Here is a 65,000-nt window from a genome sequence, read left to right as displayed (position 1 = left end):
TGGTCTTTGGTTGTATGAGAGTGTGGTGTGTTTGTTTGTTTGTGTGTGTGTGTGTGTGCGCGCGCGTGTTAGCTACCTGTGGTCAGTGATGATGCTGACCATGGCGGAATGCAGGTCCTCTTCAGTCATGCGTTTCCACTCTAGCATGATGCCCATGCCTTTGGCCTGCACGCGCGTCATGGTGTCGTAGTGGTCGCCGAACAGGGGCACGCCCACCACCGGCACGCCGTGGTACATGGCCTCATAGATACTGTTCAGGCCGCCATGACTCAGGAAGGCGCGTGTGTTTCTGTGGCCTGGAGTGAGAGAGAGAGCTTTCTATGCAATCAGAAAATAAATTCTACAAAATAACAAAAACATTCCAATTAACATTTGGTACAAAATGTTGAGGTATGGGGTCCACACAGAAAACACAACAACATTAGGTGGGACAAGCATCCCACAGAATCCTGGAATTCAGATTTCTGCAGAAATACACTAAACATTGAAATAAAAACAAAAATTAATGCATTCAGAGTAGAATTATGATCTTTTCCACTGTAAAAAAAAGCACTGTAACTTGTCAGGACCAGGAACTTTATTTTTTCCATCCTGCTTTGTCAGGACATTTTTATCCTGAAAATGTATAAAAAGACACATATATGTGTGTGTGTGTGTGTGTATGTGTGTGTAGTCTGTTTAAGGAGCACAGCTCTTACAGTGTGTGGCTTGTCAGTATGTATTGTCAGGGCCCAGCAGGGAGGAAGAACAACATACCACATGTTATAGAGAGCTACATTCTTCATATGACTCAGCCACTGAGTAGAAATGAGCTAATATGACTTCAATGCTGTCTGTCTCACCCTTTCCATCACTCATTCTGTCACTCTTTCCCTTAGGAAACCTCTCTAGAACAAAGTGTTTTAAGTGTTTTACTTTAGAGAAGGGATGGATGGATGGATGGATGAGGGAAGAGTGAAGGGTAAATTCACAGAAAGAGGAAAAAGAGGGGGAAATAACTTGGTCACAGTCTCTCTCGCTCCTTTGTTATCCATCCCCCACTCAAATATAGAGAATATGGGGTGTGTGTGTGTGTGTGTGTGTGTTACAGTGTGTTTCACACTAGTGTGCGTTCTAGGCCCACAGCATGGAGTACAGTTTCCCCCACAGCACAGTGTGACACAGGAGGACACACAGCTACATAGTCTTCTTACACAACAGGGACATTGTCCACGACGAAACAGAGGTGGAGGCTATAGAGGAAGCGATTCACGCAAGCTCACCCAAGCCTTTCCACACACACACACACACACACACACACACACACACACACACACACACAGATACAATCATGGGGTCATATATGTCACTGATTATTTGTAATAAGAAGTTCCAAAATTGAAATATTTTGCTCGTTCCGTTTTAAAATTAAAAACAGCTTCTATTAATTGCTGCATAGTCAGGATATTCACTGACACATGATTCAGAGAGGGAGAAGTTATCAAAGGGGGGTGTGTGTGTGTGTGTGTGTGTGTGTGTGTGTGTGTGTGTGTGTGAGAACAGAGTAGATGCTATACTCACCCAACAGGTCATTCTGTGGCATCCACTCCACTAATTTAGTGTTGTTGCCAAGGTTACTGGGTGGAACTCCAGAAAACCTGCAGAGAGGAGATATTGGACATCTGTTATCATGTGACCCCCAAGCCACTTCATTGGGCAAGCCTGTGAGAGGACATTTTTAGTCCAATCAGTAGAAGCCTGTGTTGGCCTCACTTGTTTATAGTGTAGACAAATGTCCAATTTCCCTGACTGGACTGCCAACAACTGAACTTGACAAATCCATAATAATATCTGTGTCATGTGATGAGCTCACGGTATAATTCAGGGCGGCAGGTGGGAAAGCGTGTGCTAGGACAGACCCGTAGCAGACGGAGGGGCGGAGGGGGTGCGGTTTGGGGAGTGCGAGGGGCAGGGGGCGGGGCATGGTCAGCTGGTCCACGTGCCAACACTCCCAATGTTGCTACAAAGCTGGCATTGAGTGGCAGACCGCTCAAAGGGGCAATTCACCCTACCCCCAAACGTGGCCTTCTCAGAAAATGAGAAGATTTGCTTGTCGCAGCTGCTATGCAAACACATGCGTGCGTATGCACACACGCACGCACGTTGGTTATAATACCAGCCAGATAACAATTAATAGCTTTGAAAAGTGAAGAAAAAAAAGGATAGATGAAAGAGCCAAAACTCCGTCACTTTGCATAAACCAAAACATGAAGATTTAATATTTAAATGACAATTGATCCTGCACCTATGTATGTAATAAATACTGAAACTCTAGGACTTATTGTCTGGTATTGTTTGTTATCGCACTTATCATTGTCTGAATTAGAGTTTAAGCTTAGTCTGCACCTCTAGGCATTAGCATTGATCCCTGTATTTCAACAGTATAATCTAGTCTAATTCAATTGTAGTTGGTATCTTGAACTCTAACCTACCGACTTGTATACATTCGACGTGTAGATGACAAAGCACTTTTTTTACGTCTCTCTGGATAAGACCGTCGGCCAAATGCAAAAAATGTCAATCTAAGTTAAGATTTAAATCAAACTGCCATTAGGTTGATGCTCAAGATAGAGCGCTTGAGGTATTTAAGGTATTCTGTCTTAATGGTTTATTATACGTCTATGACAATGGTGGAGTTTGGGCAGGGTTTCAAGGAGGTCTTACTAGAAGAGTGCTATTTGTGTTACTGTGTACTGTGTATTCACCCTGAGAACTTCTGAGAAGTTTGTCCTAGCATGAAATAAAGAGTACGCACACACACACGCACATGCAGGGCCATTGAAAGGCTCGTGCTTTACCTAATGACAAATGCTCTCGGGTTACTAAGAGACCATTCTTTAATTACAGCACGGGAGGTAGGGTTTGCGCAGGAAGGCTGTCCTTTCATCAAACGTCATTATGTTTTGGCGTTGTGGTTCTGACACACAACAGGGTGGCAATGCTGGTATTTCCGATGAGCCTGATTGAGAAGGGTGTGTGTGTGAGAAACATGGGTGTTTACCATCTCATTGCATGCAGGTGTGTATGTGTGTGCGTGGCTATGCGTGTGTCCCCTGTATGCAATGGTTCTCTGTGTGTGTTAGTAAATGGTTGTTTTTTTAGTGGAGACATGAGGGACCAGTGCCTGCTATGTCCTCCCAAAGGCTGTCCCGCCCCTGTCTGCTCATTAGGAAAACGATGACAAACAACACGCACGCCCCCCCCTCCACCCTCCAACCACTCCCACTGTGGTGAGAACCCCACTGAGGGCCACGGGCGAAGGGCCGACGGTGTCCCTCGCTGCACCCGTTGCCAGGAGACGCTACGGCACCCGCGGCCCGCCTATCTCCCCGCACGTCCGGCTGTTTCGGCGGGAGGCGATGTCAGAGGGCACTGGCTTGTAAGAGAATCGGGGAAAACAAGGCCCGGGGGCTTTCGACTGGGACGGCAAACTCATAAGTACCGGGACTGCAAAGTCGAAACTACTGGGACGGCCCTCTGTGGCAGTTTGGGTCTGAGGTGAGAGCGGAGTGGATTCAGTTTTAGCTCGGGGTCTGTCTGTGCGGTCTGTTCCCTTCAGAATACAGCCACGTTGTGTGCTTAATTTTGCATAAGCATAAGATGCGTAAGGCTTTGCAGCTCCAGTTGCTTGGAGCCCGTGACCCCACCCCCACTCCATACGAAGGTTAACACTCAAACATACTCATGCATTTCATATCATTCCAATTTTACACATCAGTTGACAAAAAGCGCAATATGAAATAGGTAGACGTCTGGCTGGGAGAGCAATTGGGCACTGGACGTCCTTTGATTGGAGGGTGTGATTGTTCGGCGTTCAGCGAGCTAGTCCTGGCGTGATGCCTACAGCTCAGTAAGAGTTTCTAATGCAGATCTCCACCTGGACATCCAAGCATGGCAGTTAGCAACTCGAGGGCAGCAAAATGAAGCGAACGCAACATTGTTCATGGTGACATTGCTTGGGAAAAACGTGTTAAGACACGTTAGCTGTTGTTTCATACTTATTTCCGAAGCTGTACGTAATGCTGAAAGTAAGGTTTAGTTTGTTGGGAAGTACTGTAGACGATGACCCACATATTTCTGGGAATCAGAGAAGGAATGGATGCAGGATGACAAACCAGCCTCCCCTGGTGATCTGGACAAGTATGTTAGCCAATTTGATAGCTAGCTAGCTTGCAAATGCCACTTTTGCACCATTACAGACACACACTAAAATCATTAATATAAGGAAATGTAAGTTTATTATTTACTTCCTTGGATATAAAGATACATTTTGACCTTCTCGATACTTAAGACTTTATTAGCGTTCACAAATTACAATACTACATTAGCTCAAGAAAACAAATAATGAAATTATGAAATTAAAGTGCACTTAAGTGGAACTCAAAGGTAGCCCTTGTGTGTGCATACTGAGTGAACACAGTAGAGCCAGTAGAGCCCAGTACTCCCAGTTCAGGCAACCAAAGGTAATCTGACACTTTACAATGCATCTACAATTTGTTGAGTTTCTTGGGTATAGCCCTCGGACAGTCAGGCAAAGGATTCTCTACTGCCAAGGATCTGCAAACGAGTACAAAATCTGACGATGTGTTGTGTGTTTCCGATGATGTATCCGATTACTTTTGGCCCTATAAAATGGCATAGTGGATGTGTTGTGTGTTTCCGATGATGTGTCCGATTACTTTTCGCCTTATAAAATGGCATGTAAACGTGTGGGATTGCACTGCTGTTGTGATGTCACACTGTAAACTGTTCTGACTGGTTCCACTCAGGAAGGTCAAAGTGCGGGTCAACCTGCACTTTGGACCAGTTAATGTCCTCTTTTTCTTCCAATCAGTGTTTCTTTCTGTCACGCTGCCGCATGTTAAGAAAAGGTGTTGGTTCATATGATTCAACAAAGGTACATATACACAGGCATGGGTCTGAAGACCCAAAAATAAATGAAATTCTTAAGCCGACTATAATTGCCTACAGAAGCTTGGAGAATGCTTGGAGAATGACTTCCAGTAACATAGTACTGCAACATAATAATGTACCATAAATCTGAGAATGAACAAATAAATAAATGAATGAATGAATGAACAGGCAGTAGGCCTACCTCCAGATTACTCTCTGAGGTAGCCGACGCAAGGCTCCTGCCAGCTTGTGGGCAATGTCGTCGGAGAGGTACTTCACCCCCGCCCCGAAGGACACCACCACAAACCCATGCTCATCTGTGTCATTCACCCAGGCATCAAACTCCTGCAGGCACAAAATCAAAAATCAATTTTACTCAGCCAGAGTAAGCAAATTACCAATATTTAGAAGATCAAACACCACCACCAGATTTGCATATTCAAATATTCTGTGAATATTTCAATTTAGAATATACACGTGTATGTATAATCACATGTATATGCACACACAAAGAAAATCAAAATCAAAGTGAAAAATATGCCGTTTCCAGGTAAACATGAAGCAACTGAGGTCCTTCATCAGTTGTGCAATCAAAAGTGCTGAAGCTCTGCGGTGTGAAATCCGTTTAGGCTTAAAACAGAAGTGGCGTTGGCCGTGCATCTAGCATATGGTCGCCTCCCAACCTAATGACCACTGAAGTGTGGGAGTTTACATTTTTTTTAAGATGGTTCAATATAAAAAGGATGCAGGCATGTATCGATTACGATGCAAGGGTTATGAGCCTAATCACGTGTTAAGTCTCATCTAGTAAAAAGCTCAGTCTGCCTGAGATAGAGAAAAGGAGATTAAGAAGCATTAAACTAAAGGAACTGCCCATCATCTAAAGCATACCACCATTTCTGTCAGACACGGGTGTAAAAACAAAACATTGAACACAAACTGGTTTTGCCTCCTAAAATTCCAGAAGCACTTTGTGTACACAGCTAACGAAGAACCTTTGACAAATATCCTGTTTCTCTGGAAACACTTTATATTACAAGACAAAAACTAGGTCCAGTTTGGTACAGTGTGCACAGTCCCCAGCACTATATGGGCATAAATGTACCCAGCCAACCGACACTCACACACACACACACACACACACACACACACACACACACACACACACACACACACACACACACACACAAACACTCTCACACATTCACAAAGACAAAAGGAACAATGGAGACAGAGTAGAACTCGCCTTTTGATCCAGAACAGTTGAAACGTGACGAGTGCAGCTAAGCTACTACTCGTCTGCCAACATAACGGCAGCTATTAAATCACCGGTGCCACGAAAGAACCACAAATTATGAATATTTTAACTTACTGACCAATTAATTTAATGACCAAACCAGTAATAACAGTATGCGTGTATAGAGTTATAACGCAGTGTGCACAAATGGACCTATAAGTGGAGTTGAGCTTTTACTTTATAAAAAATTGGGCCTCCTCCTCTTACTTCAGAAGCACTTTGCTTGCACAGCTGATGAAGGATCACTGTTTCACAATGTTAGAATTGCTAGGTGCCCATTTTGATATTTAGATTCATTTAAATGACACAGGATAATACTTTGCTGAAGATTGGGCTTAATAGCATACACAAATGGTTGACTAAGGGACCTTAGTACCATGACAGCAGCACAATGCTAAATGCGTTGGCACTGTGTGAACGAGGCTGAGGCTTACAGTGCTGCGGTGTAGACGCGCGAGAATTTTTGCCGCTTCCAAAATAACGAGCAGCGCCTTGCGGACGCGGCGGCCCAGAGTGCCGACCAACGGCTTCGGGGGGGGGGGTTCTTGCTAGCACAGCTTCCCAGAAGCTCCCGAGAGTCCCAGCTGCGGCCCGAGAGGGACCGGCGCTGACCTGGCACCGCGATCCGCCGGGCACACTGCACCCACTGTCCGGTGTGCATGCACGCCACAATGGACACCATTTACTCACACGGGCCGGACCGCACAATGAGGCCCTTTGGCGGACTGGCATTCCAAGACCGCCAGCCTTGGCCCGGACGCCCCCACCCCCCTGGCCCCCCCCACAGCCGTTCCGAGCCTGGCTCCGCACAATCGCTCGCCCTGATAAGGACGGCCTTTGTCATCCCACAGGGGCCGGGCAAGCCACGGCAACTCGGACGGAACTCGGTTAGGAGGAGAGGGCGCAGGGCAAGGCGCGCCAATCACGCTGGCAGGAATTATGGGATTGTTCTTCAGGACATAGTTTACATTTAAGAAGTGAATACGAGCCAAGTGAAATATTAGTGACCATGATGATGTGCCTCTTATAGGAAGGGAGGGTCATCCTTCAACGAGTGTGGGTTGGCTATTTGACATTTTGGGGGTGGGCCTACGATAGATGAGGTCGGACATATTTTGCGTCCCTCTTGACCGCTGCCGATCAGAGATCGGTTACTGCGTCGGGCCACCTGAACCCGCCCCCAAGTGTGACGTCAATCACCGGCGTCCATGAATGGGGAGGGGACAGTCTGACCACTCCAGCGCAACCTCCAAACATTTGCTGAAATGGCAGCAGGGACACCAACTTGTGAGTCAAGCCTTACCGATCCTCACCATAAACGTTTTCCCAGCTTTTGCCAGCTTTGGTTTTGGGCTCATGACAGGCTATGAGTATTTTGACATAATGTTCTGCCACGTCCCCATTCGTTTGATGGAACCAAATATCTACATAAGTTAGTACAATAGCTGACTCTAAACGTTGAGGTTTACGTTGTCACGGAAGGCTCCCCTTCCCTCTGGTCACGTGGTTCGGCCTGTTGCATGCCGTGGGAGTTCAACGTTAGTCTTGTTTGTAACGAAATCCCTGTTGTCAGTGCACACCTGCACATGGTTTAGTGTTGTAATGTCTGTGTGTATTTCAACCGTTGTTGGTGTGTGCATCTTTGTCAGTCATACGTTAATCATAGCTTGTGTTCATGTTCGTGTTTAAATTCACAATGTTCCAAGTTACTTGTGTTCCTGTCCACCGTTTTTAAGAGTGCCATTGTCGTCAACGTATGTCAATAAAGATCTATCACCATCGTGCGAGTCTGTATGTCCTGCTCCTTGCCCTGCGACAATCGGGGTGTTACGTAAGCAAAAAGCGTATAAATATTTAGACCTAAAGTTTAATGGGTCTACCATCCCTTTTATGAAGATAAAAATTATTCTCTCTGCAACTGACTATACCTCAAATTTAAATGCTTACAAAAACAAAAATGCACTCTGGTCATAGCCTCACTGTCCTATATAATGCAGCCACTAATGTGTAGCTGATACCTGTAAAGCTGATTTTAAGTTACTGTCTGCTAACAAAGGTACTGTTCATCAGTTTGGTATGATAATGATCACTATATGTATTAGATAATATTTATTATCCATAATAACTGTGTATGATAATATAGGAGCTGGGGAGTGTACAACACAGTATGATGGGAATAACTAACTGGGAAAGTAAATAACTAACCATAGATTCTTTCCATCTTCACGTGGATTTCATACAGCAATAACGATACTTTTGATATATATGCCAACCCTGACACTAACAGTGAGGATGAGTGTCATGTACAACACTAAATACCCATGTTGCTCAATTACACTTTCAAACTACAAAACCAAAATATGTATCTGAGTTTTAATGACCTGATCTGCATACATGCATTTATGCAGATGTGTTTCTGAGCAGTGCGTGTGGCGGCAGTTACCTGTGGCAAGGGGCCCGGTGGCTTGGTGAGGATGCCGCCCACGTAGACGACGTGTGGCAGCGTGGGGCGCGGGAACTCCAGCGCCATGTCCGTGCACAGCATCCACAGGCGACTACCCTGCACCAGCTCATGCATGGACACGGCCGGCCGCACGCCATGCCGGCGCATGATGCGCTCGTACTTGGGCAGCACCAGCAGCTGCACACCCAGGCGCGACAGCAGGTAGACAGCGGCGTTGGCGGCCCGCTGCGCCAGTGTCATGCGGTCCGTCAGCAGCGAGTTGAACTCGGGCACGTAGGCCAGCGGTGCCGGCGCGCCCACCTCGGCCGGGTACCACAGGCCCGTGCTGAAGACGGCGTAGGGCACGGCCAGCATGTGCGCCAGCACGAAGCCGCACATCTCGTTGGGGTCGACGAGGAGCAGGTCGAAGTGCTCGGCGCGGAGGCGCGCCATCGCGTCTCCGCTGGCCACCACGCTGTCGCAGTTGCGCGAGTAGTGCTCGAGGATGTCGAAGAGCTCCAGCGGGGTCAGGCGGCCCGAGAAAATGTTGCGCACCTTGGCCTGCAGGAAGGCGTCCGCTGTGGAGCTGTTGAAAATGCCCGGGTAGCGCTGCAGCCGGTAGTGGGCCGACTGCGGCACCTCGCGCCCCTCTGACACCAGGAAGACTGTGTCATGGCCCTCGGCGTGCAGCGCCGACGCCAGCGTCTTGAAGATGTACAGGTGGCTCTCGAACATGATGGGCGGGACCACCACGATCTTGGCGGGCGAGGACGGCGCTGGAAGCAGGCACCAGAGGAGCAGCATGGACAGGAGGGCAGGGGGGGGCCTCATGACTGGAGGGAGAGATGCAGAAAGCATAATGAAATATCCACTAGGCATTTTACCAAGCAGCTGAGTGATCACATGAGTGAATGCGCATGATGTTTTCAAGCAATGAGAAATTCAACACTGGGTTAATACACGCATTGGTCATGCAAGATACCGCGGTCTATCAAATTAAGAGAGGCTTGAAGATAAAAAGCATTTAGTTGATTATTCTTCTCCAACATGTAATCTGCAGGTAGTACACATATGAAGGACACTTAAGGACACACATGATCCACATGTCTTTCTTTATATAGATTTTTTCATTTTAGTCGCAAAATCACTTTACCTAAGATATTTCAACATTAATGTTTCTGACAATAATTAATAAAATAACACAACACTTAAATCTCTAATATTCTCCAGAACACTAATCTGGAGTTTAGGAGCTTTAAGATCATCCACAAGCTGACTCTCGTGTGATATTGGGAATTCCCACTGGGCGATGAGAATCATCAATAATCCTGCCTTAGATGAGTGCAGTGCATGAATCCTCTAATGGCTTAAACGCATAAGCAAGAGTAACATAAACTGTGTGAACTGAATGACGTATGTTATAAACTGTGAACTGAATGACGTATGTTGTAAACTGTGTGAACGGAATGACGTATGTTATAAACTGTGTGAACGGAATGACGTATGTTATAAACTGTGAACGGAATGACGTATGTTATAAACTGAACGGAATGACGTAGGTTATAAACTGTGTGAACTGAATGACGTATGTTATAAACTGTGTGAACTGAATGACGTATGTTATAAACTGTGTGAACTGAATGACGTATGTTATAAACTGTGAACGGAATGACATACACATTAAATACAACTACATTAAATGGTAGTCTTCGGAGTCTGCTTCTCACATGTCTTCTGCGACTCAGGTGCGTGACTTGGGTGACTTGCTGGTGGGAATGGCCCTAGCTGCAGGTGTTTATGTGCATGCCTGTGGTCTCGGGCTGGAACACAGACCAGTCCCTGAGATCCCGAGATCACCTCCTGTGATGCAGTGCATGGCTGAAGTTCGCTGTGTGCTTGATTAGTACAATGACTTTACTCACACACACAAACATCCACCTGTATCTCATTCAAAGTTTGCAGCAGCACAAATCATCACGGCAGCACTGATAAAATCAGGACTGTTTAATGTTTCTGTTTCTGTTGTTGATGAAAGAATTCCGAAATAATTCTATAGAAGCAAAAGCAACTGGTGAGCATTTCAACCAACACCAGATATTGGATTAAATCTAAACCTATCAATTTATCCATCTATATGTCTGTCTAGCTGTCTGTGTGTCTATCTACAGGAATATCTGCAGGGTATTACATACATGTTGGACATCCTTAATCTCAAAAGGGTGGTGCCACAGTAACCATTGGAAAACAACAACAACAACAATGCTAAGGTCCTATGAGACATCCTGACCCACACAAATGAACAATACCCAACCAACCAGAAGCAGCAAAAATTCAGATAAGGAGCAGACAGCAATGCCGGTGATAGCCTGATCCCAAGTGGCCGCAACATCCTGAAAGAAGATCTCTGAGACCGAAAAAGGAGCGAGATAGCGTAAGTTCAAACCAAGGTTGTTGCATTGGTAGCAGGAGCATGCAAAGATATGAGCCTTATACTGGAGGAAGGCCTGACCTGGTATGGAGAACACTGGGCCACAATAGTTGTGACATTGGGCTGGACAGGCAGGCAGCTGACGGAATGACCACCCGTGTGGTAGCTAGGCAACAGCGAGTCGTGGGCTATAGCGGCAGGAGCCGTCTGCTGTGTGGGATTTGGCAAGTTTGGTTCCTGCTGATGCTACAAACTGCCTGAGGTGTCTGAGGTGTTTGAGAACGCTTTAAGAGAAACTGTAGACTGTGAATTATTCAAAAAAGAAATCTGTGATAAATGTATGTTGATATAACAAAAAAACATAGTAGCTAGAAAAAGCAACAGCTGGAAGTTATTTACACTTTCCTTCAAAGTTAACGTCACGTGCGAGCTGAACACAGCATTGGACGATCCTTGAGAAAGCAGCACGCAATAGGTGAAAGAGAAAACAAGAAAAGCTCACAATCACCTCTGCAGATGACACTGTCGGAGGCCTGGAGATTAACGTTTCTTAGAACTGGGTTCTTCTGAACTGAGATACCCGTGATCATTCTCAGCACAGTGGCTGACGATACCGGAACTGTCTAGCTGTTTGTGACCGAGTGAGTGTTGGTGTTTGGGTATGCTTATATACCAATGGTCAGAAGATTGTAATGACCACTCTAAAGGCTTGAATCGATGTTCTCAACAAAAAAAAGGTTTTAATAGGCCATTCGTTAGCACATTGGTTTCAAATCATTTGTAGGATAAAAAATAATGGATGTTGAATAAAACATGATGTTTGATACCAGTTTGAAAGTTTGAAGTGACACCGGTGATAGTCCAGTCCCTGAATGTGTTAAAATCTTGTTTAAAATATAATAATGTATAATAAAGAGACTTTCCTCAAGGATTGCTGTGGGTATTTGTGGATTGGGAAACTCCATGTCTAAGCATGTGAATGCTTTATAAAGCACCTATTAAATGGTTCTTTTATTATGAACACTCCCCGAGTTCTGACCCTTGTGCTGTTAGCTTTAAAACACTCTTTATTCTTACACTTCAATCAGAGAAAACACACAACTCCAGTTGCAGTGTGCCTGGGGAACTATCAGTCAGAGGTATAAGTATGTGCGCGTGCGTGCGTGTGTGTGTGTGTGTGTTTGTGCATGCGTGCGTGCGTGTGTGTGTGTATTTAGATTTATAGTGAGAGTTACAGTAAAAAGTATATATAATGAACAGCATGAGGAAGAAACCCAGACCAACACCCCCATGTGTTGGGTGAATGAAGTAGTGAATTTAATGTTTTGCAACCTGCCTGCAATAATGGCAGCTCCACTACCTAGGAGAACATGATGTAAGACCAATTAAAGATAATCCCACTCTTGAGAGTATCTTTTCCCTTGTCTTTACCTCTCTGCATAATAATAAGCCCTCGTAGACCCAAAGAGACTGAAACACCAATCACAGGATCAGGAGTACAATATTTGAGCGCAAGTCAACATTTCCTTCTGGCTGCTGATTTGGGGGTGAATTTGAAAGCAAACCAATGAACCCAGTTCAAATCTAAGTGCAGCACAGAATGGCAGGCTTACATAAGATTTGGATTTCTAAATGTTTAACGGCTTGCAAAGAGATGCCTATGCCCTGTCTAATGCAGCACAAAGATGATCTGTCTGGACCTGTTCTCCCCTGTGTTCATAGGGAACCTGTCAAATTAAACCGTGAAGCTCTCTGGTTTCTGGTGCGACCCCTGCATGGTTTGACACTCTTGGTTTACAGGTGGGCTATCACCATTACAATTTTTATTTTTGGGGGCCAGACTTGTTGATTGTTGCCTTGGCAACCTCACCAGACTTAAGTTCTACCTTGGCGACAGTACAGCTTGGGTTTCTGATAGAAGTGTCAAGTTACGTAGCAGCTGTCCCCAAAGAGAGCTGCTGGCAGTCACAAACATTTAAACCTTGGAAACGAACAATAAAAGTAGGACATGGCTTACAGCCTCCATCTCACTTAATATTGATCTTTGTTCACGTGTGACTCTGTACCGGCTAATCACACCTTTAAATGGACATGATCAGAGGCCTACTTACACGCTACACAAGGAAAGCCAAAATAAATTAAAACAAAAAACAAAACATTTCCTCCTTGGAGCTGCGATTAAACGAAGAAAGTAAAAAAGATGCGAGATAGAGACAGTAACACAGAATTCCCTCAAACGTGATACAAGTTTCTGTTTACTTGGCTGTTATAATCTCAGACTGCTACCAAGTAACTAAATGTGTTTATAAGTTTAGTCAAGGAGTTCCTGCTGAATATTCTACATATAATTACAGCTGTTACAGTATAGCTGTTATAATAAAGTTACAGCTGAATATCAGTCCTTGTTTCCATCGTTTGCCTTTGTCCATTCACTTATCATTCACCCATTTAACTGCATGAGAGTCAAAGTTAATTTGGTGACTTCACCCCCCACGCACGCACACACACACACACACACACACACACACACACACACACACACACACACACACACACACACACACACACACACACTCCTGCACACACACTCCTGCACACATGCCACATTTACTTCTTGCCTCAGCAGATTACTGTTCTATTACATCATGGCAAAAACAGTTAAAACTGACAACAGGGGGTGCTTGAAATATCAGTAAAAACACAGAAACAGTTCTGGGTCTGGAAAAAAAAAAAACTATCCTGAAATGCAGTGTAAGCTCTGTTTTAACCCCAGACAGCATTCTTCAGCAATGATACCGCCCCAACGTGCTCTAAATCATAACAATGAATCGTGAAACAATGACCTGCCTCAGCATCTTTACAACTCAGCCGTTGTGAAGGGCAGCAAAGTGTCACAGGCTGATATGTCAGCTTTAACAGCAGCTTTAATGTAAAACAACTTGTTCCCATGCTAATCAATTGCACTAATCAATTAAAAAATGCTATGTTATTAATGATTATATATATATAATATATATATTTTTGTACATACATATATATATTTATCTGTATATATATTTTTTTCTCTATGCACCCCTGCATCTCTTCCTCAGTTTGGACAGAGCACTCTCCACCATTTCACTGCGTGTTATACTGTGTATGACTATGTATGTGACGAATAAACTGAACTTGAACTTGATATTTTACATTTACAGCATTTTATCCAAAGCAACTTACAATTATGACTGAGTACAACTTGAGCTATTGAGGGTTAAGGGCCTTGCTCAGGAGCCCAACAGTGGCAACTTGGCAGTGGTGGGGCTTTAACTGGCAACCTTCCGATTACTAGTCAAGTACAACTTAGCTACCAATGCCAATGAATATTTTGCACCTGTGTAATGTGAAAAAAAGCCTCCCACAAACCTCTATCTTGGCTCTGGAGTGATGGACAGTAAACGATGTATCAGGGCAGGGTGGAGGAGGGTTCTTGGTCTTTTAACCATTCCATACACATGACCCACGGTTGGCACCAACTAACTACTTGTACGCAACAGCTAACTGAATAAACCGTTTGCCTGTTCAGACAGAGTGGGCATTCTCCTGTCTTCACAATGTTCTGTTGCAGAGATGGAGGAGATGCAGGAGAACGACAATGCAAACAAACCGAAATGCTGTAGAACCTACAGCAGCTCAAAATGGTGCCCATTAGATCCTCACTAATAGATTGATGGATGAAAGGGATGCATGTTTTAACACTGAGCAAATATGTGTTTTCGCAGTTTGCTTTTTTTAGTGAAGGGCTGCTCGTGGTGAAGGTGTGGGACAGGAGCTCCCTCCACTTGGCTTGGGGTTCGGCATGGCTTCTGCCAGGAGCCCAAGTCCCAGCGACCCCTACCCCAGGCCCGAGGCAGGTGCAGAAACCGAGGAGAAGCTAGACCTGGGGTTTATCTGGGCTGGGGTGCGAAAAACATCATCTTTCTGAATAAAAGGGACAGCTGAGTGTGTTACATGCAAGACATTTGGAAGGAGGAAGCAGTTGGAAGGTGCAGTAACGCAATTAGGTCATTAATTGGTAGTAACAACTCCTGAACAGTTGTTACTTTTGTTTGACTAATTTCCTTGAATGGTGCTTTTCCTTTCATTTACTACGGTAGTACAGAATCTCACTCAGCAGCACACAAACACTTAAACGGTGCTCAGATCTGAAACTAGACGCGTCTGGTGGTTACAGTGTCATATTTGATACTGTTGCAGCCCCATGGCACATGAGTGTGGTTCGGAGGTGATTGGCCCCAAGCCTTAGAACAACTGTTGTGTCCTTGAGCAAGACTCTTCTAACTAGAAGTTACTCAAGAAGCTTTGTGATGTTGGATCATTTCCTGTTTGCTCTTCCTCAGTGAGGCAAGATGAGAAATTCACCATAGCCCTGCCATTTTTTAAACAATTTGCATATTTTTTTCATAATAATACATAAGGCTGTTCTGGAACAGCCTTATGTACATGCTCAATTATCGCATGTCAACATATCGCGTGTTAACATATTGATATTTACAATACTAGAACTTGCAGTAGTTTTATAGAAGGCTAATTTCTCAAAAGCCTGCTTGACTTCTCAGGTTAGTCATGTTAGGATTTCTTTATCTAATGATGATTTATGATTTTACAGTGTGTAGGACAAAGGTTCTCAATCTAGTCCACAGGGATACGAATCCAGGACAGGTTTTAGTTCAGTTCTAGCTCCTCTTACACCTGAACCAGTGCTTCCAATTACCTGGCCAAGGTGTGTTAGAAGGTGGTACAGAGTGAATATGTGGACTGGCTAGGGGTTCCCAGGGACTGGATGGAGAATCCCTGGCCTGTAGAGGTCAAAGAGGAGTAAAGGAGTGAGGGTAAGAGGAATTAGAGAATGAAGTTGGTGAATAGAGAGCACTCATGTTGACATTCACTATGCAAAAAATAAAATAAATAAATAAAATCACTGAACCATGTATATTTGAATACCAGCACTGTGGCAAGGGATATATTTGTAAACTACACAACACTGTGAGACTTTCTCAATGGCAACACAAGCCATCTAACTGAAGTAAAATTCTCTTCAAAAGGTATCAGGACATGGTTGCTGTTTTGTTTTTAGGTGAAACTTACTATGCTGTTAGAAAAAAAGTGGCCCTTTCTAGAACCCTTTTGTCCTGAGAGAAGAAAAATATAAAAGCCAGGATAAGGGTTTAATTTGAGAACAAAGATATATAAGATCATTTTTAATTTTAGTATCTGTCAAAAACAGATTTGCTCATGTTATTAAACAGGCAAAACTGCACATTTTAATAAGTTTGTATTAAATACAAAAACTCTGATTAAAAGAGCTTTGATTTGGCTGGTTCTTTAAGGTCTGTGCCATTATATATATATTTATTTATTTATTTATTTATTTATTTATTGAACAGTGTGGGTACACACATGAAATTGCCCCCTTGCCACATACACCAGCATACCCCAATACACACCAATAGCCCCTTCTTCACTCACCCAACCAACCAGTCACACACACACACACACACACACACTAGAGATGACAGTCCACAAACAAAACCATAAGAGCTCAGGGAGCAAAAACCAAAAACTTGTCAAACAGGATTGGTCCTCCTAGCTTCCCTCCCTCTAGACACACACACACAACCTTTTGCCACAGAAAGACAATGCAGAATAACTAATACAATCACAACATGATTTTTAGAATCCAAACTAATGTTCCTTGATGAGATACACAAATGAAGGCACACACACATACACACAAAAGCAGACATGTACACACACACACACACATACATACACACAAAAACACTGCTTTGTCTTTGTTCCCCTCCATAGGAATCAAGTAACATATAGCAAAAGGGCAATCAGAATGGTCCTGGTAGGTCTGATCATTGAGATCAAGTGGGTACGTTTAAATTAACAGCAGTTCCACCATTGGTTAATGAAGCTGTCAAATAATATCTTTTTACTAGCCTATATTACAGAAAGCATCACCCCAGTGGCTGGTCAAGTGAAGGCAATGATCCAAGCTCGTGTCATAGAAAACGATTCAAACAGAGATCTGTGCAACTACTGTACGTCACGTTATTAAACGTCATTATATTAAGATGTATTTAAAACAGAGATGCGAGAGGTCATGCACACTGAAAAGCTTATGTTGGACTATGAGATGTAGTCCTAAAGCATACTTCACTCTTTAGTTTATCAAAGATATACGCTTAACAGTAAGTCTAACAGCTTTAAAATTGTGGTTTAAGGCGAGATAAGGTTGAATGTCACTAATTACGGAAAGATCCCCCCCGCGACGCAAGTGTCACATTACAGCATACCCGTACCGCAGTTAAATATTAATGAGGAAACACGGCGAAATTAAGTAGGCAAAACTGTATCATCTCTTAGGTGTGACGGGGCGATTTCGGAGATACGGATTCTTCTCTTTACCTTAACTTACACAAACAATTCGCCAAAACGTCTAGTATTTTTACTTTAGGTCATACCTTAAATTACCTCAGAACTGCGGTAAGCTCAGCGAAAGGACAACGACAAATCAGGTATGCTTCCGCTGACTTTAAGCACGGCGACCTCGCAAACACCTACAGCTTACAGTCATCACCTCTGGGCGAAACAAACAAACAAAGACAAAACAACATCTCAGCAAACGCTAACTAACTTTTTCTATGTACATCATGAAGGCAAAGGGTTCCACGGTAGAACTGTAAGCTCGCCAGGCTCCTGGCAATCCACTTGCTAGGGCTCACAGGTGGCCATTTGGAAACGCCGCCCTTCGTCGTCCGTATGTACCTTGTACAGGTGCGCCGGTGGAGGGTTGAAAGGTGCACCAAATTCGCTTCCCCTCGCCTCGTCTCCGGGTCTCTGATGTAAATCCCCAATATTGTGGACGGGAAGATTTGCTCGTTTGCCACAACAAGCGAGGCGATTTTCAAGAGGTCGCAATGACTTTAAAAGTTCGGCACCAGCAGGCACTCCAGGGGGCGGGACGTGAAGCCTCGGGGACAGGGAGTGGTCGTTCGGGTGGATTTGTTGGAGGAGAGAGAGGCTTCAGTCTTTGCCCGGATCCATTGCAAAAGGCTTCAGGTGTGGCGTTTCCACTGTCAGTGGAACAGTGGAAGGGTGGTTTTACGTATGTATAAACGACAATCTGAGCGTCTTCATATTAGGTAGGGCCTTCACGTACAGCTCAATGTTGACTACTGTCGAATTTAAATACGCCTATATCGCACAGCAAGCAGCTTTAATGCAAAAGTGTCATTTTAAGGGAATTGTTAAATACACATCGGTGTATATATTTTTTTAAAAATGTGATGACTGAATGAGAAAGCAGCAAAAAAAAGGGATGGATAAAGATTGAATAAAAAAGGAATTTAAAAACACACCAACAAATGAACAAACAAACACACATACACAGAACACTCATGATGTATTTCATTAAAAAAGTGCCGAGGACAATGCATTCTTTGTGTGTGTTTGTGTATGTGTGTGTGTGTGTGTGTGTGTGTGTGTGTGTGTGTTTTGGGGGGAGAGAGAGATGAGGATTGTTTGAATCATTCATGATATTCTCTTGCTGAAAGGGTTCATGTTTCCATGAAGTGCGCTCACACACACACACACACACGCACAAAATCAACCAAACAACTCATCATGCCCTTAATCATAAAGCATGCTAATAAAAGTATTCTTTACTGTATGCTGTGGCATGTGTATTTAATACCTCAGAGTTTTCTGTTGCTTCTTTACTGTATGGTAATGTATGGGCTTCCTTGTTCAGATTAGAACACTTTGGTGACTGTTGTAGCATATCAGTGGTGTGTTTGCGCAAGGCTGAAGTGGTAATAGTGTCAGGTGTGTGTGTGTGTGTGTGATAAAGAGAGGGTGAGAAGGATTAAATAGAAATTATTTGTTAAAAGAGGAAAGGTACAAAGGCATGACAGTGTGGTGTGACTGCACCCATGGAGTGATATTAAAGGGCATCCAACCCACCCACCCTCTCTCACACTCACTCACAGTCGCAAAGGACTCACTCTGAGTGCCACTGCTCACTGTATTGTGATGATTACCATGTCTGCTACTTGTTCTGGGCAGCAGACACACACACACAAACACACATGCTCGTGCACGCACAAGCGCAGCTCTGTGATAGCTCAATAGGTAGTCGTGCTACAGTGTGTTTTAAAGCTGACAATGCAGGGGATGTAGATAAGGAACTGTTCATAAACCCTTCGTAAAGGGTTCGTAGTGTTCAGACACACCACTGCCCTTAGAACCACATCAAAATCCAATATACAAATCAGAACAATGTAGTGTTTATTTCTGCAGTTATCCAATAGGCAATTAAGTTTAATACCTTTCCTCTCACAATTCTACAAAATTTCATTTTCATTATGTGTTTCTTTATATGGATTTTTAAAAGTGTGTTTTCAGACTATTTTCAACTGTTTTTGTAATTGAGTGCATGTCGGGGAAGTTATGCATGTGGGCATTTAGATATTAGGGTATGTCCCAAAATTCACCTGATATGTAATGTAGCTATGAAAAACTTCCCAAATGATGCAATTTAATTTAAACTGCATTTCTAAAATGCAGAAGGGTCTGTACATAAGAGCTGCATCCAAGGAAGGTGTGCGTCTCTGAATGCAAACTGGCAGGCTGCAGCTATGCAGCTAGGATCAGTTAAGACATTTGAGACTGATATCAATACTTAATCACCCACTGATACTGAGAAAGTGAGGGAAAGAATATGGATGAGTGAGAGAGAGATAGATGGAAGGGAGAGAAAAGGTGATGTAATCTGAAGTACAGTTTTGGTGCAAAGAAAAGAAAGGGTGAAAGAGAGAAAGTGACCGATGCTAAAATGGGGTTTGCAGATTTGCTGCATGAAAACAAATACAGTTCAAACTGTGCAAGCACTAAAGAATTAAATAACAGGATGAAGAGCTTGTGTGCATCTATAAATGCTTAAAAGTCTCCCAAACGGAATTTTGCACGTGTAGGGTAATGCATAAGCTTTCCAGAGATACAGTTCGTTTCCAACAGAATTTCTGTCTGTGTACTAATCTAGACCATTTTTACTACCCCCTGCACATATTTTGTATATACATATATGCAACTCTTCATGTATACATAGAGTTCGATGTTACTTTATGCCATGGGAGTAACCAGTGTCCAAGTACAAGTCAACTGTCATCAATACCGCTCGCTATGGTAGTGGCACCTAGTGGCCGAAGATATGAACTGCATCGTAGTGTCCCTGACTTTACCAGAAGAGGTCGACATTTTTGCGCTAAATAGAGCAGAATATTATGCTTCTCAAAAGGTTTTTTTTTCTCATGTGGTTTTTTCTCATGTAGGTAATTACAAAGGAATGTGGAGTCAACTAAGCCTTGGTGAGGGACAAACGTGAAGGACAAAGAAAAAGCCGACTAAACAGGAAATTACTTTAAGGCTAGGTTGACTGCTAATGGGTTAAATATTGATTATATAATACCTAGGATGATGATTTTAACTTGGAATTAAGGCACTTAAGGGTCATATTTATTAAGTGTGCCTTATAAGACTGATATGGCTAGAATAAGGTGGCTTTGGTACATCCTATTCGTTTAAATGATACAAATGCAAAGTAAAAATCTGTCTAACATTAAACTCTTATTCCGAAACCTTTTATAGATATGCACCAACAATTCACTGGTCATCATATGTAATTCAGTTGTTTCACCACTAGGTGGAAACAGTGTTTTATTTTCAGCACTGAGGATCCATATGCTCTATTCACGGAAATAATGGGGCAACGTTGTAGCCAAAATTCGGTGCATGTAAGCCTTTGGCACCCAGTTCCTACCATAGCATCTGCTAGACAACAAAAAGTCCTACAAGTGTGACTTGTATCAATCCACTGACGTCAACACTTTGTGCATGTCTAGACCCTAGTCATATTGCTGTCATTCTTTCTATATGTTTTACATTTCATTTCATGGAATGGGTATCTTTTGAGTAAAATAATTTTCTCTGTGTTTATATTAGTCTAGGCTGCTGTTGTGAGTGAACTTAATCTCCTAAAAAAAACAGTAACAATAATTTGACCTCTGCAAGTAGAGTTGGAGATTTTATTCCATGTAATTTTGGAGTAATTCTCTTCATGATATGTTTCTGCAAAGCAAAGGTCAGTATACCTTCTCAGACTAAATATATAAATCTTTATTTAAATATATAAATCCATGCTCTTTTTTTTTCTTTTTTTTTTTTGCTTTCATATATACTCATGCTGGCTCTACAACAAAACTGTCAGTTTTCAAAGCAACCCTTACTCTTGCTGGCACTTTGCAAGCAAATCTAAGCAGTCTCAACAGAGTTTCAACACCTCAATGTCTGTAGGCGAAATAAACACTTTTCGAATTAGACTGTACATTAAACTTTTATTCAAAAGAGAGGTATACAAATTATAAATATTACTATTTATTTGTCTTAAATTAAGACTGACATTTGCTTCAATTTATTTGTCTTAAATTAAGATTGACATTTGCTTCAATTTATTTGTCTTAAATTAAGATTGACACTGTAGCTCATGTGTCTGACATTGTAGTCTACATGTACAGGACCAGTTAAACTACCAGACTATTTAACACATATTTGTGACCTGAATGACTTTTTAATGATGCTTTGTTTCCACATGACACTGTCAAACTGTGTGTCATCTTATCATGAAGCAAAACACTCTTCCAGAGCATCACTTGCTCTGGAAGAGTGTTTTGCTTCATGATAAGATGACTTCTGATCATCAGAGTATCTGTTCTGAGCTTTTCTCATCTCAACACTTGTCAGCACTTCTGTCTCATCTCCCAAATTTCTCAAGTTTATTTGGCTTTATTCAATTAATCCTTCCTGCTACCCAACTACTCGTATCTTGTTCCGCTGCCTTGCAAGATGTAACGGAATGCAAAGCCAATGTAAAAGTATGAGGTGCATGAACCCCCCCGGCAGACTAGCCGAGTGAGCCCAACCTAGAGGAGTGAACGAGTGAACCCCTCCTAGATGAAGTGAATTCTTCCTAGCCGAGTGAACCCAGCCTAGAGGAGCGAACCCTGCCTATCCGGGTCAATGAGCCTGTAGGGGAAAACCTTAGGTCACCACCAGCAGGAGCTGTTGGAACAGTGACATGAGATTTGCTACATTCAGACCAGCTGCTGCTTACCTATATGGAGGTTCTCTCTGGTGCCAATGCACCTGCCCCCAGCTACACCCTGCCTCACATGACTTTCAAGTCCCCATTCTACCTAACGCCATCCTGAAGGTTCATGACAGTGATCCGGAGAGCAACAAGGGGTTTGTGGTACATTGTTAGTTGTACTTCACTTACCAGCCAGCTATGCCTAACTATGCCAGGGTATCCTCCGTGATCAGTCAACTTACCAGGAGTGCCATAGCGTGGGGCATTGTGAGAGCACTATCTTGACCTCATTAGACACTTGAATGCAGCGGTCCACCACATGAAGCAGGAGAGAGAGCTAGGGTGCGGGACCCTGCTGCACCTCAAACAAGGCTACCAATCAGCCGCAGAGTACGCATCGGACCTCCATAAGGTAGCTGCCGCCAGCTACCTTACCATCTGTCGGAACGAAGAAGCACTGACCAACATTTTCGAGGATGGGCCAAAGGAAGACATTCAGGCTGACCTAACCTGCCACAAGGAGATGACTTCCCCGGATGAGGTCATTGACAGGGTGATCATGTATGATCAGCTCCTGGAAGAGAAACACCTCTCTCTGTGTGCACTTTTCCATCCACGAGCTCTGTCCACACCAGTATGAGAGACCCCAGCACCTGCAGATGGATAGCATTAGCGCTCATCTCTAGAGGAGAGGGGAGAATTCAACATCAGCTATGCCTTAACTGTAGTCTCTCTTAGCCACTTTGCACTGATCACCTTCTCTTGAATGCTGATTACTGATTACTGATGGGCAGCATGGTGACTTGGTCGTTAGAATGTTTGCCTCTCAGCGCTAGGGTCTTGGCTTTGAGTCCCTATCTGGGTGGAGTTTCCATGTTCTCTGGTTTCCTCCCGCAGTCCAAAAACATGGGGGTTAGGTTGATTGGATATTCTAAATTGTCCTGTATGAATGTGACCTGTGTGTGAGACTGTGTGCATGTATATCCAGTGATATTTAGTGCCCTGTCCTGGTCTTAACGTCCTCCCCTTCCCCTGCACCAGGGGGCTGTGGTTTCTGATAGAGGGTATGCTTTGCGCAAATTGGCTGCTGACTCTCATCGGCGTGTGAGTGTTTGTAAAAAAAGCTGATATCTGTCTGTAAAGCATACTTGAGTCTAAGAAAGGCGCTATATAAATGTAAATTTAAAAAATAATATGGTATACCTGTTGCCTATCTTCCATGAGCTACTTAATTCCACAGGACTTTCAGGACCTTTGCATTACGCATTGGACATACACTTGCATTATCCTACCTGGCAGCCTAATGCTACACCAACTTCCGATTCTGGGACATTCATGAACCTTGTCTATTTCTGTCTCATCTCGCCAATATTTATTTTGCTTTGTTAATAAAGCCATCCCGCTCGACTCCTTTTGACTCGGTCCCCTGCCCTGCAAGATCTCACAACAGCTAAATGCCATCTTCGGGAGAGAGAACTTTATGGGATAGGGATTAATATTAAATCTGCAATATTAAACCTGTCCCTAGCTACTGCTGCAGGTTTAATATTCCTGGGGCTAATACACAAATCTATTTAATCATGGTCTTTGTTGTGTATAATGGTGATTGTGTCCTGTTGCCGAGGGCTGGTGTCCTCATGCAACTGCTTGAGAATGGTACAAAAGTTGGGTAGTAACATAATAATATGAGAATTTTTTCTGCAATGACCAGATGATCCACATTATTGTAGATCTTTGAATGATCTTTATAGGTCCTTGTTTTTTCCTCCTTAAGGTGTATAATATGTGTAATGTGTAATGTAATGTGTGTAATGTAATGTATATAAAAAGGCAAAGCAATATGACGCATGTTATAGAGTCAAAGAGATACTTATCAAACAACTTGTCATCTTTCTTTTTATATATAGTGCTACTCATCCATTTTTAATGAATGATTTCTAAATACCTGGGCCTCTGAATGAAGACACCTTCCTTTATGAACTAGGCAGAGCAGGGGGTTTTGGAGGTTTTTAATTTGGAGCTGACATAATCTCAGTGAACTAGGGTGGCTTATCCATTGAGGAAGTCTTTGGGAGCAAGAGCAGAACTGCTTTGACTGTTCATATTTAGAAGGGTGGGAAAATGCTTGCGCCAGAGCTCTAGAATCTAGGTTTTCTTCTTGAGGACCACTACTCATCTGAGTATCCAGTTCCATGTGGTTGATCTTCTTGAGGACCACTACTCATCTGAGTATCCAGTTCCATGTGCTTGATCTTCTTGAGGACCACTACTCATCTGAGCATCCAAGCCCTGTGGCTGATGTATAAGATGAGTACTTCTTGTACTTGTGAAGCAACCAGATCTCGATATTGAATTTGTATGTAACAGCGTTCTTCCAGTGTTTGGAATGGAGGTGCACCAGAGATGTTTTGAGTTTAATTTTCATTTGGAATATGAGGGTGGTGACAAACTAGTACTGAGAGAAATAAACAAGTGTATCAAGGCTTTGTAGTCTATTTTGTTGTCATTGTCAATGTTGTATTCACTCAGCTCAAGGGCACATGACTGTTGATCGAGGAGTCCTTGTTTTCCCATTCTGGGCATTGACATTGGTGTGGACATTCCTGATAGCCACAGTGATCGATCTATTTCTCTAGCACACTGCCTGGTAGGTCATCTTTTCTAGACTCCTGCCTTCAAGATCAATGTTTTCTGGCCCACTCCCTGAAAGTTCACCTTTGCTAGACTCCTGTATACACGAGACTAAGCATTCCTTTAATCTCTGAGTAGGGCTGCTCAGTTACTCTGGAATCAACTGTAAGAAGATGCTATTCCCACCTCGTGATAGACACCAGACCTGTTTCGTCCTTGTGTGAAGCCTTTTTCTGGCCACTTTGGGGGCTTTACTAAACATGCAAGCAAGTTTATATGTCCACAGCAAGGGTTTGCAGAGTTGTAGGGAAATCCTGTGTCCAAAATTTACCTGGTCAGCTAGTTAACTATCCTTTCACACATCATATTCCAAATTCCTTTTTAAATGCAGCGTGCGTAGCTTAATTAGATAAACCCACCAGGAGCACCAACTATTTCAGACACTTTCTTTCATGCATCATTTTTTAATGTGTGTCCATACTGGTACAGAGTCATGCAAAAAGTACAGGAGAGCCTAACACAGAAATGATAATCCTAATCCTCTCTTCCATCTTGACACCACACTGATTTCAGCTTGTGGCTTGATGACCAAAGGCACCATGTGGTGCTGATTGGCTGCCATCCAGCAAAACTCACTTTTCATTTGCATAAAGTTGAGAAAAGCTCAACTTTTCGATACTCTTCCCTTGGTTTGTAATGAGCTCGCTGCCATAAAAAAAATTAAATAGATAAAAAAGTAAAGTGAGGCAGAGAAAATTGCCTGACTTCGCTGCAAAGTAAATGCACTATAAGGGGGCCAAAGAAAAGCAAGGTGCTAGTAACACCAAGGTTATGTGTTTGATTCCCAGGCAGAAGACGTACTGTAGTACTGATAAATATGTGAGTTGCTCTGGATAAGAGTGTCTGACAGATGCTGTTAATGTCATTCGAAAATCGGCTTTGTGCTTCAGAAGAACTTAGACTGCTCCACTCCTGCTCTGCTCACTTACCTTGGTGAGTTTGTTTCTTTAATTACATTTTCCTAGTTCAACTCTAGTATACATAAGGATAACTGGGAGATTTTGGACAGACAAAAAGAACTTAATAAAAATCATAAAATATATTATTTCTTGGTTTAGCTACATAAAAAATAACCACCTCTAACTTATTACATATATAATAGTCTGATCTCAGTCCCATCGACATGGACTGCCCCCAGTCCAGGTCTTTTAACACTCTCCCAGGTAAATGAGAGCTGTGGTGCTCTCGATCACCTTACATGAAAGTGTGCTGGCGAGCAGGAACAGAGCCAATATGCAGACCAGCTGGGAATCCGCTAGAACTGGACTGTGAAGCTCTGTGGCAGCCTGTGCATATGGTGTGTACATTTACTTCTGATACCTAATGTCATAGGGGATCAAGCAGGTTGGGAATACAGGACCTTTACATCGAGGTCTACCACTGCCTGAAGGTCACACTGCCGGAAGGTGGGTAATCCATGTTGGCTGCATCACACCTGGTTTTCCAGCCCCCACTAGTACAGTTTAAATTGGGGGTAACTACTCTGCTACCACCATCTGTACCATAAGGGCAAAAGGTCACAGAATTAAAGAACTGCATTTGTTTTTTCATTAGTACACACACACACACACACACACACACACACACACACACACACACACACAGGGCACTGTGTCCATTTTTCTTTCTGTAATCTAATTTTCCTTCCCACTTTCCATTTGAATAAACATGAATTCATTTAATATGTTGTTTGTTTAGATCTACACACACACACACGCACACACACACACACACACACACACACACACACACACACACACACACACACCTTACCTCTAAATGCAAACTATCCTGACATTCCAGTAAATGCTCAGTCTTGCCTGAGTCACATCATGGCCACTGAAAACTTGATTTAATTAAGATTCATTCTCTCTATCTCTGTTTTCTTGCTCATGCTCAGTGAGCAGGTACACAAGGACAAGAATGTGGCAATCCTGAGACATCCCATCATGCACTTCTCCACAGTACACCAGAACCCCAACTCGGTCTCTCTTTATCCTTCTTGTGTTCTTATTCCATTTATGGTTCTTCTCCACAGTCTTAGTTAGCATTCTTATTGTGCTACTCACTGAATGGCTCTGAAATTCAACAAACTATAGATTAGTTGGTCAGGTGCACAGGAATATTTTATAAAAAGCATCGTTTCCAGATAAAGTCTTAACAAAAAGTACAACCCGCACGTCAGTTTGCAAATGCCTTTTTGAGACTTTTTGTTTGTGGTCTGACCATTCAACCATCTGCTCCTTTATGCTCCTTTACTCTCACTTCTGTTTATTTAGAAACACACACACAGTACAATTTCCCACCACACCTGCCCATACACACACACACACACAGAGCGAGAGAGAATGTCTGTGTTTGTGTTTGTGTCTGAATATGCACATAAGTACAGTGTGTGTGTGTGTGTGTGTGTGTGTGTGTGTGTGTGTGTGTTGTGTGTGTGTGTGTGTGTGTGTGTGTGTGTGTGTGTGTGTGTGTGTGTGTGTGTGTGTGTGTGTGTGTGTGTGAATATGCATCTAAGTACGTTGAGAGAGTGTGAAAGCTTAAGGACATTGCACTATGTCTCAAGCCTAGTCTTGCATTTTTAATATCTTTTTAAATAATGTAGAACAGCCCATGGGCAGAATATAGCCTCAGTATTTTGTGTGTGTGTGCGCGTGTGCGCGTCTGTCTTTCTGTCTCGTATAAAGCGTATGTGCACATTCCAAGTGCAAGATAATGACAAAACATATTTGTAATTGGCAAGTCATCCACTAAAATAGGTCATAAAAGTTCCTGGCTGCAGAAAATTAAACATGAAAACCCTTTTTACTTCCTTGGTGGTGTGGTACCAAGAATCATACTGTCACAGTGATGATATATGAGGATATTTAGATTTAAGCACTTGAAGAACACAGCAGAAGTGGTTTCGCAGTAGCAGTTTAGTGGCAAATTGCCTCTAAGCCATAATCACAAAGTTTTAGGTTCAAAGCTTCATATGAGGACTATTACTGAATATGGTGCTCCCTCTCGCAATCACATAATATCTGCAACAATACCAATGGTGCCATTTCGAAAGACTGCACTTTATCATTTCTGCTTTGTTGGTGCGTAGTTTCTCTTTTGCTTTCCTCACAGCTGCAGAAAATGGACTCTAATTGTTTTCTCCAGTCTTTGCCCACGCTCACTTTCTTGCAGTTGAACTGTGCTTACGTGAGCTGAAAAGGGGCCTTGCGTTCAGTCTGGCTGAAATGAAACATCCATTAACTACATGATCAGAAGGCCAAGGCCTCTCAGTGTACACACAAAAATAAAAACATGCACCCCTCAACACACACACACACACACACACACACACACACACACACACACACACACAGGATCCGAGTCTGTGTAATGTCTTTTAATACTTACATTAGAAGAAAATTACATATATATATATATATATATATAGACAGACAGATAAATAGTAGTGACCAACACCAGACTTTGGGAGTGGGCCAATAAGAGAGTGAAGAAGAGCACAGCAAGGACTCCCAGCATTCCCCGTGCCTCTAGAGCTCTAGAGAGGAGCGAGCTGTCTGCTGTGCTGGTCCTGTGTATTGATCACGCCTGGCTGACTTGGTTCATGTGGTTCAAGGAGCCTGAGGGATCATTTCCCTGCAGGAGTACCACTTCACTTGGCATCTCCACGGTAACAAAAGGACCACTTCAGCAGTCACACGCCCCGCATCGATGTCTCCATTCTGGCGTGCGCCGATGGAGATGGTCTCCGTGGACGACCCAAGCCCCTTTTCCACCAGCAGCACTGGGAACTACTGGCCATGGACTATTTCACTAAGTGGCCTGAGGTGTACATGGAGCTGAGGTCTGAGATCAGCCTTGGTCTGAGACTAGACTTGGACTACGCCACTCCATCCTCAGAGCTACGGCCATGCGGAGCGTTTCAACTGGTCGCTCACCATGGCGCAGCATTAGCAGTGTCTGTCTGCTTCGGAGACTTTGTCCAGTCTGTGTGGGTTGCTGGGACAGTTGACCCTTGGCTGTGTGGAGGCCAGGTCCAGAGTTTGGAAGTGCACCAAGAGTGGAGTGGAGCATTGTGAGGATTCCCAGGGTGCTATGTGCCTGTCCGAGGATGTGATATCTATCACTGTTTGGTTATATTGTGTGTTATATTGTGTGTATGTGGTTGTTCAGTGAGTTTTCCTTTTGTATTTAATTAGCATTTTAGAAATTGTTACTCTCCTTGTGTGTGTGTGTTTTGGTTATCTTCCATACGTTTCCCCAGTTAGTTTCTGTTCCATTTTCTGCTTTTTGCTTGTTTTGTGTGTTAGTCATTTAAAAGACTATGCTATTGAATAAAAGCTGGGTTTTTTTAGCAGAAATGGCTAGAGAAACTTTTCGGGTACAAAATTATTGAGTCAGTTGGGCATAGTCGAAGGGCTACATACACTACATGGAGTATCAAAATAAAGGACACCAGAAAAACGACATCGAATTTTACAACATACATAGACAGCAATCTTGCTAGCTAGCTAGTTAGACCAACAGCTAAGAAATACTTTTTTTCTAGTACGTTTCTTAGCAGTAAAGAGTTTCTAGCTTTTGTACATTCCTAAAGTTTAAACAAGTTCAAATAAGCTGTTTGGTGATTGTTTCTCATCCAAACGTAGCTCATCAAACATGAACTAAGGCTAATGGAGGACTGCATATTTTGTGTGTGTGTGTGTGTAACAGCCATATGACTTAAAGCTAATTATCTAGGAAATGTAGGTGTATGGCTATTCAGTTTCTTCCATCCACAGACGTGAATTATTCTGATTTTAGCACATCTTTAAATTCACACTCTCACACCCCCACACACAAAATTAATGTGACAGGCCTTGGTTAGTAATCGAATTGGATGGAATTAATCACTTGGTCAGCTCTGTTTAACATCGACTTGTTCGATCCCATGTTAATAGGAAACTGTCATGGATTTTGTCATTTGACCTGACGTTGGAGGACATCGCAACGAGCCGCGTCAGAACGCACCGAAACTGACTGCGTTCTCATAGGTGAGAGAGAGAGAGAGAGAGAGAGAGAGAGAGAGAGAGAGAGAGAGAGAGAGAGAGAGAGAGAGAGAGAGAGAGAGAGAGAGAGAGAGAGAGAGAGAGAGAGAACGCGCCCACGTCCGCCTTCACGAGCATACGGCCAGTGCGGAGAGACAGAGAGCGCTCCGTAGCGAACACCAGTTTGAGACTCCGAGCGCCACTAACGACTCGGCACGGGAACCTTCATGCGACAGCGCTGACATTGTCTTGCTGAAGGTGACGCGTAACCGGATTAACCGCGTAACACTTTTCTTTTCTCATCGTTTTGTGTCGCTGCTTTTTGGCGATGCATGGCGGCACTGGCCACTGATGACGGCCGCTCCGTGTGTGTTCTCTACCCGATGCAGATGCTAGGCGTCGTACTGGCGTGTGTTTGTGCGGTTGTGATCACCGGAGCGTCGGCTCGCAACGACAACGGCAATTTTCTGGACGACAAATGGTTGACGGGGCGATGGGACAAATTTCGTGATGTGAGTAGAATTGCAATGGCTTTAACGGTTTCGTGCCTCAGTTGCATGGCGCTTTTGGGACTGTTTGTGCGCGAATACGCGTGTGTGTGCGCGTGCGTGCGTGTGTGTGTTTACTGCCTGTGTCATGCTCTTATAAACCACAACCTTCAAGGAAGAGCCACGCGAGTAAGTAGCCTTATTATTTTCCCGCAATTACGCTCTGTCGCCCCAGCGAACGATCAGTCAGGGCTTTTACAATAGCGAATGCGTCGACACACGGCCAATCAATTACCGACTGCCCGTATAGAGTGCGTCATTCACGCGCTCGCCGTTAAGTGCAGTTCGGGCCATGCATGACCCTTGTTACCAGGCGAGGGACCGCTAATGTTTGTTTGTTTGTTTGTTTTAGTTTTTTAGATAGATACGACCACTGCAGGGCTGCAGCTGTTAGCGTAAAAAAGAATAAATAAGAATATTTCAATTATTACGATAAAAAAACCAGGGCAATTTTTTTTCAGAAGGAATCGTGTGAATGTTTTTGTTTTCCTGAGGTAGTCGCAGAGGTACAGTAGTGTCTGTACTGTCTAAAAAATACTGTCATTCTTTAAGATAATAGAAGCACTAAAGATCTATATTCTTTGTTCTTACTCCATGGGCCAGTTTTTCCTTGTCTTAAATGCACTGTTGCACCTTCAGTGGGGACTCTCAAACAAATCCTTTTGCGTCCCCCCCAAAAAAGGCTTTGTAATTTCTAACATAATAGGAACTTTATCAAATACCCATGCCTGATAGCAGATGAATGTACAATATTTATGTGCTTTCAAAAATTTATGTTCCCGGTAATCGCTGTATTATTCATACTTTTATAAATGAATGATGTGTCTTGCCCCTGGATCCTGGTCCTGTACACTGCACCAGAGTACTTACACTTTCACTGGTATGTTTTGTAGTGTTATCTGTGTAAGGTCTATACTTAAGGCCTGTCACATAGGCACTGTGTTATGGCATTTTTAGACAAAGTTGAGCCAGCCAGCACTATCTTGCTGGTTTCATAATGGAATCAGACCAAGAGTCCTCCCTCCTCTCTCTCTCTCTCTCTCTCTCTCTCTCTCTCTCTCTCTCTCTCTCTCTCTCTCTCTCTCTCTCTCTCTCTCTCTCTCTCTCTCTCTCTCTCTCTTACTCTCTAAGAGAGTGTATGCTGTGCCAAAGAAGTTCTATAGAAGAGTACATCTCAGTAATGATATTCACCATGACCTACCCTTGGAGCCACTTGGTGCCATGTATGCATACTTCTTCATGCAGCCAATCAGCAAACAGAGCGGGATTTATGCAGATCAGCATCTCATTAAACATGAATTAATGAGGTGCTCAACTTAATGAGGGAAAACTGAGTAAATTAATGCAGTTGACCCGACAATTATCTTAAAGCACATTTAAATCTGCGGCCATGCTTTAAGGTTTTTAATGTATTTCAGTTTGGCATAAGAAAGGGAACGAGGATACATTTGTGTGTGTGTGTGTGTGTGTGTGTGTGTGTGTGTGTGTGTGTGTGTAAAAAAGCTTTCAGACGAACGTTCGGTCATGATATGCCATGTCGCTCACACCCTAATCTCAGAGTGCAGAGCTCCTGAGAACCATGCTCCTGGCAAATCAGCTGACACTTTGTGAGCAAAGCCACTTGTTCCATGAGCCTGAAATCACCTTGGAGATTCTGCCCCTCCCCCCTGAACAAGGTCATGCCCACGTTGCGCTGCCCAGGATTCTGTATGAGGGCTGCTAGCATCCATGTCCTCAGATCTGAGACCGACCCTCACACATGCATTGGATAGCTTGTTATTCTGTCTCTGTGTACATTTGAACGGTTGGTGTTTGTGAGTAATTGCATGTAAATGGCGGTGTGAGAATGTAAAAACACACGCACGCACGCACACACACACACACTCTTACATCTCAAACTATGGCATGAATTAAAGTGTCATTCAGAAACTGATTTCAGAATTGGAAACTGAATAAAGTGATATTCCACCTGAATAGCCATGGATTGAAATAACATGGGTTGTGATCAAATAATCTATATATAATCTACATATAATTTATATTTTTTCTATATATTATCTGAATTTTATTAATATATTTTCTATATGTTATCAGTATATTTAAGAACACATTTCCCCAGTCTCAGTATCATGTCCAACAAAGGAACGCAAGCCCTCTGTTCCTCCTTCTCTCTCTCTCTCTCTCTCTCTCTCTCTCTCTCTCTCTCTATCTTGCTCTCCTTCTTTCTTCCTCCTTTTGGGACATCCTCCTCCACACATTTTTTTCCATGTGGTCTTTTTATGATTCTAATGGATATGAAACACAGACTGGCAACTTCTGCTCAGGGTGCTGCTCTAGTAGGGGAGAGAGAGAGAGAGAGAGAGAGAGAGAGATACAGTGAAAGAGAAAGAGAGACAGTTCATAAATTTAACCTTAGCATTTCATCTCCTTTATTTAACTAAAAAATGATAAATGGCAACATTAAAGAGCATGATAAAGTGTCTTTATCATAATGTCAACTAACAAGGGTAAGGTTTTGCCAAAATGAAAATGTATGGGGATTTTAAACTTACTCTTTATTTTGACTTCACATTATTTTGGAATTTCAGAATTAATTAATGGTAATAAGGAAATCTTTTGATATTCTTCTAAAATAACACCAAAGGGCTCTTAAAGATCTGCATTCTCTATCAGACATTGATTGCATCACTCAGATCTAAGAAAGAGTCATCTATCCCCAATCCGAATTATGATGATTAAATTATCAGCATTTTGTTTGTATTTCTATGCTTGTTGAAAAAAGAAATAGAAAATATGTGTATGAGTGTGCATGTGTGTGTCATAAAAAAATGAATAACGTGAGGAAGGTCAGACACTTCCGGCACTTTCTATCTGAGAACTCAACCTCCTGTCTGTCCTGCCGGCTGGTCTAAAGACTTAAAAAATGCAAGAGCACACACACACACACACACACACACACACACACACACACACACACACACACACACACAGAAGCAGAGCACTGTGTCTTTGTGTTTGACCATGTGATGATTATTTGCTTCAGCTTGTATACAGGCTCTTAAAGGTCCCTCTCAATAACACGGCGTGTGAATGTTTTGTATGTAAGTAGATTAAATGGGTCCTATTAATCTCTCTGGTGATTTTTCATTCACTGCGTGCCTTGTAAAAGTCTGCTCATGTCATCCTTATATTTGCTTGCACATACAGTACAAAAATGATCATATTCAATGATTACAAGGAGCATAATTTACACTGATTTACAGGTGGTAATAACGTGCATGAGCTCTCCTCTGTTAGGACATAGAGTCCTGTGTGCAATCCAGGACAGGACAAAGGAAGTCATCCTTTCATCTCTCTCTGTCTCTCTCTCGCACACACACACACCCCTACAGTGAGTACATTTCAAGGTTATTGTTCAGTGTGTTTATAGTCAGGAGGAGAAGCACGGTAGCAGGGAGGCAACGTTTTGAGACTGTCAGCCAGCCATTGCGTGCTTCCCCTGCCCCAGGCGAGCTTGACTTAGCCCACGCTTCATCCTTCAGCACACCAAGTACATTAGGAAAAGGGCCGTTAGAGCTCTTCTGTGACAATGCCCTATAAACATCATTCAGTACTAAGAGTCAAAAGGAACAGCCCCATTCACTGCACTATTTCATTCAGTAGAAGAGTCTAAAGGAACAGCCATAGAATATTTACCTGATGCTTTTATCCAAAGTGACTTACAATTGTGACTGAGTACAACTTGAGCAATTGTGGGTTAAGGGCCTTGCTCAGGGGCCCAGTAGTGTTAACTTGGCAGTGGAGGGCTTGAACCAGCAACCTTCCTATTACAATCCAGGTATCTTAACCACTGAGGTACCATATTCCTCTTATGGTGCTGCATTATTTCATTCTGTAAGCCTACATGTGCTATTTATTTCATTTCTAGAAAAAGCCAGCTTCCCTTTATAAAAACAAACGTATTATGTCGAGTTGGCGGATAGAAACTGCTCAAAATAGATTCTAATAATTCGGGGTTTATTTTCTGCGCTAAAGTTGCTATATTCAGGGATACCAGGTTCTCTGCCTCTTAATCGAAGTCTTGTGTCGAAACAGAACGAAAGAACGCACACAGGAGGTAGAGCATGTGTTTCTTATGAGAGGCTGCCAATGCCTCACGGAGTCTGGAACTTTTGCTGTTACAGCGCATATGTGCCAGTATCGAACTCCGGGCGCACTTCGGGCTCAGCAGGAGAGAGAAGCTGACGCGCGACTGGCGACTGAAGTTCCTGCTCCTGGCGAGCAGGCCTCACACGGACATACACTAATGCGCCACGCTGCACAAGGAGCTATTTCGCCTTTGGGTTTTTTTGTTTGTTCGTTTAGCTTTGTTCCTGCCTTTATTTTGAACGTTTGTTTGCCTTTTTCCCATTAGAATATGTTTATCAGTTCACCGCAATTAGAGTACGGATATCATTTCCTTTTATTAAGGTTTCTAAATATAGGGGAAGCAATTCTGTCTTGCAGAAGATACTTATTTTGGAATCTCATTTTTTAAAAGAGGTTATTTCTGCAGAAACTCTTTGGGAGAATTGTGTGTAATGTGCAGTGGCACACTGTTTCATAATGCAGCACAATAAACACAACACACTCAAATCAACATTTAAAGCCTTCAACACAAACCTAAAACTAACTAAATACAAACCTTGAATAGAAACACTTAAACCGAGACTTCTAAACCAAAACTTTAACATGTAAAACCAGCATGTATAACAACAATAGGAAAACTCTAAACCAATTTATGGAAAACATATGCACTCTGACAACAGCTGACCCTCAATATAATCCAGGAGTGATTTGTCCTGTACCTCCACAGTTTCCTGGACCTCGTCCCTCCGACACGGGGACTCCCCGCTAACTGCCTAAAGCCAGTGAAACCAGCAGAGATTCCAACAAGTCATTATCACTCAGTCGACTGAGAGAGGCCACATTATTTACTTTCGCTATGACGTAAGGCAGAGTCCTTTGTAATAAGTCCCTGAGAAGTGAGTCGCGAGTAGCGTAGCGCCTCTGTAAGTATAGAGATGTCCAGCATGCCCTGTAACAGTCATCACTGTGATGTGCACAGATAAGCGGAGATGACTGATAATGCGCTGCAACACACCGAATCCAAACATACCATCAGTAACACTGGCGTGTCTCTGTAATCCTGTACAAATACTTTGACTGAACCATTACACTTCAGACTGGCCAAAACCAAGCATATGCTGGCCCTGCAGAGACGTTTCTTAGTTACTGTCATCGGGTGTTTTCAGGAAAGGTCTGCCATTGGTCCACACAACACTGGTCCAGACAATCAATATGTTTGCAGGATAACCGACCTCTCTCAAAAAGAGTTCTATGCAAACTATGCATTGAAAGACCATTACAGCCAGTATCCAAAGCCAAAGAAAACAGTATGTATTTGGTTTTATTCACATTTGATACTAATTTGAGGCCCATACATGAGTTCTAAAGTTCACTGAAATCATCTTGGAAAGAAATGAGAGGCTGCTAGAGGAACCTAAAGCAGTGATGTCACCGGACATCACAATTCATTAACTTCTTCCCAGTGCCAACTATATCGTTCAGACCTTTTGGATTCGCCATCTACCATTACCAGTCCAACCACCATGAAACCGGTTCCATGCATCTGGATCAGGGCCGGGTGCAGGAAATCTGTCCCATAGGACAGAGCGATGCACATGTCAAATGCTTTTAAGACATGACTCGACGAAGCAGGGCGGTGCCCTTTGGTTTGAGATGCGGGCACTGTTATTGGCAAGCTGTCCTGTGCCCAGCACTGGGGTGGCTAAGTTTATGCAAGGCCAGAGAGGTACTAGATGGATCTAGACAGAGATTGTAATACATTTCATGTTGTTTTGTCCCTACACTAAAGACTAGCACGCACATAAACACATACCATCATACACACACACACACACACACACACACACAGAAGGTGAAACAGGATGACAGGGAAATAGAAGAAGACAGGTAGTAAACTGACCAATCAGCCATTCAGAGTAATATGCTTGTGTGTGTGTGTGTGTGTGTGTGTGTGTGTGTGTGTGTGTGTGTGTGTGTGCACAGCATGTATAGATGTAATGCCATATGGAGCTATCAGAAATGTCGGTCTTTTGGGCGCCACTGACGACAGATAGGACTAACAACTGCCTGAGTTAATTAGGAGTGTGTTCAAGCGGAAACCAATTAACGAACCTGACAGCAAATCAGATACAGTACTGTCAGAATGGTACCACGCACTGACGAGCACAGGAGCATGTGGTGCACTTTCATACAGGTTGTACAGTTTGTGTGTGTGTGTGTGTGTGTCTCTCCCTAATGGTGTTATTTGTTTGCTTCTCTCTGTTGCTTCATCTGCATTCAGGAAGTTGAGGTTTGTACTAACACAACTGCTATTTTATTCTTTTAATTAAATACACTACAAAAGGTCTAGGAACTAACTTCGTTACTTAGTGTACAAACAAATCTTAACTAATAAACTATTCTTAACTAATCTTAACTAATAAACTAACTATTATAGATTTATTGTTGTAGTGTTGTAGTTGTAATCAATCTTATTAATATGTGTTGCAGGAGCCTGGCTCATGGAACCCTGGAAAGCCATTTGATCAAGGTATGTTTAGACTGGAAGTTAATATGCTATGTTTCAGTTAGCATATTGCATATATCATATAAGGTATATATAGCATATATCATATAAGGTTATTAGGATTATTAAACCATAACTCATATACATACATACGTAAGAGAAATGTTTTGAAAAGCAATCTCAGTTTAAGCAAATTAACCATTAAAGTAAAAGTACGGTGCATATTTTAATAATTGGGTAATGGCAACAAAATAGGTTCTATTAGTCTTAGTGTCAAGTGGTTAAAAGATTAATTTACCAGTGGTACAACTTTTTAAAATTTTGTTTAGCAGCTCAACCTCAGTTCAAGTTCAGCATACCTTTTAGTAAATTTGCATAATTTTAGAAGACACTCCTTATGTTAGCACCCACTGCAGTATTCCCCCAGATGCCGTCATTCCCCAGATGCTGTTATGACACTATTATAGGTCTAATCCCTTTCCAACAGAGATGGACATTAATCTGGATAAATGTGCATAAATTAAGAAGCAGCTAATTCGACTACAGCTAATTTGACTACATATTGATTCATCCAGTATTCACATCTATCTTGCTTTGTTTGGGCTTCGACTTCTAAGAGCTTTTCTGAAGCAACGCGTGGCGCTGGGCTGTGTATGTTAAAGCATGCTCTGTGGTAAAAAGGATGTGTGTGTTAGATTGCTATTCAAGTGTGCACAACTGTCTAAATTTAAAATGATTTTGCCAGTGAGACTTTTGGAAGGGCAAAGCTGAAGTGTAGTGATTTCATGATTCAGATTGGGCTGTGCTGTGTGTGGTGTTGCATGTGTATAAATATATACACTGCACACACACAAACACTTCATATATATATATATATGTATATTTGCGTTTAATCTCTCAAGATCTCTCAAGTTTAGTGAAGTAAACAAAGTTTCCAGAGAAACAGGACGTTTCAGACGACAGTCTTTTATCAGCTGTGTAAGAAAAGTGCTTCTGAATTTGGAGTAGATGTTTAAATCATAACTTTAATCATTCCATGGGGTTTTAAAGTTCCAAGAGTGTAGATCTTTGAATTTAACTTAAGTGCTGCCATAATAACAACTTGCAATGTGAAAGGATACATCATTAATGCCATGCCACTGGAAATGACAAATGCTTTATTCTGATGGTCCGAAGCTGTACAACAAACCAGCAACAAATCAGCAAGCCTTCTATTAGTTTCACCAGTGTAAAGCTGACTATGTCTCTTGAAAGTAATACAGTAGACAACTCCCACAGTATTGCATGAGGAGGAACGGGTGATTACAATCGATCCTTTTGTGACAAATAATACTACTCACAAATATGAGAAATTTGTATACTTCAGTATACTATACCAGCTGTATTATACTATAATGTACTTACTACAATTTTGAATATCTCTACATCTCTTGCTAGACTGCAGTTACTCACCTGGAATGTTCTTCATTTACTATCTCTCTCTCGCGCTCTCTCTCTCTCTCTCTCTCTCTCTCTATATATATATATATGTGTGTGTGTGTGTGTGTGTGTGTGTGTGTGTGTGTGTGTGTGTGTGTGTGTGTGTGTGTGTGTGTGTGTATGTGTGTCCCAGGACATTTTGTCTTTGTTTTGTGTGACGTCAGCTGAGTCTTTTATCACGAGCCTTGTGACTGAAAATGCTAAAAAAAAAATGCTAACACTGTGATCAGAGCATCAGACAGTCATTAAACCCTGCTAGATTGAAAATCATTAGCTACCGCATTGACCCTACAAACAAACGCTGCTAGCATGAACTTACTGATACCCCTAGCTGTAATTCATCCTTCTATTCTGCAATTTTCTTGCTTGTGCATTTTTTCTGCAACAAATAAAACATTATGCTAAATTTGAAAGAGTTTAAGACCTAGTCTCTGAATGCAAGCATTCTACTCCTCCAAACTGATCAGAGTTTAGGGCAGCTCTGAAACTCAGCTTGGCTCAGGGTGGAGTGAGTGACTTCATTTGTGGTCTCTCCGTCGTTATTAGAGCCTGCCTGTCTGTGACAACACATGAGCTAAGATATCAGTCACACTCAGATGTGTGCACTGTTACAAACATGCATGTATGCGTACATGCATGCACACACACACACACACTCACACACACACACACACACACAAAGGAATTGGAGGTTTGGCTAAGCTGCTAGAGTCTGTGGGATTTTACTAAGGCTCTTACGCTATGAGGTCAGAGACCAAGCTTTGTGTGTATGGGTGTATGTGTGTGTCTGTGTGTGTGTGTGTGTGTATAAATGTGCTTAACTGTGTCTGTGTAGAAACATGATGAATAGAAGAAGAGTGTATAGCTGTCATACACTGTGTAGAAAGTGTTTGCGTGTGTGGATGTGTGTGTGTGTGTGTATGTGTGTGTGTGCGTGTGTGTGTGTGTGTGTGTTTGGACACGTCCTCATGGGTGTGGGTAAGTGCTTCTCTGTATGTGTGTGTGTGTGTTTGTGTGTTGTGTGTTACAGCCATAGAGTTAATAGTATTACAATTCCTGTGCCACTACACACAGCACAGAGCTTGCATTAACTTGTTAAAGAACAAGTCCACTCAGCTGTGCTATTGGTTCCACATAAATTATTGGTTTCAACAGTTCCCTAAACATTTGCATTAGTCTAAAAACTCAGCACACACACATAAACATGCACACACTCACAGAAATAAAGGCTTATTTTTTTGTTTCTTCTAGAGTCATTCATCTAAACAGTAAAAAAAACCTTCTTTAGCATTTAACTCTTACTCATTTAACTCATACTCAAAGCTCGTATTTTGCAGGCAAAATTACAACCTCAATTACAGTTTAATAACTCAAGAAAACCTTCTTGCGTCAGTATAATACACACATTCTTATAATCAGAAGAACATGCGGTTTGTAAAAATATAATAGTCATCATGGTTTGAAGAAGTATCTACAGGTAATCCAGTCTTTAAAAACATAATAAGTGCTACATCAAAACACACATTATATTCTGCTATTATATCTCATTTTCTTTGCTCAGTACACATAACCTATGGGGATTACTTTGAGATGGGACTTTATTTTTGTGTCTCTGAGTAAATTTTATGTCATCACTATCATTGATTCATAAAAAGGTTTTTAAAAACGGGTTCATCAGTTTACCACAAAACGTACACTTCGCTTCTTTTTCACTATTGTTATTTACTTCCAGTGTCTCTAAAATGGTTGTATGTTTCAAATCAAATATTATTTGATCAGCAAACATTAGCCATTAAAGAGGCACAAAAAATGCATTTATACAGAGCTTTACAACACACGAAGTTCGTCACGAAGCAGCTTTGCAAATGTAAAGGTTTCATTAAGGGTTCACAGGTGGATTCAGGCGCTCCAAAGCCCTCTCCGGCGCACGCTCTCACGGAAACGTGAGAGATGCACATCGTAGCCAGAGAGCGTGGGAGAATACCTATGTTTATTAGCTGGGATACTGGCCATATTGGCGCTGAACAAAAATCTCTAAGGTTTGGCTTGCTGTGGCTGTCAACGTGTTAGTGGTCTCCACAGATCCTAGAGTAGAGAAAAATCAGTGAACATATTTCTACCTTATGCTAATCATATATTTGGTCTTATTAAAAAGCCATATAATAAACTATCATCAAAATTCTTAGATTTTCAACTTTTCAGCTGTGATATTTGTACATATAATAATAATAATAAAAACTGGCACTTGGTAAAATTCTGATCATGAAAATATTTATTCATGAACATGTCAAATTTCTATTAGCATCTGTCATCTCAAATGATGACATATCTGATCAACCAAGACTCTCATGAAAATAAGAACATGTGGCGTATCTGGCTACTTCCTATAATAACTTTGTAATTGCATTGACATAAATGGGAAAAAATAAAATAGATAAGCCCAGAGCTTAAAGAGGTCATTAAAGTTCCATGTCTAAGCAAAAATTATAGCCACACTTTGATCTTTCATGTCAGCATGTGTGTGTGTGTGTGTGTGTGTGTGTGTGTGTGTGTGTGTGTGTGTGTGTGTGTGTGTGTGTGTGTGGTACTTTAGCACTGGATCCTGCCAAAGACCCATGCCTAAAGGTAAAATGCAGTCGAAACAAGCGCTGTGTGGCCGAGGACTACAGAACCCCCACGTGTGTCAGCCAGAGTGGGGTGAGGTAAGGCCCGTCTGTACTCAGCCGTACTTTCATTTACCACTCTACCCATACTGAGGGCCATGGATGGGTGTAGAAGAGGATAAGCAGCAGGATTAGCTCTGAGTACTAACACAAAAGGTTATAATTTTGTGCTACTCACTGAACACTTTCTGTGTTTGTAAAATCTTTCATTTCAGCTAAAGTAATTCCTGACAGGATCTTTCAAGGTTCTTTTTAGTATTTTTATTTGAAAGTATTATTTGCAACATTAAGTCATTAAAAAACGTTAAACAAGATCTAAAGTGTTTCTAAAGTTTTCCATAAATGTTTTCCCATAAAATCTGCATGCTTATGCCTATTACGTTGATCTTTTAATGTATTTTATGTATATTATTTTTATCTATTAATGTGTTTATGTATTTTATTACAACGGTCTCTTCCAAGACCTGTTTGACAAGTCCTACATATTTGCACTCAAAGAGCTTGTTTGTTCTGTTATCCCTACGTTCTATTGACAGTGGTGGACTCCAAAAGTAAGCTATTGGTTGTATGAGTTTCTGCGAATCGCACCTTTAATGACCTTGTCAGGGATCGAACAGCGGATCAGATTTCATCACGTCAGGGTCGAGACTAGCAGATAATATGCACCGTTTACCGCGTTGTATTGGCACCGATCTGGCTCGGGCATGACCTTGATTGCCCGTTGGGTACGCGATTACAGATTTGGTCTTGAATGTCGTTCCTTGATAGAGGAGCGGCGCATGATCATCTGCATGTATGCGCAAGTTTGGTTCAAAGGAAGAGTGCGATGTATGATTCAAATAATTGCAAGATGCATTTCATTGATTGCATTTGCAGAATGTTTTCAGATGCATACTTGTCTAAAGCGAAACGTGTCGATGATTGGGGGGGGAGGGGGGTTGACAAGCCAATCAAGACGTGCAGAAACGTTATATTTGATCCAATTTGAGTTACTTATGTAGCGTGAAAGCCGCGCATCTGTGCGTATGTACGTAATATTTGAGTTGCGTCTACGACATCGTCGCTCCTAAAAAAAAACGTGTCCAAGCGTCAGTATGCCTAATTTCTGGAGAAAACTGCCAGCTATTTATTTTAAGATTTTAACCAAGAAAACCGCAGCAAAATTCTAGCAAAACAAACGTATGCCACTTGTGTATCCTCTGACAGCTTATAAAACCCCAGCTTTAGTTGGAGGGCCAAGACTTGTGTTTGAATGCCAAGTGTCGTATGCCCTCTGTGGTCCCCGACGATTTGCTCGAGGGCACAGTTGTACGTTCAGACTCATAACAGTCTGGATCAAACCCACAGTCCTCTGGCTCCGCTTTGCCAGTTTCTCCCAGCCCAAGCGAATTGCTCCGCCAAAGAAAATCAGTTGCTGGTACCGGTAAATATTGCTCCTAAACAATTAGGAGATGTGTGCAAATTTAAATAATTATGTACCAGCTGTACTTGTGCATTTAAGTTTGTGCATGTACAAGTGTGTGTGTGTGTGTGTGTGTAAGAGAGAGAGAGCTTGAGGTGAAAATGGCGCGCGCTGCCCAATTCCTCCCCAAACTATGGTTGTCAACAGCGATTGTTGCCATGAACGTGGAAACGGGAAATGTGCTGAGCATGAGAACAATGCAGCGCCGAAGACGGGCGCTTGCTAACGATCAAATGAAAGGGAAATGACATAGGAGGAACGAGGGAGAGGGAGAAATGAGAGGCGGTGAAACCGCGTCTCTACTAGCTAATCCCGTAGCACGTCGCGCGCCGTTGCGCTTTTGGGGAGGAGAGCGGCGCTCGCGCCTCCAAGCGAGGGTAAGATTTTTTTTTAAAGAGTAAACGAAATCCCTGAAAATGGCCCCGCGTCAATCAAGTCCAAGTAAATAATGATCTTTTTTCTTCTTGGCCGTTAAATAAATCCTTCTGTTTATAATACAGTCGTCTTGAAATTGCATTTTGAGCGGGCGTTTGATGATCAAACGTTCCAGGTTCACTCAGCTACAATCAAATAGCAGCAGAGGAGCAGAGGTAGAATGGACGAGGAGCTGAGCTACCCAGTGTCTTGGGACGAAGGGGGAGATTAAAGGAAGGAGAAAGGAACAGGTGAAAGAAAAGAAAGGAGGTGAACGAGCACACGGGTGAATCCGAGCCTTTTTTTCCCCCACTGTGGCTTTAAATCCGCAATAGCCTCTTCACAGTACGTGTATCATTAATGTTTCCTTCCTCTCAACAGCGGTCACCCCGACTCTCTGTCTCTGTCTCTGTCTCTGTCTCTCTGTCTCTCTCTCTCTCTCTCTCTCTCTCTCTCTCTCTCAATTCATTTTTCATTTATGACACTTTCCTGGCATGACTGTCGGCACACAATTTTGCCAACAGTACAATACAATACATGACATACATTGTGGCCTATTACAATAAATAAACGAATTTTAAAAATAAATAAATGAACAAACTAAACAGGAGCTCTGGAAGTGCAGGGAGGGAGGGTAAGACTCGCAGATGAGAGCAGTTCCTTATTTCCCATTATTAAACCACCCCCCCCCCCCCCCCAACACACACACATACACTCTCTCTCTCTCTCGCTCTGTCTGTCTGTAGTTTTAAGGGTGTGGCTGGGAGAAACGCAGACCTGCTGAAGTGCAATAGATGCCCAGTGGTGCATCCATCGCCCGTCTGTGGAACAGATGGACACACATACTCTACCAAGGTAAAACATATTAACATAAAAATTCAAATGCAGTAATATTAAAGGGCTTGTGTAAGACCTTAAATTTCCTTTGAAGGTATTCAGCTGAAAGATTAATGTCTAAATGACAATGTACTATGCTGATCCAGCCCTTCCTGTGTGTGTGTGTGTGTGTGTGTGTGTGTGTGTGTGTGTGTGTGTGTGTGTCTGTGTGTGTGCGCACCCTTTAGTGTAAACTGGACTATCAGGCGTGTATCTCTGGGAAGCAGATTTCTGTGAAATGTCCAGGACAGTGTCCTTGCCTATCACATCCATACAGTCCTACACACAAAAATGGTATAAACACACACACACACACACACACACACACACACACATACTCTTCCTGAGGATGTCTCTGTTTTTCTCACTGCCACTCCCACACACCAAGCTCTAATAGCTGTTAGCCACTGAGAACATTATTATTTTAGGCCCTTCAGTCCAGTCTATCCATTCCTAAAATGTGTACCTGTTTAGCAACATGTTAAACTTTCTGTATCAGATCCTGAGTGTGAGAATAAGAGAGAGTAAGACAAAGATGAGAACAAGAAAGAAAGATTAAAAATGCCTAGCAGGTGTTCCCCTCTCTTCCCCATACAGACAACATAATTTTTATTTTTTTTTCTCAGCACTCACTGACTTGCAGAGCACAAACTGAACATCCGTTAAGATGTTCTAGTAATCTATGAGGTCATAGCATAAATCCTCGCAAGAACCTGAGTGGTAGCCTCAGAGCAGGTGAGCCAGATGAGGCCAGAATGAAACAAAAGCCTCACTGGCACATAGACTCACCTCTCCGGTAGAGGCAGAGTTGTTAATCCTGTTTATTTACATTTCTTGTGCTATTTGGGACTCACTGTAGTCTTTTTCTGCATCTACGGTTAATTAACATCTTTGTTATGTGAGTAATTGTGTTTTTGACAGCTTTTTTTGAAAAGGATGAAATTGAGGAAAACCTTGAGTCATTCAAATTTACTATGTGTATGTTAAGCCGAGTAGACTGTGTACTTCAGTAGGTTTTAACAGTGATCCAGGGAGGGTGTGTGTGTGTGTGTGTGTGTGTGTGTAGAGTGCAGTGATGCTGAAATGACTGAGGTCATAAGAAGACTGAGAGAGCGGTTCAGAGACGTGCCTGAGAGTGGGAATCTCAACAAGAGGGTCAAGTTCCAGAAACTTGAAAAGAGTGAGTGCCTTACTATACTCACACTCACAGTCTCACACCCACATCAACACACACACACATGCAGTTACATGTGCAAACGCAGCCACACACACCCACACATCCACACACACACACACACACACACACACACACACACACACACACACACAGACACACACAGCCGTTCATGCATAACCACACATACACACAGCTCCACACATGTCCACACAGTATTGCACACATGCACACACAAGCAGTCACACACACTTATGGCTGCACCCAATTGCACGCGACTTATTGCCCACATATTGCACATGCATGACCTTATGCACATCAAATACACACACATACGTAGACATACACACACACACACACACACACACAGACATACACCAACATACACACATACACACACATAGACCTACATACACACATACACACACATACATACATACATAGACATACACACACATACATACATACATAGACATACACACACATACACCTACATGCACACATACACACCTACATACACACACATACACCTACAAACACACACATACACCTACATACACACACATAGACACACATACACACACATACATTTACATACACACACATACACCTACATACACACACATACACACACACATACACCTACATACACACACATACACACACATACACAAACACATACACCTACATACACACACATACACACACACATACACACACATACACCTACATACACACACACACACACACATACACTCACACAAATACACAGACACACACACACACATACACACACACATACTAACACATACACCTACATACACACACATATACTCACATACACCTACATACACCTACATACACACACATACACACACACACGTACACGTACATACACGAACATACACCTACATACACACACATACACACACATACACACATACACCTACATACACACACATACACACACATGCACACATACACCCACATACACCTACATACATACACCTACACACACACACATACACCTACATACACACACATACACCTACATACACACATGCACACACATACACCTACATACATACATATACACCTACACACACACACACATATACACACACATACACATACACATGCACACACATACACACACGTACACCTACATACACACACATACACACACATACACCTACATACACACACACACCTACACACACACATGCACACACATGCACACATACACACACACACACATACACCCACATACACCTACATACACACATATACACCTACATACACACACATACACCTACATACACACACATAAACACACACACACACATACACATATATACACACACATACAAACATACACCTACATACACACACATACACCTATATACACACATACATAGACATACACCTACATACACACACATACACTCACAAACATACACACATACACAAACATACACCTACATACACACACACATAGACACATACACCTACATACACACACATACACACACATACACCTACATAAACACACATACACCTACATACACCGACATACACACACATGCACACATACACCCACATACACCTACATACACAAACATACACCTACATACACACACATACACACATACACCTACATACACACACATACACCTACATACACACATATACACCTACATACACACACATACACCTACATACACACACATACACACACATACACATACACATATATACACACACATACAAACATACACCTACATACACACACATACACCTATATACACACATACATAGACATACACCTACATACATACACACATACACCTACATACACACACATACACACACATACACCTACATAAACACACATACACCTACATACACCGACATACACACACATGCACACATACACCCACATACACCTACATACACAAACATACACCTACATACACACACATACACACATACACCTACATACACACACATACACCTACATACACACACATACACACTCATGCACAGATACACCCACATACACCTACATACACACGCATACACCTACATACACACATACACACATACACCTACATAGACACATATACACAGACATACACCTACATACATACACCTACACACACACATACACACACATACACCTACATACACACACATACACCTATATTTACACACATACATAGACATACACACCTACATACACACTCATACACACACACACACACACATACACTGACACATATACACACACACATACACACACATACACCTACATACACACACATACACACACATAGACCTACATACACACACCTACCCAAACACACACACACATACACACACATACACCTACATACACACACATACACCTACAAACACACACATACACCTACATGCACACACATACACCTACATGCACACACACACACACACACACCTACATACATACACATACACCTACAAACACACACATACACCTACATGCACACACACACACACCTACATACATACACAAACACACACATACACCTACATGCACACATACACACACATACACACACACACACACCTACATACACACATATACACACATACACCTACATACACACATATACACCTACATACATACACATACACCTACATACACACACATACACACACACACACACACACACACACACACACACATACACACACATACACACGCATACACCTATATACACCTACATACACACATACACCTACATACACACACATACACACACACACATACACACACACACATACTCCTTCATACACACACCTACCCATACACACACATACACCTACAAACACACCCATACACCTACACACACACACATACACCTACATACACACATACACACACATACACCTACATACACAGACACACCTACACACACACACACACACATACACCTACATATACCTACAAACACACACATACACCTACATGCACACATACACACACATTCACACACACATACACACACACACCTGCATACACACATATACGCACATACACCTACATACACACATATACACCTACACACACACACATATACACACGCATACACATACACATGCACACACATACACACACGTACACCTACATACACACACATACACACACATACACCTACATACACACACACACCTACACACACACATGCACACACATGCACACATACACACACATTCACACATACACCCACATACACCTACATACACACATATACACCTACATACACACACATACACCTACATACACACACATAAACACACACACACACACATACACATATATACACACACATACAAACATACACCTACATACACACACATACACCTATATACACACATACATAGACATACACCTACATACACACACATACACTCACAAACATACACACATACACAAACATACACCTACATACACACACACATAGACACATACACCTACATACACACACATACACACACATACACCTACATAAACACACATACACCTACATACACCGACATACACACACATGCACACATACACCCACATACACCTACATACACAAACATACACCTACATACACACACATACACACATACACCTACATACACACACATACACCTACATACACACATATACACCTACATACACACACATACACACACATACACATACACATATATACACACACATACAAACATACACCTACATACACACACATACACCTATATACACACATACATAGACATACACCTACATACATACACACATACACCTACATACACACACATACACACACATACACCTACATAAACACACATACACCTACATACACCGACATACACACACATGCACACATACACCCACATACACCTACATACACAAACATACACCTACATACACACACATACACACATACACCTACATACACACACATACACCTACATACACACACATACACACTCATGCACAGATACACCCACATACACCTACATACACACGCATACACCTACATACACACATACACACACATACACCTACATAGACACATATACACAGACATACACCTACATACATACACCTACACACACACATACACACACATACACCTACATACACACACATACACCTATATTTACACACATACATAGACATACACACCTACATACACACTCATACACACACACACACACACATACACTGACACATATACACACACACATACACACACATACACCTACATACACACACATACACACACATAGACCTACATACACACACCTACCCAAACACACACACACATACACACACATACACCTACATACACACACATACACCTACAAACACACACATACACCTACATGCACACACATACACCTACATACATACACAAACACACACATACACCTACATGCACACATACACACACACACACACACCTACATACACACATATACACACATACACCTACATACACACATATACACCTACATACATACACCTACACACACACACACACATACACCTACATACACACACATACACCTACACACACACATACACACACATACACCTACATACACACATACACCTACATACACACACATACACCTACATACACACACATACACACACATACACCTACATAAACACACATACCCACACATGCACAGATACACCCACATACACCTACATACACACCTATACACCTACATACACACACATACACCTACATACACACATGCACACGCATACACCTACATACACACACATACACCTACATACACACATATACACAGACATACACCTACATACACTCATATACACAGACATACACCTACATACATACACACACACACATACACACACATACACCTACATACACACACATACACACACATACACCTATATTTACACACATACATAGACATACACCTACATACACACACATACACCTACACACACACATACACACTCATACACACACACACACACACACACACACATACACACACACACATACACTCACACACATTCACACACATACACCTACATACACACACATACACACACACACATACACACGCATACACCTATATACACCTACATACACACATATACACCTACATACACACACACATACACACACATACACACACATACACCTTCATACACCTTCATACACACACCTACACACACACACACACACATACACACACATACACCTACATACACACACATACACCTACATGCACACACATACACACCCATACATCTACACACACACACATACACACACATACACCTACATACACACACACACCTACACACACACACACACATACACCTACATACATACACATACACCTACAAACACACACATACACCTACATGCACACATACACACACATTCACACACACATACACACACACACACACACACACACCTACATACACACATATACACACATACACCTACATACACACATATACACCTACACACACACACACACACACACATACACCTACATACACACACATACACACACATACACCTATATTTACACACATACATAGACATACACCTACATACACACACATACACCTACACACACACATACACACTCATACACACACACACACACACACATACACTCACACACATACACCTACATACACACACATACACACACACACATACACACGCATACACCTATATACACCTACATACACACACACATACACACACATACACCTTCATACACACACTTACACACACACACACACATACACCTACATACACACACATACACCTACATGCACACACATACACACCCATACATCTACACACACACACATACACACACATACACCTACATACACACATACACCTACATACACACACACACCTACACACACACACACACATACACCTACATACATACACATACACCTACAAACACACACATACACCTACATGCACACATACACACACATTCACACACACATACACACACACACACACCTACATACACACATATACACACATACACCTACATACACACATATACACCTACACACACACACACACACACATACACCTACATACACACACATACACACACATACACCTACACACACGCATACACACACATACACCTACATACACACATACACACAAATACACACACATACACCTACATACACACAAACACACATACGCTCACAAACATACACACTCACACACATACACACACATTCACACATACACCCACATATACCTACATACACACATATACACCTACATACACACACATACACACACATACACCTACATACACACACATACACCTACACACACAAACATACACACATACACCTATATACACACATACATAGACATACACCTACATACACACAAACACACATACGCTCACAAACATACACACACATACACACACACATACACACACATACACCTACATACACACACATATACACACATACACCTACATACACACACATACATATGCATACACCTACATACACACACATACACATACACACACACATGTACACGTACATACACAAACATACTCCTACATACACACACATACACCTACATACACACATGCACAGACATGCACACACATACACCTACATACACACATATACACACACATACACCTACATACACACATACACACACATACACCTACATACACACATATACACACACATACACCTACATACACACCTATACACCTACATACACACACATACACCTACATACACACATGCACACACGTACACCTACATACACACATACACACACATACACCTACATACACACATACACACACATACACCTACATACACACACCTACCCACACACACATACACACACATACACCCATACACCTACAAGCACACATACACACTCATACACACACATATACACACATACACCTATGTACACACACATACACAGCCATACACACATATACACTTACATACCCACATGCACACACATACACACACACATACACACACATACACCTACGTACAACTACTTACACACACATACACAAACATACACATACATACACACACATACACACACATACACCTACATACACACATACACACACATACACCTACATATACACACATACACACACATACACACATACACCTACATACACAAACATACACCTACATTCACACACATACACACACATACACCTACCTACATACACCTACATACGCACACATACACACACATACACACATACACACACATACACAAACATACACACTTACATACCCACATACACACACATACACACACACGTACACACACACACACACACACACACACACACACACACACACATACATACACACTTACATACCCACATACACACACATATACACACACATACACACGTGTACACACACACACACACACACATACATACACACTTACATACCCACATACACACCCATACACACATATACACTTACATACCCACATGCACACACATACACACACATATACACACATACACACACATACACCTACGTACACCTACATACACACACATACACAAACATACACATACATACACACACATACACACAAATACACCTACATACACACATACACACACATACACCTACATATACACACATACACACATATACACACATACACCTACATACACAAACATACACCTACATACACACACATACACACACATACACCTACATACACCTACATACGCACACATACATACACATACACACACATACACAAACATGCACACTTACATACCCACATACACACACATACACACACACATACACACGTACACACACACACACACACACACGCACACATACATACACACTTACATACCCACATACACACACATATACACACACAAAAGGGTACTTTTCTCCTTTCCTTTCTGTTTTCAGAACTGTATTTCATAACATCTCTCTGTCTCTGTCCCTATTTCTCTTTATTGCTTCCTCTTTCTCCCTCCTTTCTGTTCTCTCTTTCTTTCTCTCGCTCTCTCTCGTTCTCTGTCTAATCCTTCCTTTCTCTCTCTGTGTAGGGGTGGACATAAATAGGATGCCTCTTTGTAAGGACCCTCTAGATGGGCTTTTCGCCAGGCTGGATGTGAACTTCGACCAGCAGCTCGACCAATCAGAGCTGGCCCGCCTGGGCTCAGGGAGGGATGCCGCATGTACCAAGGCTTTCCTCAGGTCATGTGATTCTGGCCGCAACCAGCTCGTCTCCAGTCAGGAGTGGTGCTCTTGCTTCCAGAAACGGCAGGGTGAGTGCGTGCGCGCGCGCACCCACACACACACAAACACAAAAACAAGAGCGACCACTCGCTACTAAACAAGACTCGAACTCCCTCCGTTTTCTCCCTCGAGTTATTAACGTCATTAAATATCAGCATGGTGCATTCTGTGGCTACTGCTGCTCTGGGTTCCTCTCAGCCAGACACCCCGTGAAACTGCAGTGGGTTTCTCCGCCACGCAACCGTGCTGCCACTTCACCCCCCACGTTTTCCACTTTTTCTCCTCCGCTGAGCAACATCATGGAATCCCCCTTTGGGTGAGGACGTAGCCCAAATCCCAAAGTAAGGCACCTCGCAGTGAAGCTATTTTGTGCTGTCTTTCAGAGAGATGCGTGCACTAGCATCCCTTAAATGGGTCGTTGGATGCTTCCGCCTGAGTGTGTTTATTATTCACAAGCGTGTATGCGGAGCTGCAAAGAGATACGTGCAGATGAAAATCTTGCAACTGTTGCATATGCCACATTTTGCCTAATCTGTATGCCTTTTGAGCCACACATGTTGAGTAATCTGTATGCCTTTTGGGCCACACATGTTGTGTAATCTGTATGCCTTTTGGACCACACATGTTGCATAATCTGTATGCTTTTTGGGCCACACATGTTGCGTAATCTGTATGCCTTTTGGGCCACACATGTTGAGTAATCTGTATGCCTTTTGGGCCACACATGTTGTGTAATCTGTATGCCTTTTGGGCCACACATGTTGCATAATCTGTATGCTTTTTGGGCCACACATGTTGCGTAATCTGTATGCCTTTTGGGCCACACATGTTGCGTAATCTGTATGCCTTTTGGGCCACACATGTTGTGTAATCTGTATGCCTTTTGGGCCACACATGTTGCGTAATCTGCATGCCTTTTGGGCCACACGTTGCGTAATCTGTATGCCTTTTGGGCTACACATGTTGCGTAATATGCATGCATTTTGGGCCACACATTGCATAATCCGTATGCCTTTTGGGCCACACGTTGCGTAATCCGTATGCCTTTTGGGCCACACATGTTGCGTAATCTGTATGCCTTTTGGGCCACACATGTTGCGTAATCTGTATGCCTTTTGGGCCACACATGTTGTGTAATCCATATGCCTTTTGGGCCACACGTTGCGTAATCCGTATGCCTTTTGGGCCACACATGTTGCGTAATGCCTTTCGGGTCGTAACGTTCCATGTGTGAGGTAGGTGGCTCTGCTCCGTTCGGCGGCATGCCTGTGGACTACGTTTCATCAAAAATGTATGAACCGCATGCGTCTCTCCAGCGCCCTTCACCCCCCTCCCCCCACCTCCCAAAAAGCTTGTCCGACCCGCTTTCCCCTGGATGTAGGGATTTCTCTCGGTGCCTTTCACCACATAATAAGAGAGGCTGTGGTGGAAACGAGGAGACGGTCAGTCCAATCTCCCTCCGCTAAACTACAGTTGTTGGCAGTGATTGTTGCTGTGAAAGTGGAAATAGGAAATGTACTGAGCATGAGAACAGAGCAATGCCAGACACAGGTGCCTGCTAACGATCCAGTGAAACAGAAAGGCCAGAAGAGGAATCAGGGAGACATACCACCATTTAATACCACATCGCATGGCATACCATCACTTAATACCACATAACGCCACATAATACCAACGCGACGTGAACTGCACCTCCATGATATTTCACAGTTATCTCGCATCTTGTAATTACAGTTTTCACATTTGCTAAGACACATTTCTTGAAATCGTCTACCCATTTCTCCAAACTGGCAACACAAAACGCAACTGTCAGAAAGACCAGCCTCGCTTACTTTTGCATAATGAAATTGTTGTTCTTTGACCCTTTCTGATTTGTGCTGAAAGGGTGGAGCGTATACTTGCCTCATACACACCCTGTTACATCGGAGGCCACAGGCAGTGACGGAAAGGCTGACACTGTTGATTCCTTCAAAATTTACTTCAACAACTCGGTGCTGTGTTTCACACAGTCTAATGGCATTGTTTTGAAGGACCATGTCAGCTATGAGAACCTCTTGGGAGAACATAGGAGTCCTACCACTCTCAAGTGGCTGTCTTGCCATTGTACAAAAAAGGAAGTGTGCAGTAAATGTTACTACAGTAAAACAGTGATGGCAAAGTGTTATACTTGGCAATCTGTTAAGCTTCTGTACACAATAAACGTTCAGTGACCTAAAATCAGTGGTTACCTGTTCGGTTCTGGTTATGGTGGCCACAGTAAATGATCTGAGATTGGGTTGTACTCTTTGTCCTGCTTCCCTCACTGACATTCCATGAACAAGAACATGGCCCATTGCAGTTGCTCGAATTTCATCTGAAATGAGTGTTCTTGGGCTTGGTCTCGCTCCTCCGCCTTGTACGCGACCTTTTACATGCACATTTCCTCCTCTACCCCTCAGATTGTTTCCAGCTATTGTTGGTATCAACTTTCAAGCTCGCCTGTCCGCTCTATCCACTCTGGACGGGCTTATATTGGTTTCATCACATTATTAGCAACAAGTATGGACAGTTTTGAGTCATTGTGTGTAACCTATGACATCTGTGCTTTAACTGTATTTAGCTTCTGCCACCTGTGGTTACCATTGTGCAACACAGCACAAACTGTGCTTTAACGAGCGAGAATGTGTTTAGAGTCTTGCAAAAAGACTGAATCAGAATGGAGAACTCTGTCTGACTAGGTGAACAGCTAGAGTGATTCATTTGATGAAAGTTTTAGCACTTGACCGTTTTGTCCTGATAATGGGGTTTAGTGGTTTAGCAAATCAGTAAAACTGTGAGCGCTTTCACAGCGAAGTTTGCCAGAGGTGGGCTGGTGTTCTGTGCTAGGTTTGCAGCTAAAGAAATCAGGTTATAGATGTGTGTTAAAAGGACTGTGTTAAAAAGAAACTACTATGAAGACCAATTAAGAGCCTGGCTACAAGCATTTATTATGTTTCTGTACAAGTGTTTTCAGGGGAACATGCCTGGCTGTGTCTAGCTGATTCATCTCCATTCACCGCAGTTCAGTTTTATTTGTATGGCACTTTTTTATAACAGGCATCAACAAAGTAGCTTTACAGAAATCTGAGGCTAGACACCTACTGAATGAGCCAAGGGCAGCTATGCAGAGAGAGAAAACCCCCGTGGGCGGCCAAAGGAAGCGACCTTAACAGCAGATAGACTCCACAAGGCAAAGCTTGTTTTCCCTCATGCGACTCGGATTCTGATGTGTGTTCTGATGTGAAATTTACCAAAGAAAGCCTGACCAGGGGGTCTGGGATTATCATGAGAAGGCCAATACTAATGCAACTCTCAGAGATACGGTGAGTGACCATCTGGGTCTGACGCTTGCGGACTGTTTGGCAGGAGGCCTCCCAGTGGCTGGGCCGTCTGATGGTCCCCGTGCGACATTAGCTGATGCTTCTTTGCCGCCACTAGGCCAGATGGGTCCTGCTGATCTAAGATCAGTTTCACTTCTTGTGTTTTAGAGTCTCCTTGCCAGTCGGAGATTACCAACATCCACAAAGCTGGAAAAAAACTATTAGGTGAGTTTTGTTTAACTCTCTCTCCCTCGTTCAGAACTGTAGTAAAACTGCACTCAGTACACAGACATGAGCAACATCAAATTTATGTCATTTATGACTCATTTAGTTTTTATGATCTTTACTATTAAAGAGAATGGAAATGTGTAATGGTAGATATTCGGGTTTGTCATGACAATTATATCAATTATTTTCATTCCTTACAAAGATTAGCAAATATCTAACCGGGTGGGGTGGGATTTTGTGCCTGTTCCTGAACAGAACAGGTTTCAAGCTTTAAATTATACTACAGACAGAGACCTATAATCAAATGTGATAATAGCGCATTTGCATCAATATTACATGGTTATAGATAATATGCTGTCCTTCTCTGCATAAATATGCATGGAAGTGTGATCATGAATATGTAAAGCACACACCTATTATCATAATAGCATATGATGGGGTGAATCTTGCAATCATGCTCACAAAATAAGCTTTGCGTCTAGTCAAGAGAAACGGAATTCATCTTGAATTTGTTGGATCATAAACGAATGCCTCTGTATATCCGGCATGTAGGAGTTTCTCTCTCTCTCTCTCACTCTCTCTCTCTCGCTCTCTCTCTCTCTCTCTCTCATGGTGGTTCGTGCACTTCATTTTTACATGGACCGAAAGATGAGATGAGCAGTAGAATTCGGACATGAAGGGGAAATATTTTTATCTGAAGCTTGAGTGGATCACACAGAGAAGGCTATAGACATACAGTTATTACAAAAAAATGATAGATAAATAAATAAATAAACATTTATTAAATTAATTAAATATGAACTCCTGAAAGGGTTTGGCAAGATTGCTTCTTTTGAGCAGTTAAGGGAAGACGTTTTGAATCTGAAATGTGATTTGTGTATGTGGGACGTGTTAGTAGTAGCAGTAATATGTTTACCTGTGTGTGTGTGTGTGTGTGTGTGCGTAGGTCAGTACATTCCATCTTGTGATGAGAATGGCTTCTACAGACCACAGCAGTGCCGCAGCAGCAGCGGCCAGTGCTGGTGTGTGGATCGCTATGGAAACGAGATTGCTGGTTCACACAGGATGGGACATGCAGAATGCGGTGGGTATTGCGTGGTGGCGATGCTTCTAATTATGGTTGCAAAATAAGATAAGAGAATGACGCAGGTGACCAAAGGTTCACACTTCTATGTTGGTAGGCAGACATATGGCAGCCAATCAAAGGCGTCTGCTGGGGCACATCTAGCAGTTTTCTCGGCCAATGACACTGAGTGGGCGGTTCAACAAAAAGATGTGGCAGCAGGCTGCTACCCAATATGGGAACTGAGCTATTAAGTGGAACTGAACTGTGAAGAAAGATATTTATTCCTAACTCCCTCTTCTGGAGGTCGTATCTTCTTCCTCATGCTTAGGTCTTCTACCAACAGCCTGAACGTTTGAGGGGATGGAGCAATATTTTAGCTGTTCCTAGGATGGCGCTCTTCTGGACTGAGATTGATGTTGTCATTCCTGGAATCTGTTGGAGCCAATCCTTCAGTATAAGGGTCACTGGGGTGACTTTGGTGTTAACCTTTCACATTCACTCTCCTTCCTCTTTGAGTCCCTGGTATTTCCAACTTCTTTGGAAAATTTGGCTTCTGTTGGATGTTTTCTTCACTTGGGACTGGCACATCTATTACTGCTGCTCCGTTCTGCACCTTGTCCACCATCATGGGTGTCTGGTTGATAGACCACTTCTTGCTTGTCTGTGTGGACCTCAGGGTCCCACAAGATCTGCCAGTTGATTGAGTCTGCTTTCCCTGCCAGCCTCCTGCTACTAAGTGCTGGATTGTCTGGATTTCACAGTCTGCATCTTGTCTGGTGAACTTCACTCTTGTGCTGCCGGGATTAGTGACTGTGTGCTATGGTGACCACGGGTGACCCTATTTGTACGAAGTACCCTTTCCTCGGTGCATTCTTGGTGGGGGGGCGGGTGCGATGGTTTTATATAATATATGGATGTTTTGTGTCTCATCTGGCTCTTTCCTTGGCCAGCTTATAATACATGCTGGGTATCTGATGACTGGCAGGGCATATGCGGTCATGCCATTGACCTTATCATTCCCATTCAACTGGATCTTGAGGTCTTGCTGTAGGCTATTTGGATGGAGGTACCTGGATGTTGCTGTTCTTCTTATTTCTGCCTCATGGTTCCCTTGTGATCGGAGAATCCCAAGGAATTTGTAGCCGTCCTGCAGGCCTGTTATATGGCCTTTCAGTTTAATTCCCTCTGTCCTGACATCTCCTCTTTTATATTATCGGCCAGCCTTCATCTTACGGATGACCTGGCTGACCAGAGAGACCTATGCATCACGGAATCATCTTGGTATATGCAACACTTTTGTTCCCATCAAGCACTGCTCAGTAGGGGATTGGAAGCAACACCAGAGGCTCAGAGCATCACCTACTGACACACCTGTCTCCCAGCATTCCAAGACAAGACAGACCAACGTAAGCCTTTCCTGGATCGAGTATAGGCATATAAAAAAGCATACATGTCAGTGCCACACACCCGGAAACTCTGTCTAAAGTCAGTAAGACCATAAGCGCCTTCATCCAGGGAGCACTCGGGGACAACACTACATGGACCTAATGTGGATAGCACAGCATGCAGTAATATAGAAATGTTTTGTACATACTGCACATATATTATTAGTGAATGGAACCGATTTGTCAGATAAGTGCAAGTCTTCCTTAAAATGGTTCTGGAATAGATGGAAATAGCAGATGTTTCTATTTTCTGGTGTTAAGAGTGCAGAAGCTGTTCCCCCTAATTAAGTACTTCATTAAGGTAATGATGCATCACTAGTAGGCATGAACATTAACATGCTCTTATATTTACACTATGTGTGTGTGTATGCGTGTGTGTGTGTGCACGCACGCGCCTTGCATGTGAATGTGTGTGCATGTGTCCTTGTGTGTGTGTTTAGCTCCAGTGTTGGAAGCTTCTGGAGACTTTGGCAGCGGTGATGAGCTGCTCTCGGATGACGAGGATGATGACGTTCAGAATGATGAAGAAGAGATGGGTGACGACGAAGAGTACGATGACGATGACGACGATGACGGTTACCTGTCATAATCCATTTTTCTTTCTTTTTGTCCTAAAAAAAGGAGAAACTGAAAGATAGAGATGCTTAGTCCTAAAGCACGATTTTAGGCAACTCTAACAGAACTCAGTACTAATATTACTAATGGCTTAGAAAAAGGTGTATCTCCCTCTTGCTGTGTAACATTTGTTCAAAATTAATACAGTTATTCATGATTTATGTTTTACTTTTGTTATTTTGTTGTTTTCGATTTTGAATGAGAACAGGTGATGCACTGTAGCCCCTGGGACAGTGTGTGGAAATGATCAGAGGGGTGTGACCAGAGATAAATGTGTTATGCTTAGAGGCTAGCATACACACACACACACACACACACACACACACACACACACACACACACACACACACACACACACACGTGTCCACATGTGTCCACATATAGGAGTCATATTTTTAGTAAGAAAGTCAAAATACTCCCTCTCTAAAGGGTTGTTTGCAGCCACACACACATACACACATACACACACCTGATGGTATGTCTGACACTTCATCAAGGTTCCATTTGTTGGTGTGTTTCTGTGTGTATGCATTTCATTATACCGTGTCGGTACCTTGTAACTGAAAATGTTACACTTTTTGGGTTATGTATTTTAATAAATTGCAAATGAAACCCATGATGGGAATTTGAGATTAGTTAATTTTTAGATCAAAAAAACACAAGCAAATGTTTTCACATATTCCTGTGTGGTCCATTGTATTTGATGAAGGCGGTTGTAATGGACATCATGCTGGGGTTATGCTTTGTCATAATGTTAAATAGGTTTAGTGACTGGAGACATAGAACATTAAGCACATCTTCAGTTCTTACTCTTTCTGTGCAGAGGGGTGGGTTGTAAATTGTAGCAAACTAGGGGTACTGGAGTTACAAGAAAACACACGCACACACACACACACACACACATTCACACATGCGCACATTTTTGTTGCTATCTGTTACCTGTTAGCATTAGGAAGTGTGATGCCTTTGAATAGAAGAGAGTGGGAATGCAAGAGAGAAAGTGTGTGTGTGTTAGAATATGTTAAGGGGTTTTAGCATAAGATATTGTCTTGTTGACTCTCCTATAGCAGAGAGGGTTTAACCTCTATATCTCTGTGTTGTTTTGGTTTGCTAGGAGAAAACATACGAATAGTTTGTATCTTACCATTAAAAAGCGCAGGTGAAAAACAAGGTAGATAAAAATGTTAAACCTCAGCGTGTCCTGCATATCATTTGATACCTTTTTCGTCGTTTGTTTCGGGACTTTTACTATGCTCTATAAGCCATTAATTTTCATTCAATGGACAGTTCCTTTTATTGTCATGTTCCGCAAAACCGAATTTGCTGCTTGGTCAGCTGCACAAGTTTTGAGCGGAGATGTGGTGAGAGGAGAAGAAAAGAGCCCTCTCTTCCCTTGCCGATGTCGGTCCACCTGTCTTCACAGAAGTGTGACAAATTATACAATTTTTTTTACAGTGTATGTAATATTTGCTCAAATAAAATTCTATTGACCAGAATGACATTTTTGTTCTGTAGCTCCCATGTGCTTGGGTGTGTGCATATGTGTGTATGTGGGTCAGTTTCTCTGTGTGTGTGTGTGTGTGATGTGGACAATACTGCATTATGGATAACCACCATGTTAATAATTTATAAAGCCCAGTTTTGCATCAGGCCACTTTGAGAGCAGCACACACACACACACACACACACACACACACACACACACACGTACATGCATAAACATGGGCATTTTAAGAACTGGGTTGTTAGTTTTTTCATCATTATAGCCCAATCACTTATCTGCCAAGCCAATTGTGTGTGTGTGTGTGTGTGTGTGTGTGTGTGTGTGTGGTGGGGGGGGGGGGGATTATAGTTCTTTCAGGCACTTTCATCTCTCAGTGAAATTAAATTACCAAATAAAAGGAAAAAGCACTGACCTGGAAACAGTGAAAGCTGTAATCAGAAAGAGCCTGTGGCTCATTCACACACACACACACACACACACAGACAGGACATAAAACATTGTGTTAGCATTATGAAGCTGTGACAGTGAAACCACCATGCAAACCATTGTGTGTGTGTGTTAGGTAATATGTGCAGTTAGGTAATGCTAACACAATGCTTTATGTCCTGTGTGTGTGTGTGTGTGTGTGTGTGTGTGTGTGTGTGTGTGTGTGTGTGTGTGTGTGTGTGTGTCCTTTTCACTGTACAGGGAAATGACTGGATAAATAGAAAGTGTTTTCATTCATTACCGTTTTCCCCTTCCTGTGAAAGAACATGACAAAAATACTTCTGACTCTGGACCTCAATCAAATACATGCTCTCTCTCTCTCTCTCTTTCTTCATTGCACATTACTGTCATTTCTCGTGCGCGCGCACGTGTGTGTGTGTGTGTGTGTGTGTGAAAAATCACATGATTAAAAAGACAGGAAGAATGAGAAGTAGAGACTGAAAACATACACAGGTGTTTTCTTATTACAACACCCAAATGCACATTCTCTACACAAACACACAGCACCACAGACACAATCTATGATTCACACCCAGTTCTGCTTCCAGAGTGATACTTTGACTTTGATGGTTTAATTAGGCATACTTCATAAACATATATGTGCAGCTAGGTAATATTTTAATGTGTAATAGAAAATGTGGTGTCGGTTCTGTCATAATGATTTTCTTATCTTCTAAAACCTGGTTTTACTTTCTCTTCAGTTTAATCAGAGTGACGGATAGTGGGAGAGAGAAAACAGAGAGAGAGAGAGAGAGCGAGAGAGAGAGAGAAAGAGAGAAATGAAAGGGGATGACAGATGTGGTGGAGGAGGAAGGAAGTGACTTAAGGACTAACAGGTCTTTGAGTTTCAAAAGCCGAGCTCTTCTGCTTCATCTGCTGAGCCTGTGCGAATCCAGCGTGAGCTCTCTGGTACGGAATAAACCCCTGTGCATGGGCCCGCTGGTACGGGCCAAACCCCTGTGCATGGGCCCGCTGGTACAGACCAAACCCCTACGCATGGGCCCGCTGATACAGACCAAACCCCTGTGCATGGGCCCGCTGGTACAGACCAAACCCCTACGCATGGGCCCGCTGGTACAGGCCAAACCCCTGTGCATGGGCCCGCTGGTACGGGCCAAACCCCTGTGCATGGGCCCGCTGGTACAGACCAAACCCCTGTGCATGGGCCCGCTGGTACAGACCAAACCCCTGTGCATGGGCCCGCTGGTACAGACCAAACCCCTACGCATGGGCCCGCTGGTACGGGCCAAACCCCTGTGCATGGGCCCGCTGGTACAGACCAAACCCCTGTGCATGGGCCCGCTGGTACAGACCAAACCCCTACGCATGGGCCCGCTGATACAGGCCAAACCCCTGTGCATGGGCCCGCTGATACAGGCCAAACCCCTGTGCATGGGCCCGCTGGTACGGGCCAAACCCCTGTGCATGGGCCCGCCGGTACGGGCCAAACCCCTACGCGTGGGCCCGCCGGTACGGACAAAACAGCTGCACCTGTGCACCTGTGTGGTGGCATCTGGTAGCAAACAACCCCACCCAGTGTGGTCACCTCCGGAAGCTCCTCTCTCACCTTCTTCACCCCTTGTTTGACTGCACCCTCACTTTGGGCACAAACGTGGCTCTCTGCGGGGAGAACGAGAGAAGGAGACTGCAGCGTTTAGCTTTTAAAGGCCTACACAAGTGGCATAATTCATGAAAACCGAATTCAAATTCAACAACCTCCCTTAATCTATATTGACATAAAGAGACCTGAAGGCAAAAATAGTCTAACATTAGGGACTGCTGGGGAATACACAGATAAAGAGGGCTGAGTAGCACACAACATCCCATAGCACAGCTGTTTGTTGCAGTGCAGTACACAAGGTTTCCAGAGAAACAGGATGTTGTGGATAGATGCCTTTCGTCAGTGTAAGTGAAGTGCTTCACAAGCACAGCTTGTGAAGCGCGCACACACACACACACACACACACACATATATATATATATATATATATATATATATATATATATATATATATATATATATATATATATATATATTTATATTTATATGAGGTGTATGAGTCCAATTACTGAAGCAGGGACTGCAAGAGCAGGTGTAAGTTGGGTGTTTGTTCTTTGTATGCAATTCACTGAATGTTTACAGGCTGCTGATGTAACACACTCTCCACCCAGCTAGAGCGTGTGTAAATAGTACAGAGCGGCCACTATCAGCAGGGTGCAAGCCCACGGCCACACACACACACCACAAATACCACTGCACAAACCACACACACTGCCACACACAACTGTAGTCTACACGAAATGTTTACATCCCTTTTCACGAGACTAACATGCAGATTGCTGGTGCTGAATCTATTTCTGTGGTGAAGATGTGGGGATCTCTTCTTGCATCTTGTTTTTCTCATGCGGAGCAGCGGGGGAGACAGGCTGGGGCCTCGTGCGCAGGAGTCAGACTCTCCCTCTTCCTCCAGCACTGCGACCCGCCGTGCTCCATTTTAACGGGAAAATCATCAGTCTCGATCGATGGCTCTGCCTTCTGTGCCACCATGACGACTGATGAGCTGTTCAGACCTTTCTGGCTCTATCAGCGATTAACTGAGCACATTTGAGAAGTGAAGCAGTCACATGACCAACACCCCCCACCCCACCCCCCAGCTTCCGATTGATTCTCAGTTGGCT

The 65,000-nt window shown here is 42.7% G+C and overlaps 2 protein-coding genes and 1 long non-coding RNA gene across 6 annotated transcripts in view; 2 read left to right on the top strand and 1 right to left on the bottom strand.

Moving 5' to 3' along the window:
• Window positions 1-18,666, bottom strand: part of ugt8 (UDP glycosyltransferase 8) — a 22,694-nt gene extending 4,028 nt beyond the window's left edge. Inside the window, exons 1-6 of one of the 4 annotated variants that reach the window (XM_035530335.2) lie at window positions 17,914-18,666; window positions 17,610-17,727; window positions 8,673-9,505; window positions 5,135-5,277; window positions 1,561-1,637; window positions 77-296 (exon numbers count right to left, since the gene is read on the bottom strand). In XM_035530335.2, coding sequence (XP_035386228.1) covers window positions 77-296; window positions 1,561-1,637; window positions 5,135-5,277; window positions 8,673-9,503 — 1,271 coding nt within the window. In that variant the 5' untranslated portion in view covers window positions 9,504-9,505; window positions 17,610-17,727; window positions 17,914-18,666. Of the gene's footprint in view, window positions 1-76; window positions 297-1,560; window positions 1,638-5,134; window positions 5,278-8,672; window positions 9,506-17,609; window positions 17,728-17,782 lie in introns of all 4 variants that reach the window. The other 3 variants (XM_035530336.2, XM_035530334.2, XM_035530338.2) reach the window with 3 other exon arrangements.
• Window positions 18,667-30,108: 11,442 nt separating this feature from the next.
• Window positions 30,109-61,827, top strand: spock3 (SPARC (osteonectin), cwcv and kazal like domains proteoglycan 3). The gene is made up of 11 exons (XM_035530082.2): window positions 30,109-30,270; window positions 30,402-30,524; window positions 37,179-37,218; window positions 41,267-41,375; window positions 43,959-44,067; window positions 44,277-44,382; window positions 45,155-45,268; window positions 53,447-53,668; window positions 57,146-57,202; window positions 58,152-58,289; window positions 60,157-61,827. The coding sequence occupies exons 2-11, from the start codon at window positions 30,402-30,404 to the stop codon at window positions 60,303-60,305; spliced, it is 1,167 nt and encodes a 388-aa protein (XP_035385975.1). The 5' UTR covers window positions 30,109-30,270; the 3' UTR covers window positions 60,306-61,827.
• LOC145657888 (uncharacterized) lies at window positions 41,382-43,906 on the top strand. The gene is made up of 2 exons (XR_014123817.1): window positions 41,382-43,175; window positions 43,349-43,906. It is a non-coding gene; the product is annotated as an uncharacterized LOC145657888 (long non-coding RNA).
• Window positions 61,828-65,000: the final 3,173 nt, after the last annotated feature.

The sequence above is a fragment of the Electrophorus electricus genome, chromosome 5 (genome assembly GCF_041902795.1).
Source record: "Electrophorus electricus isolate QZ-2024a chromosome 5, ASM4190279v1, whole genome shotgun sequence".
NCBI lineage: Eukaryota > Metazoa > Chordata > Actinopteri > Gymnotiformes > Gymnotidae > Electrophorus > Electrophorus electricus.
The sequence above is the reverse complement of the archived record's forward strand: the minus strand, read 5'-3'. Positions and strand labels throughout refer to the sequence as shown.

Coding starts and splice junctions, on each gene's coding strand:
- spock3 (XM_035530082.2), top strand. CDS start 30,402: ATGCTAGGCGTCGTACTGGCGTGTGTTTGTGCGGTTGTGATCACCGGA. Junction 37,219..41,266: donor TGGAAAGCCATTTGATCAAG/GTATGTTTAGAC, acceptor GTGGTACTTTAG/CACTGGATCCTGCCAAAGAC. Junction 44,068..44,276: donor GACACACATACTCTACCAAG/GTAAAACATATT, acceptor CGCACCCTTTAG/TGTAAACTGGACTATCAGGC.